This window comes from Semicossyphus pulcher, unplaced genomic scaffold, assembly GCF_022749685.1.
Source record: "Semicossyphus pulcher isolate SPU_LCO1_2020_fin unplaced genomic scaffold, fSemPul1.0.p SCAF_6, whole genome shotgun sequence".
NCBI lineage: Eukaryota > Metazoa > Chordata > Actinopteri > Labriformes > Labridae > Semicossyphus > Semicossyphus pulcher.
Genome location: NW_027211737.1, coordinates 19,009,903 through 19,062,759, shown reverse-complemented (window position 1 = coordinate 19,062,759; position 52,857 = coordinate 19,009,903). Strand labels below are relative to the sequence as shown.

At 43.5% G+C, this 52,857-nt stretch overlaps 4 protein-coding genes across 5 annotated transcripts; 1 reads left to right on the top strand and 3 right to left on the bottom strand.

The window, feature by feature from the left end:
* Positions 1 to 1,186: 1,186 nt before the first annotated feature.
* On the top strand, positions 1,187 to 4,880 carry slc14a2 (solute carrier family 14 member 2). Of its 2 annotated transcripts, XM_069683046.1 has the most exons (10): positions 1,187 to 1,254; positions 1,810 to 1,869; positions 1,969 to 2,143; positions 2,571 to 2,760; positions 2,867 to 2,995; positions 3,114 to 3,306; positions 3,586 to 3,733; positions 3,815 to 3,949; positions 4,113 to 4,162; positions 4,255 to 4,880. In XM_069683046.1, the coding sequence occupies exons 1-10, from the start codon at positions 1,231 to 1,233 to the stop codon at positions 4,663 to 4,665; spliced, it is 1,515 nt and encodes a 504-aa protein (XP_069539147.1). In that variant the 5' UTR covers positions 1,187 to 1,230; the 3' UTR covers positions 4,666 to 4,880. The 2 variants fall into 2 exon arrangements, with proteins under 2 accessions (XP_069539147.1, XP_069539148.1); XM_069683047.1 differs by lacking the exon at positions 1,187 to 1,254 and having other exon boundaries at positions 1,810 to 1,873.
* Positions 4,881 to 17,494: 12,614 nt separating this feature from the next.
* lnpep (leucyl/cystinyl aminopeptidase) lies at positions 17,495 to 31,223 on the bottom strand. The gene is made up of 22 exons (XM_069683075.1): positions 30,836 to 31,223; positions 28,591 to 28,685; positions 27,729 to 27,931; positions 26,419 to 26,530; positions 26,034 to 26,291; positions 25,761 to 25,951; positions 25,451 to 25,589; positions 24,025 to 24,159; positions 23,811 to 23,931; positions 23,554 to 23,705; positions 23,349 to 23,462; positions 23,125 to 23,256; positions 22,869 to 23,003; positions 22,487 to 22,647; positions 22,314 to 22,402; positions 22,039 to 22,222; positions 21,737 to 21,893; positions 21,195 to 21,379; positions 20,860 to 21,021; positions 20,005 to 20,145; positions 19,830 to 19,911; positions 17,495 to 19,699 (listed from the first exon to the last, which is right to left on the bottom strand). Exons 1-22 carry the CDS (start codon positions 30,861 to 30,863, stop codon positions 19,568 to 19,570), a joined length of 3,108 nt encoding a protein of 1,035 aa, XP_069539176.1. The 5' UTR covers positions 30,864 to 31,223; the 3' UTR covers positions 17,495 to 19,567.
* Positions 31,224 to 31,741: 518 nt separating this feature from the next.
* erap2 (endoplasmic reticulum aminopeptidase 2) lies at positions 31,742 to 38,977 on the bottom strand. Its single transcript, XM_069682651.1, has 21 exons — positions 38,928 to 38,977; positions 38,014 to 38,266; positions 37,734 to 37,920; positions 37,453 to 37,622; positions 37,220 to 37,358; positions 37,002 to 37,136; positions 36,774 to 36,894; positions 36,535 to 36,689; positions 36,297 to 36,410; positions 36,070 to 36,201; positions 35,728 to 35,859; positions 34,990 to 35,058; positions 34,684 to 34,859; positions 34,486 to 34,565; positions 34,209 to 34,392; positions 33,945 to 34,101; positions 33,671 to 33,855; positions 33,378 to 33,539; positions 33,030 to 33,170; positions 32,607 to 32,688; positions 31,742 to 32,500 (listed from the first exon to the last, which is right to left on the bottom strand). Exons 2-21 carry the CDS (start codon positions 38,175 to 38,177, stop codon positions 32,354 to 32,356), a joined length of 2,832 nt encoding a protein of 943 aa, XP_069538752.1. The 5' UTR covers positions 38,178 to 38,266; positions 38,928 to 38,977; the 3' UTR covers positions 31,742 to 32,353.
* A 2,385-nt stretch (positions 38,978 to 41,362) lies between these two features.
* Positions 41,363 to 49,621, bottom strand: rgmb (repulsive guidance molecule BMP co-receptor b). The gene is made up of 3 exons (XM_069682652.1): positions 49,066 to 49,621; positions 44,857 to 45,404; positions 41,363 to 43,615 (listed from the first exon to the last, which is right to left on the bottom strand). The coding sequence occupies exons 1-3, from the start codon at positions 49,181 to 49,183 to the stop codon at positions 42,857 to 42,859; spliced, it is 1,425 nt and encodes a 474-aa protein (XP_069538753.1). The 5' UTR covers positions 49,184 to 49,621; the 3' UTR covers positions 41,363 to 42,856.
* Between the last annotated feature and the right edge of the window lie 3,236 nt (positions 49,622 to 52,857).

Here is a 52,857-nt window from a genome sequence, read left to right as displayed (position 1 = left end):
GAATACGCTGATTATGATAAGCACATGGGTGACTGTGCAACATCCGGAAATGAAAAGAAGAATTGTCTCACATACACCGGTGTGTTATTTCATTATCGCAGGATCTTCTTCATTCCTCTTTCAATGAGTCCAGAGAAACTGCTGGAAATCTCTCTCTGGCGCTCAGCCTCTTTTTCCGGCGACTCCTCTCCCTCCCCCAGCAATAACTAGATGTCTGCAGCAGCAACATCATCTCTGTAAATACACTCTTAATTGGGTCTAATGACTAAATAAATACTAAAGGAACAAACACACCCAACGTAATCACTTTTCGTTCTGTTACGGTGCGTGTGTGTATGTGTGTCAAGATAATATCAAGAGACAATCATAATTTAGAGAACACAATAATATTTACAAATACCAATGTAACCCAGAAAGACTGGCATACAGGGGTGAAAGGCCTCGTCCTTTCATTGAATATTTCCATTCTATGTTACATAATATGTCTACAATTAAGAGCTAAACTGTCTGCTTTTAACTCTCATAATAGTGACAGGAAACGCTCCTCACTGTGGACGATACATCGATACATCGGACGATGCCTCTATACATTGAGCGCCTGCTCTACCAGCTGAGGTAAACCAGCGTCCCAGCAGGATGTTGTTTTAACTTCTGTTGTTTTAACTTGGGTGGCAAACAGCTTCAGTAAGGGTGTATCCAGTGAAAGCTTACCTGTGATGCAGTCGTGGGGTCATTGCTTTGTTCCAATGCTCTGATTTTGGTCACATATTCCTGTCAAAGAAGAAAGACGGATGGATATTTCCGATGCAGTTTGAAAGTGTTGATCCTTAGATTTAAAGGGTGTGCCGTCCAAGTGTAAAAGCTACTAAGCTGTAGGTGGGGATTTCAACACAGTCTACTAGTCTACTACACTCTCTAGAACACAGGTGCTTTGGGCTCTGCTGCATTTCAGATTACACAACAAAAATGTGCAGCTGCCAAGAAAAACTCCACCTGACCTCAGCTTCACCTAACATGTATCTGTCAATATGGTCGAGAGACACAGTGAGACATGGTTGCGTCAGAGATTGTCACTGCAGAGGGCCAGTGATTTTCGGAGAGATACGGCAGAGGGAAAGAAGAGGTGGGACTGCTGTGGACTGAAGCTATAAAAATCATAGGCAGGAAGTCTCCATGATACAGCTTAAGAGAAGCTGACAGCCTTTGCAGCCTGAGCCTATTCTGAGACTTATGCCTGGACAACACTGCACAAAGGTAGGAGACCCTGTGACTGTCTTTAACTCTCCCAGGACAGTAAAGCTTTATAATGTTTCTGTTTGATTGAGTAAAGTCATATTTAAAGAAGATTGTCAAAGTATATGGTTAGTTTATGTAAACCTTTATCTGTGAGCACTGACTATAATAGATGATTAGTTACATTTAACCACAGTGGAGCAATAAACTATGTGCAGAAAATGTGTATAAATAATGACTCATATTAAAAGGATACCAATTGGATTTGGTTTAATTTTTCCTAATCTTCAATAGTGCCAAATTAAATAACTTTATTTTTAGTAAATATTAATTTTTATTAGATTTTATTTCATACAGACCGAAAAAATGTTTAAACACTTTTTACAGTTTTAATAAATTTAACTGTCTTTAGAGTGTCTCTTTCTCTCTGCAGAAAAATAATAAAAAAAGGAGATAAATATGCTGTAAATAACAAATAAAAGCAGTTATTCAACTTCATGAAATTTATAACATATATATAATTTATATTTCATTTTAATGTGCTGTTGAGTGATGCCAGTTCTTCCCTCCTTTAAGGATATTCAGAAGAATATCAAGTGTTCCACTTCTGCCGCTGCCCCTCCTGCAACGACCGTCGTAAGTCAGTGTCACATTCAAGCATTACAGAATGTTAGATGCCTAATGTTTCTTTTTTTTTTTTTAACATGCTTTAAATTGCGGTTGTTTTCTCTGCAGGAGCTCCGGCCCCTGATGGCGCAACCTGACCTACCTGCGTCTGAGCATGACAAACCCCAGGAGGACACGAAGAAGGACCCAAGACCCCCGACCTTGCAGAGGGCCAAGAACTGCTTCTTCAAGGGGGTCTCCTACTTCTCTGGAGACATGGAAGTGTTTGGAAAATGGATGGAAAGTAAGTTAACACTTATCATTTACATGGATAAAATTCCATCCCGGCCCAGATATGGGTAGTACAAGAAATAATGAATGAGTAGATGGGGTGACTCACCTGCGCTTGTGTGAGTCTTTGTTGAAAGCAGTTTAAGAGATTTGGCTGACTGTAAAAGTGTAAATCGCTCACATAATGTCACATTATCGTACATCAGTACATGTGACTGGTGCAATTATTAATTAGACAGAGAAACAAGAAGGACCTCATGCCGCAGGTCAGGACTGTTTGTACCGTGTGATAGCTATCTGCAAACAATTTAGTGCCAATGAAACACCGTGTAGCAGATAAACAATGACACATATAGATTTTATCTCGCACGTTGCTGCAGAAATAATCAGACAAAAACAATCACTACTCAGCAAAAAATGTTCCTCTTTCCGTCCTATAGAGCAGTTTTTCTTGCTGCAGCTGCTGGACTGGGTGTTGCGTGGAGCTGCTCAGGTGATGTTCGTAAACAACCCTCTGAGCGGCCTCATCATATTTGGCGGCCTCATCCTGCAGAACTACTGGTGGGCTCTCAACGGCTTTGTGGGCACCCTCTTTGCCACCATATCCGCCCTTATTCTGCAACAGAGCAGGTTGGAACAAACAAGATATGAAGAATTACAGTCTCGATACTTGAACTTACTTGCACCGTATTGGATTATATTACGCTGTGATGACTTTACACTGTGTTTGCTTCAGGGGTGCAATAGCTGCAGGTCTGTACGGATACAACGGCATCCTGGTGGGTCTGCTGATGGCTGTGTTCTCCAAAGCAGGAAACTGGTACTGGTGGCTCCTTCTACCCAACATCGTCATGTCCATGATGTGGTAAGCAACTAGATTGATTAATGGTAAAATGCTACAGTAGCTTCATACCATAAGAAGAAATAACCAAACGGTGATGGAGTCAATCTAATGCTGGTGACGTTGTATTCTTGTGCAACAGCCCGATTGTGTCCAGCGCCTTGGCGTCTATTAACAGTCGCTGGGACCTGCCTGTGTTCACCCTGCCCTTCAACATCCTGGTGTGTCTCCACATGGTCGCCACCGGACACTACAACCACCACTTCCCCCAAGTCCTCATTGAGCCGCGCTCAGAGCTGCCCAACATCACCTGGGCCGAAATCGATGTGGCCAAGGTCAGTGACTCGCCAGGATTGTGCACCTCTCTCAGGGACCCCGTGCTTTAGATGCTGCGCTCTGATAACACTTTGACATAATGCAATGTAGGCCTGAAAACTCTTCAGCTAGGTGTTTTAAATTACTCTTGCTATTTAACCTCTGCTCAGTTTGCTTCTGAAGAAGTGTGTGTTTTTTAGAGCTAGTAGGGGAGTGGCGGATATGTCAATCTATAAGGCACCATAAGTGGCTTATTGTGCATCTACAGTTGTTGAACCTTTATGTTTGCACCCTCCCAGCTGTTCATGTCAGTGCCTGTGGGAGTAGGCCAGGTCTACGGCTGTGACAACCCCTGGACCGGAGGAATCTTCATCATCTCGCTCTTCATCTCCTCCCCTATCACCTGTGCTCATGCCGTCCTGGGATCTGCAGTGGGCATGCTTTCTGGTGAGCCGACCAGACAATTCCTCGACTGGCAACCTTTATAAGTCTGCACTTCCTTGATGGTTTTAATTGTACATTCTGCAGGCCTGGCTCTGGCTGCTCCCTTTGGAGACATCTACTTCGGCCTCTGGGGATACAACTGCGTGTTAGCCTGCATTGCCATTGGAGGAATGTTTTACGCTCTCACATGGCAGGTGCACCTGCTCGCCATCACATGTGGTGAGTAGACAATCTAAAAATACAATCTCTATCAAAACCAGTAAGGATGATCACGTGACATGTTATACTGTGTAGCATAGACAGAGATCAACCAGATATCATCTTTGAGCACAGAGTGCACATGAGGGTCATCTCTGATGATCTCTCTTTCCCTCCTCTGCAGCTTTTTTCTGCGCATACCTCGGCTCAGCCATTGCCAACATCATGTCCACGGTAAGTACATATTTATTTTCAGTCCTACATATGTGTCAGCTTACAATAATCACAAGTCACTAACTGCAGCGTCATGTTTTTTCCCTCCACAGTTTGGTCTGCCAGCCTGCACGTGGCCTTTCTGTCTATCTGCTCTCACATTCCTCCTCTTAACCACGGGGACCAAGCAGATTTTCAAGCTGCCGCTGGCCAAAGTCACCTACCCCGAGAAAAACCTGCGCTTCTTCTGGAAGATGAAGAAGCAGGAGAAAATGGAGAAGGCTGAGAAAGAGAAGAGTGAGAAGGAGGAGCAGCAGAGAGCCATCGAGGAAGGAGTGATACTAAACGAGAAGGAGCAACTGAAGCTAGACCTCGAAAGAATAGAAGAAGGGAGAGAGGCCAGCGAGGCGTCAGAGGGGAAATATGACGAGACATATTATGAAGAGCATGAATCCGGGTTAGATCAACATTTTACTGAAGAAGAAATCACAGACACTGATGGCACGAGAGCTGATTACGTTTAAGACTACACTGCAGAGAGAGAGACAGATAGAAAGAGAGAGCGACAGAGAATGTGAAAAAGTGTGTCTGTAAATAATATTTGTATTTTTTACTATGAGTTGAAGACTCATGCTGGCAATTCTTTCTGAGCCCTATTGTTGTACTCGAGGATTTGATGGCATAAAACTCTGTTTATATATTAAATGTATATTTTTTTAATAAATTATTTTCTAATTAAGATTTTGGTCCATGCTGGTTTATACTGTCTGAAAGTACTAAACTGTAGTTGAAAATAATTACTAATAATTTGCTAAATCTGTCATCTGTTGGTATAATATTCTTCTTCTATAGTAATATATCATTTATTTATAAGGCACAGTCATCTTTCAAACTTGCAACAAAACAGAGGAAACGGTACTTTTTTATCACATGGTGCTATTACTTGCTATTCTGTGTGTGTGGACTTCAGGAGCAGCTTCTTCCATGACTTATGGGGATCCTTGTTAATGAAAATAAATGTGATTTATAAGACAGAGTTTTAACCTGCTCTTTAAGGTCACACCGAAACCCCGTTTAGTAGCAGACTCTGGACTGCCGCAGGACAACCACAACTCAACAATAAATCAGCTCATAACATGACTTTTAATACGTCAGGAGCAATAGCTGCGGGTGACAGAGAGAAATATAGATGCAATGCCTGCTTTCTTCCGGAGAGAGGTCTGGATCTAAGAATCCGTTTAAGTTCAATTTTACTAATTACATAAGCATTCGTATTCGCAATATCAGCATACTTGATGCCTAGTTCAAAGTAAATTTCACTGAGTTGATCCATGCTGGTGCATTGCGTTGGGAGCAGCTGGGCGGAAATAGATATATTGCGATATATTGTGAGATATTGGAAGACGAAGAAGGAAATGATTGCGAGTTAACACAATATGTATAGCGAGGGAATGCAGAAGTATTCCTCAAAAAAATTCTTGCGGTGACCCCTCGGGGGCGCCGTGCAAAGGTGAGCCTAACAGAGAAAATATTTTCACCTTTCCTGTGGACAGCAAAGAATTCAGGGTGGAAAGGAAGAGCTTTGACCGCTCTGGTGATGGCGCTCATATCCCGATGTTAGGCCTACATTAAGCTAGTTTTGGACATTATGATATTCTTCATTAACTATGTGGTAACATACGATTTTGAAACACTTATTCATATCAATACACACTTAATTCCAGTTTATAAGTCTGTAACTTATACTGTCCAATACAACAGCCCTGCAATAAATTAGCTTCATGAGAGTTAAAATGGTTTATTTGTTATTTATATGGTGCCTTCTTCATGTTTATTTACTCTCTATCATGAAAATGGCAGTTTGGCTGAAACAGCAGATGAAAAGAAATCATGCTGGAGCTGGAGCAGAAGAAAACACAATAATCAAGATATAATTTGAACTCAAAACTACCTGTGATTTACCTCTACATATTTTGGCCAGTTGCATTCTCTTTATAAAAAACTGTGAAAGTGATTCTTTTCATAATGAAGGACAATAATTTACGCTTGACTGCACTGGATCAAAATAAACCAACACTAACCAGCACCACTGGAAATGGGACCATTACCGATTTTCTTTCAGATACCGTACGTGGTATATTTTGTATCCGGTTCCAATCTACAATGTTCCTGTATGTTCTGAACATGGTTCATCGTGCTTTTCCACTTCAGGACATGGACATAATGTTTTCCGTGCCTGCTGATATTTAACAGCTCAAGAATGAAGACACTGAGAAGAATGTGTTCTCAAACATTTTGTCGTGTGAGGTCACGTGACCTTGACTTTCGCTTGTGCTTCTGTCCCAGGCAGCTGCTTTTTTCTTTTTTCTCCCTGTTAATATTTTCTAAGCTGTGGATAGGGAGCTTCAGAAGTATACTTTAGTACTTTGCATTTAAAGGAACAAAAAGACATTAAAGCTAATGGTACAATATTCAGAGGGTTAAAACCAAAGTGAAATGTTTCCTGAGGCTAGATTTAGGCCCTGAATGAATTACTTTTTCATGGGCCAATGAGCAGGTGGGTCGGGCCTTCAGGAAATGTTCTATACCTGAACACTTTGGACATCAGGTCCATTGAATTACTAAACCATTATGATTGTCTTTTTTCCAGAGATCTAATAGTTTAATGTCTCATGGTTCTAGCAGAATGAACAGTAACAGTTTCAGTTCAGTGCTTCAGTTCTACTCTTGTATGCTCTGACCATGTGCCATTAAAGACCTTGGGTCATATCGTCCTTTAACTCTAAAATAAAATATATAATAATATAATAAAATATCTACCTTAAAATGTATCCATTTTACCAGAAAAAACTCAAATTGACCGTTTACAAAGTAGCTACTGACAACTTAAATGACTCAAGTTATAAACTAGGTCAAATCGTTGCTGTTGACAGTTTGGAGATTAGGTTTTCTGCAGTGAATATATACCACACCAACCTTTGTAGAAGCTTCCTCAATCCATCATGTGAGATACAGAATGAAGATACTTTAGTTGTAAAGATCAGATAAGCAGGCAGAGCACAACAGCTGATGCTTCCAGAAATGTCTCCTGAACTGAACTGTAGTGTGCATCTCTCTGAGAGAGCTGAATAAAGTGGTAATTATTTTAAAAAGTGAGTTTATCAGGAATGCTAATGAACGAGCTATATTGCATCAGGGTGTTGCTTATTGTATCCTCAGATTAACAGCATGACTCGGGCAGCAACCAATTGAGCATTAGTTTATAGTTTATATATATATGCACATACCAATCAGCCCTCATGGCTTTAGCGCGGAGGTGGCATCTTCTTAGAAATGTATTCAACCAGCTGTCCCGGATTTTCTCTTCCGTGTTTTTTAACACGTGTATGACCTTTAGTGACTGCTGACAAACTCTGACAGAATACAGGTGGCGGCATAATTACAGGGCATGTCTTCAACATCGTAATCCCAACGTCAGCTATTTCCTGACAATAACTCCTTAAACTCCCTTCTGTCAAACATCATTGCAGGACACAGCTAAGCTCATAAGAGCAACACATATTGCAACATATTTGCATACTCGGATAAAATAGGACCAACCAAGCTTCAGAGACAATACAGTTTAGCCTGCGCTGAAAAGCAGATCAGTATGTGGATCAGAGAGAGGACACTTCTGGTGATCTGTAGTGGTGCACCACGGCAACCACGCAGTTTTTTGTAAGTGTACTATAAGGTGGGACGTGCCCCTATCCTAGAATCTCTGTAGCATGCAGGTTGATATAAAATGCGAGACTCAGCCAGTCTTATCAAAACGTGCATCACATCATCACATGCAGGGATCTTACACTTCATAGTCTAATTGTAGTCACAATTCCCAGTACACAGACACTTAAATGCTAGTTATCACAAAATAAGGAAACCGGAGCAGCCACTTTTCCATTCACAAAGCAGGCACATAGCCATAATTAAAAAAAAGCAAAGTCAAAATAAAGACAGAACAGGAAAGAGACACAGATTGTTCTGCAAATAAAACAATGAAAAATGGTGAATGAAAGTAGCATTAGTAGATCACATTTTCATGTAGCGCTGAACAAGGTCAAGTATGTATTTCTGATCATCTGTCGACCACACTTCCTCATTCAAACATTTCCCCCACAGCTCTTTGCTTATCAGTGATCAGACGTTACACGTCATGTCACTGACGGATCATACAGATCAATCTGACGTCCGCAGAACAGAAGCAGCTGAGGCAGGTTCCTGTCACCATGACCAGCTCTGCTGATTATGTCAACCTGACGGCCTCACCTAGCAGGGCTGCATAGTTCAGATGGTTTGGTTTGCAAACAGTCCTGTGACTGAATGGGGCCAACAGAGATGGACTGATTAATGGACTGTGTTTGTGACACATGTCAAATTGGCCTTTTGCATGATTTGTAACAGCTGAAGTTTTTCCAATGTAGTCGTATGACAAGGTCATTGACCTGGATTGGTTTCTGTGTTTGTATGCAGGCCTTCAGTCAAACATTCACTGAAGTCCTGTTATGAAGTGTGATGCAGGGATATCCCTTGCTTTCCCTTACTCCCTGGTGTTATTTACACTATATTGCCAAAAGTATTCACTCACCCATCCAAATAATTGAATTCAGGTGTTCCAATCACTTTCATGGCCACAGGTGTATAAAATCAAGCACCTAGGCATGCAGACTGCTTTTACAAACATTTGTGAAAGAATGGGTCGCTCTGAGGAGCTCAGTGAATTTCAGCGTGGTACTGTGATAGGATGCCACCTGTGCAACAAGTCCAGTCGTGAAATTTCCTTGCTACTAAATATTCCACAGTCAACTCTCAGTGGTATTATAACAAAGTTGAAGCGATTGGGAATGACAGCAACTCAGCCACGAAGTGGTAGGCCACGTAAAATGACAGAGCGGGGTCAGCTGATGCTGAGGCGCATAGTGTGCAGAGGTCGCCAACTTTCTGCAGAGTCAATCGCTACGGACCTCCAAACTTCATGTGGCCTTCAGATTAGCTCAAGAACAGTGCGTAGAGCTTCATGGAATGGGTTTCCATGGCTGACCAGCTGCATCCAAGCCATACATCACAGTGCAATGCAAAGCGTCGGATGCAGTGATGTAAAGCACGCTGCCACTGGACTCTAGAGCAGTGGAGACGCGTTCTCTGGAGTGACGAATCACGCTTCTCCATCTGGCAATCTGATGGACGAGTCTAGGTTTGTGGGTTGCCAAGAGAACGGTACTTGTCTGACTGCATTGTGCCAAGTGTAAAGTTTGGTGGAGGGGGGATTATGGTGTGGGGTTGTTTTTCAGGAGTTGGGCTTGGCCCCTTAGTTCCAGTGAAAGGAACTCTGAATGCTCCAGCATACCAAGAGATTTTGGACAATTTCATGCTCCCAACTTTGTGGGAACAGTTTGGGGATGGCCCCTTCCTGTTCCAACATGACTGCGCACCAGTGTACAAAGCAAGGTCCATAAAGACATGAATGAGTTTGGTGTGGAAGAACTTGACTGGCCTGCACAGAGTCCTGAGCTCAACTTGATAGAACACCTTTGGGATGATTTAGAGCGGAGACTGCGACCCAGGCCTTCTCGTCCAACATCAGTGTCTGACCTCACAAATGCGCTTCTGGAACAATGGTCAAAAATTCCCATAAACGCACTCCTAAACCTTGTGTAAAAGCCTTCCCAGAAGAGTTGAAGCTGTTATAGCTGCAAAGGGTAGGCCGACGTTTGGATGTGTTTTTTTTGTTCTACTGGGAGCAGGCTTGTTTGAAGTTCCTAGACATTATTCTTTGACTAATATTTATTGTGCACAAAATGACTGGAGGAGTTTGCATATAACCGGGTGTTAGATCTGCTGCCACACCTCAGCACTGCAAAGATGTAAATGTCACAGTTCTGCTTCACTGCTCACCCAACAATGTTACAATGTCACAATTTCATTTAGCCGACGCTTTTGTCCAAAGCGACGTACATCTGAGAGTTAATAAAACACAGGCAACGATCAAGACAGGACAGCTTCAAGTGCGATCGGACACTGGTGCCGACAGGCAGCGCACAGGGCGTTAGAATGATCGTCATCAACAAGGTCAATATAGTTCGTCATCGTCATCATCATGAGAATCCTAGTCAACATTCACCACATCCTCGATATCATCATCATCAATAGCATCAATATCATTAAGTGCAGAGGTGTTCATGAATGAGCTGGGTCTTTAGCTTCTTCTTAAAGGTGAAAGGGACTCTAGTTAGTAGAGTCTAGTTAGCGACTCAGGGCCCTGTTGTGATGGGAGTACCAAGCGCCTTACATTCGCAGAGTGTAGTGGGCGGGACAGAGTGTAGACCTGGATGAGGGCGTTCGGGTAGGCAGGAGTTGTTTTTGTTGCTGTTTTGTAAGCGAGTGATATGGAAGTGGTTGTGTGCTGATGGCATGGTCATGTGTAAGTGCACTTAGCTGTGTATCAGTAGCATGGGCTGGGGGAGGGGCTTGGCAAACGTCCCCAGCTATGGGAGGGGTGTCCTGAGACGACACACAATCAGGTGGGGGTTCAGGGGGACTTGGGGGTAACTCGGGGACTTGGACAGGGAGATCAGAGGTACGCACAACCTCAGGCTCAGGCGGCTGGACAGCAGGAACATCAGCTCCAGTGGAGGGGCTGTACACAGCTACATCCGAACAACAGTCAGATAGTCCTTCAGAGTTTGTGTCACTTGTGTTGTCCATATGCAGGAGCCAGTTCAATGTCTTTGTCTCACTGTCCTGTGTGTCAACAGGGATCTGTGGATCACTCTGTACACTACCAACAACTGAGCAGGGAACCGGGCAGTCAGACTCCAAACTGTCATCCCCATCCACAGGAAGAAAACTCACAGGAAGCAAGAGGTTTCTGTGGACAACTTTTTCCCTCGATGTCACAGGATCTTTGATACAGTACGCATTGATTTCAGGTTTTACAGACACCACTTCGTAGACCGTTGATTCCCATTTGTCAGCAACTTTTCTTTTCCCCCGCTCACCACGGTTTGCAAGCAGGACTCTGTCACCAACAGTGAGGTGTGACCCTCTGGTCTTTCAGTTGTAGTTCTTAGTCTGGCGAGCCTGTTCAGTCAGACTGTTCTGACGAGCAATGCGAGAGGCTTCCGACAGGTCACGTCTCAAGTGTGAGACAAACTCCTGATGAAAGTGCATCGGCAACCACATTTTTTGCGCCAGGAACATGCTTTAGGTCAAAACCGTATGCTGCGAGCTTTGAAACCCATCTCTGTTCGCACGCATCCAACCTGGGCTTGGTTAATATGTACGTCAGAGGGTTATTGTCTGTCCAGACAGTGAAACAGCGTCCTTTGAGCCAATGGCTAAAATCGCCCACTTGAGAGCGAGAAACTCCAAGCGGTGCGCTGGATAGTTCAGTTGAGAACGAGACAGGGTTTTGCCACTGGCCTGGCAGTCTTTTCTCCTGGAGGCAACTGTGAGAGAACAGCACTGATTCCATCAAAAGAGCAAGGATGAATGGAGCCTCAAAATCTGGGTGGGCTAAAGTGACACTGTTCTCAAGCTCATGTTTCAAACTGTTGAATGCGTCTTTGCACTTGTCATTCCAGTCATCAGGAGACAGTTTTACATGTCCTGTCTTAGACTTTGGTTTGTTTCCTCTTCCTTTTTTTCGTGGTTTAGCAGGCTCAGCTACAAGGTCGAACAGTGGCTTGGCCTTGGCAGAGCAACCCTCAATGAAGTGATGGTAATACAAAACCATTCCAAGGAAGGATCTGATTTTCTTGGCACTGGGCGTTTTCCCATCAGGCTCCATCAGATCAGCCTCTTGAACATCACTGATAGTCTGCATTTTACTTGGGTCAGTCTTAACACCGCTCTCACATATTATGTGACCTAAGAACTTAACCGAACGTCGAAGAAAATGACACTTCTTTGATGAGAGCTTCAAGTTGTTAGCAGCAAGGCGTGAGAAGACCATCTGCAGGCGCTCAAGTGCGAGCTGTTCAGAGGGAGCGAAGACCATAAGATCATCCAGGTAGCACAACAGGTTTGTGAAGTTCTTGTCGCCAAAGATGGACATCATCATTCACATGAATGTTGCGGGGCTGTTGGTTAGGCCCTGTGGCATTCTGTTGTACTCATCCAGACCGAATGGGGAGGAGAACGCAGTGTACTTTTTGTCATCTTCATGTAGTCTGACATTGTAAAAGCCTGATGTAAGATCCATAGTAGAAAAGAACACATTACCTCCAAGAGCAGCAAGAGCATCTGTCTGATGAGGGAATGGGTGCGCATCTTTCACCTTTCTTGCGTTTAACCATCTGAAATCATTGCAGATGCGGAGGTCACCTGTTGGCTTGACGACTAGGACAAGGGGAGATGAATACTCGCTCTGAGACTTACAGATTATCCCGAGTTCTTCCATCTCACCCACAGCTGTCCGTAGCTTGTCATAATGACATGGTGGGACTCACCTGTAAGGAAGTCTGAATGGCTTGTCGTCCACAAGGCGGATCCTATGGACAAAGTCCTTTGCATCACCACAGTCCATTTTGTGGCCCGAAAAGATGGATTCGTACTGCTCGATGATTCTCAACAGTTTATCTTTCCACTCGGGGGAACCTTCACAAGATGAGATGTCCAAATCCTGCAAGCCCATGGCGGGGAGGACATTTTTCATCTCCTGGTCTGACCTTGGAGCATGAGGTGAGTATCGAGTGGACTGCACATTGGACTGAATGGGAACTGGTTCAGGTAAGTCCTGCACAGAGAGACAGGGGCACACATCAGCTATTTTCGCATTTCTCTTAAGGGTAAGTGGTTTTTCTGTGGGATTCACTATTTTGACAGGGATCCAACCGTCCTCCCTTAATATAGCGATGACTCTCCCCGCCAAGATTTGAGCCGGTCTGGATCTAGAAGTGGTGGGCTCAATGACAACTGTACTCCCAACTACAGAATCATCAGAGACAGGCAGCCTAGCCCACACCAAATGTTCAGACATAGGCTGTAAGGTAACACATCTCTTTAGTTTAGCCGTACCTATTCTGGCTGGTGATGCTTCAGCTGCAGGAGTATCTGAGTTGGACAGTAGAGACATCAAGTGAGACAGGTTGTCGTTTGGGACATCACTTACGTCACTAACGTCCTTTCCTTTGTTAACTTCCTTTTTCATCTGTGAAATAAACCACTTAATGGCGTTGCTTCCCAGGATCATGTCATCAGTCTGGCCTGGCATGACCAAAACAGGGATTATCACTTTAAAGCCAAAGACCGTGACAGTGAGATCACACATAGTAGAGGGCATTACAAGGTTTCCTCCACAACCAATAATAACAAAGTCCTCAGCTGACTTCTCCTCAAGGTTGGGAAGAGACTGTTTGTCTTCAGCTTCTACACTCATAGTACATGCCATAGATCAGGGGTGCCCAATCCTGCTCCTGGAGAGCTACCTTCCTGCATGTTTTAGGTTTCTCCGTGCTCCACACCTGATTCGAATGTTTTGCTCATTATCAATCCCCTGAGAAGCTTCAGTTGATAACGAGCAGATCATTCAAATCAGCTGTGTTCAAGTACAGAGAAACCTAAAACATGCAGGAAGGTAGCTCTCCAGGAGCAGGATTGGGCACCCCTGCCATAGATCCACTGTCTACTAAGGTTTTCAGGAGGTGGCCACCGTCTGTGTCAACATCTGTGTAAAAGAGGCTATCAGTCTTTGATATTTTATGTAAATTTTGTATAATCACAGTCTTTTGAGCTGAAACGGTGCTTAAAGTGTCATACAATGTCTTGTTATCGTCAGTGCAACTCCCCTGCACGTAGATCATTCAGTTTCCCTGCTGACCATGAGGAGTAGAGTCTCTCTTCTCTGAGCAGTTGCGTCTGGAATGGCCAGGTGAGTAACATAAGTAGCATAGCTTATTCTCTCGGCAGTGAGTGAAGGCAGAATGCGAAGCGTCACTGCACACAAGAAATGGCACAGCATTGAAGCCCTCAATTCTTGGTTGTCTGTTGTTAGAATGTTGTCTCTTATTAGTGGAAGTGGGACCAGAGCCTTGAAGCAACACTTTTTCCAGCATACCAATCAGTCTCTCTAAAGCAGAGGCATCTTCGCTCATAGCCTTTCTCTGCTCATTCTTGTTTGTAGCTGAAGTGGCATCAGCGTTAATCTCGACTTTATTCATGCTGACTTTGTTGCTTCTCTCAGCAGCAGACGTAAGCTCCTTCTCTAAGTGGTACTCATCCAACACTGCTTGTACCTCACAAGCCGACCACTTATCGACTGTCTTGGACCTGAAGGTAAGGGCTAGGTCTCTGCTCGGACAATGTCTGATAAACATGCGTGTGACTTCAACACTAGGATTGTCAAATGATTTACCCTGTTCAATGAGGCAGCTCGCAGCAGCATCCGCAGCTCTGTTCAGTCTGAGCCAGTATTCATACGCATCTTCATGTTGTTTTGGCAGCGAGGAGTAAAAGTCTGCAAGCAGAACAGAGGAGCAACGGGTGGAGCTGAAGTGTTTCCGCAAGAATCCAAAGATGGCCTGCGGGTTATGCTGGACATCAATACCACTGTTTCTAATCCCAAATCTCACAACATCTTTCGCTCTGCCCCTCAAGATGGATGAGAATTGCCTCAGCTTGGTTTTCCAGCTGCACATTACTTTTCCTGATGTAAGTGTTCATTGAATCCTCCCATTCATCGACAGTCAGTGTATCTGAGTTCTCCCCTCTGAACACGGGTGGGTCCTTTACCTGTCTCTGTGACCAGCTGAACTTGGGAAAGGTCCACAGTACGACTGGCGGAGTCCTTCAACACACTTGTTTCATCATGGGTTGTGTGCACAGCAGACCATGTGTTTGTGCATTGTGGTGTGTCTAGCTCCCTGACAGGCTGTGCATGAGGTGACACTCTATCTCTACACACAAAAGAACTATGCTCACCATCAGAAGCAACATACTCTGGCTTATGGTCACTTAAAGGGAATGGGGGGTACTATGAAACCCTCTGCCTCTACCGATACCGAGAGGAGTAATATTGGAAGGGCTAAATTTGCTCAGATTCATAGTCAAAAAAATACTCCGACAAAATTTCAAAATCTATACAACAGGTTGCACGGCTACAAACACAACACAAATTACCTCAATACAACAGTTATCAACAGATTATGGATACGAAGGCAGCTCCAACGTGATGCAGTGAAGAGAATGCGACCTCCCCAGTCCAGCGTAGTCATGGACAGATAACGCCCTGCCATCTCTACTCTGAGAACAAGCTGCAGTTACACATATACAACAGCAGGTGTCACAGTTGCGCCATTTAGTTGGATTTAATCCAAACCTATTTAACCATGTTACATTGGCAAGGAATGGCGAGCTCCGTGACGAGGCTGTAGTGTCGTCTGGTGGGAATGACAGGAAGAGCTGAGTATCATCCACATAGCAATGGTATGAGAAACCATCGGAGAGAATGATTGCACCAAGTGCCCGGTCCCCAAAGAGAAGGGGACCAAGCACTGACCCTTGAGGCACCTCTGTGGATAAGCTGTGGGGTTTGGACACTTCTCCTTTCCAAGACATGAACCAGTTGAGGGGAGATCCTGAGATACCAAGCTCAGAGAGAGTGGAGAGGAGGATTTGGTGGTGTCCAGCAGCTTTAGCCAGATGCAGTGATTCTGTTACTTACAGTTGCCCCGCTTAAAGCCAGACTGATTTGGGATAGGAAGTCAGAGACTTGATTAAAAACTGTGCACACAGTATTTTTGACAGGAAGGGTAGAAGTGAAACTGGTCTGTAGTTTTTAACCTGGTTTGGGTTGAAGGTGGGTTTTTTGCAGTGGGGTGACCTGAGCTTGCTTGAATGCAGTGGGGAACACACCCGTTGACAGCGAAGAGTTAACGGGTGTGTCACTCTCCAGGAGCAGGGTTTATTCCTGCCTGTTCCCAGCCTGCTCCTGTGCCTGATAAAGCTGCAAGTAAAGATTATTACCAACGACCACTGTTTCTCTGTTAACTGCATTTGGGTTCCTACACTACCTGGGGGGGGGAATTAGGAGTGGTAGCTGAAGTGCCAGTTCTTTTCCTGGGCACTGTCAAGGTGTCCTTGAGCAAGGCACCGTACCCCCCCCAACTGCTCGGGGCACATGTCCATTTGCAGCCCCCTCACTCTGACATCTCTCCATTAATGCATGTCCATAGAGTCCTGTTTATGTGCATGTGTGTTTTGGGCCTATGTGTGTGCAGCATGTTTGTACTAACAGAGTGAAAAAATGTAATTTTCCCCACAGGGATTAATAAAGGATTTTCTTCTTTTAAAACACTGACGATTAGATGGAGGTGTAAACTTATTTGGGGCATTTACTCAAGAAAAGGAACTTCTTTTAGGTGAGACTAAAAACGTTTTACTTCACATTAAATGTTTTGTGTCTAAAGTTTGGGTTTAATAACGTGATTTTAATTTATTCTCATAAAGTTGAAATTGGTGCTATTATAGTATGTTGATTGTCTTTTTTAAAGTTATATCAAAAAGAGTTACACCTATATCATGAAACCTAACATGATCTGTAAACATGTCATCTTTAAAAACTTTCTTTACACAAGAACAGAGCTCATCCTTTGATTATGATGCTTTCTTTTGCTAAAAGTAGGCCATCAAAGGTCAGCTGTTTGCATCTTTATTCAAACTGTTTACTTTATGTTAAGTGAATCTGTTTGTTTTGGGGCCTTTGCTTCCTGCCAGGTCTCAAACAGCACGCAGTATAATATAGAGTTTGGATTCTTTATTTCTTTACAAAGACCTCAATTGTCTTTGTGGACTTTGGTTAATTGGCCAAAAAGAGTGAGGGTGAAAATGCTGCCGCTATGATGTCTTCCAGCTGTGTGGCATTCTGCCATACAAGTCGACAAAACAGTTTCTAACAGGAGTTAAATGCATAAAAACCTGCAGTTGTTTTACATGTAAACGTCTTAAATAACTAATTATAGGAAAATTATTGTAAATCCTTTTAAATGATCACTTAAACTCATTTACACACATGTTAACAGCATAAATGAGAGCCAGTATGTACGTTTCCAGAGGAGAAAAAAAGACCTCTGCTGGTAGAACTGGGAAACATCATATAAGAAGCCTTTCACTGTAAACTCAGATATCAACTGGCCTCTTTAGTTAATGCCCTCTCTTTAATGATGTGTTGTTTGAGACGTGTTTGGTGTTAATTAAATGACCCAGCTTCTGCTTTCAAGAATAATTAACAAGGCTTATTGACTAAAATCTACATTTACACAACTCATGATACCAAACCAGCAAAAGTGTAGGTATTTTAATTAAGAAAGAAAAGAAATCTTCAAAAACAACTTTTATTTATATCTTATTCACATAAAGAGCAGCACAGTTTCAAAAGCATCTGCAGCATTTCATCCCAGTGCAAAAACAGACATCTGATTGGGTTTACTGCACGCGTTGTATTCTACTACGATCCTAACATCAGACCGACCTCTGACTGAACCATGAACCTGAATGACATCTGCAACGGACTTCAACTGAACCAGTTATTTCACAACCGAAATATGATGAACAATCAAAGTCCCAGAGCTCAAAGCAGAGGAGACATTCATCTGCATGAGAGAAGCTGGACACATTTTCTGAATAAAACTGTAAAACCCACAATCAGACAGGACATAGAAGTATACTATGTGCATTTAAAGCAAACACCAGGTTCACACATTATAACACTGACTGTGAAGCTATGAGGGACTGGTCGCAGATCTAAACTGCACGGACACATCTAGTCACCTTTTGCCTACATCTTGCCCTCTCCTGTATCCCATCCCTCCTTTCAGCCACCAGCGAGAGTCACTAGTGCAGCAACAAACACATGACCCATAAAAGGCTTCCTAACTATACTCAGTTAAACACATGACCGAGCTGGATGTAACACTATCAAAGTTGAACTCTGATGTTGATCCTGCAGAGACAGATTTTCCACCAATAAGAGGCTTCAGAAGAGAACATGAAAACCGAGATGAAGATGTCCAAAACAAATGACCTAAGTACCACTTTAAAAGAAGCTCGAGGTGCGTGCACACACGCATTTAAATAAAATTTTGGAACATACGCTCAGGAACTATATTTAGACGCTTAATAAATAGCTTCTCTTCCTTCCTAGTAAGTAACTTTAAACCTTCAGTACTTAATTTGGTTGATAAGCAACAGCTAACTGGACAGTTTAGCCGTGCCCAATATAGATGTTCTTCTATACAATGTAACTTCATTATGCACATTAGCCCTTAAACACAAACATTCATCAGCAAATCTTTAACAGGAAATACAGTAAAAGTATTTGACTCTTAATCAGGTCTATGTATACATTTCCTCTTTACACCCTATATACAAAACACAAATGTTAAAATCTTATATTTAAAACAACATTCAAAATCGCAGAGGGAAATAATGTAGGTTTGAGCATATTTACACTATAATTACAAGTTTACAAGCACACGGAGTGAAAGAATGACTTTGTACAGCGGCTGCACTGCAGGCAGCAACACAAAACGTGCCGATCGGAGCTTCATGGCGCGTAGAGACGGAGAGAGAAAAGAAGAATGAACATTTGGCTCCAGTGTGCACTGCCTCCTCTCTCCTAAGACACATTGGTTGATTTAAACCCGCACTGTTGTGCAGTACGCCATCTACTGTACACAGTGGGAAGGTTTTTCAGTACATTCAGCTGATGCCTACACAAGTTTGGTATTTTAAGCTATCAAACAAACAACCAACACTTGAGCCGAACCACGACCAATTTACTAATGCTTCAGGTTGCACGAGTAGCTGGAGTTGAGAGTGGCCGGCGGCTATTAATTGTACACAGATTTTCATAAAACAGTGACACAAGGTGAGCTTATTTCTAACAATATTTCTGTCTCTCAAGTACCGAAAATTTCCCATCACTGAGGAGTCTCTGACAGCTGCATCTACACACGTCTGACGGCTGAGAGAGAGAGTCTGGGAGTGACTGATCTTAATGTTTATATTCCTCATGTTCGTTTCATACAGACTAAACGCCTGGCAGCAGGCTGAGGACCAGGAGTGTGGATGAAGCATGATTGTCTGCTTGGATTTGAGGTTCAGATGAGAGTTGCAGAGGAGAGGTTTGGTCGATAGCATTAAGCGTAAGGAGTGTGCGTTTGCATCCGACGACTCGCTGTCAGACACACAATCAGAGCCACCCTGAGCGAGCAAGTACAACTCACAGGACCAATCTGAGAAACACCTTGTCCCCCCCCAGGTAGAGCACAAACCCCTGGCTTTGTTTACTACTCTGGCCTGTATAAAGAAAGTTCAGAGTCCTACAATAGTGCAAACACTGCTGCTGTCTTGACGACACGCCCGGCTGCCTGGTGGGATGGAGCGCCTGTATTAGAGCGACTTTTGGAGTGTAGACAGGTTCTCGTCCATCCAGCGCTGGTTCAGCTTGATGGTCTCCAAAGCTTCCTGCACGCTCCTCATCTGAGAGCCGCGCTCCTTCAGACTGGAGAAGAAACTCTTAACCTGCACAACACACACAATCGGTGTTAGCCAAATCATACATGACATAACAACCCTGAGAGCATGCTGCAAACAATCAATACCTCCATACAAACAAATACACTGCAATTCATGTATTACATTGATTAGATACCTGATCGAGGTGTGACTGTGTGGAGAACTGGGATGTAGCAGATTTGATGATTGACTGGATGGCAAAGGAGCCAACGTGGAACCTAAAGTTAAAGACACAAAACACATGTTTTCATTTTGATCAAATAATCTTAATGTATTCTCAGTGATAACAACTGAAGCTAACAGGTTCTTACTTCTCTATGAGGCAATCCCAGTTCTGTTGTATGAAGTCCCAGGCAAACAAGTAGCCAGTGAAGCCGCCACACACAGTGCTGATGACCAGAGGCAGCTCCTGCGTCTGGATGATGTCCCCCTTCAAGCCTTCGTTAAGAATCCTAAAGAGATAGAAGAGAAATGTTTTCTGTTTAAACATCAGTGACCCTGCATTCCTTCACCGTCCTCTCTCACAGACAGCACAAGGACAGAGCGTTTCAAGCCCTTTGATCACTCCCATATTACAAACTTGTCTCCGACTGAACACACTAAGAAGGTAATTAAAAGGAAGATCTAAAAGAACGACTTTGAAATTATTAATTTATTATTAATTCATGTGTCAAACATGAACGATTTAGTAACTGAAGCTCTCAAGTGTAATCACGGTAACAAAGACGATCAAAACGATTTCAGCAGAATAATAAATATTGTCATTTGTACACTTTATAAGTGCAATACAGCAAACAAGATGAGGATGGCACTACATATTTTTTATCCAAACTTAGAGTATTTATAGTAGGAAAAAAACTTTTTTAAGTTTACTTTAAAGAAAAAAAAACTTATTTATTTACTATTTTATTTCTTATTATTTATAACATATTTTTACATGGCACATTGTGGAGCTATTGAAGCAGTCACTGAACAACAGGTGATCTTGTGTACTGTGGTGTCAGAGTATGTATGAATCAAGTTTGTTTCACGCTGAACACTTTGTGATTTTTTCTCTCTTTCAGATTTTCAAATAAAACTCAATTCAATGTATGTTGAAGAAATCCTCAGTGTGGAGGGAAAGATGGTGTTGCTTGATTCTGACTAGAACTAAAACGAACACTTACCATACTATACGCCGTGCGTCCTGAGTCGATGCTAGGCCCCGGAGCATTTTTCGCTTCTCTGCATCATATGTGACACTACTATATAAGTTGAGCAACGTCAGCCAGTCTTCAGTTGATTGAGCAGCCACAGTGAAAACAACCTGCTGCAGATCACCCGGGATCCTACACAAACACATAAAGACACAAATAAAAAAAGAGTAAAATAAAACATTAAACTTTGTACAACTCAAACAGATAGATACCAGTTGAATCAGAATGCGTTCCCCCACCCCTGCTCAAAATGATTTCCATCTCTAAATAGATGTTTTCACCTCTCATCAGACGGCTATACGTACCGTAAGGTCCCGTTTGACTCCGCATACTTTCTGAACAAGGCTTTGGCTTCCTGAGTGCAGTTTCCTTCATTCAGATTACAGGCTGTCTCCAGCAGCACTGAGCGCAGCTCCTGTTTAGACACACTTTCCTCTTCTACCCACGTTTGTTTGTCCATCAGGGAATCGAAATGATGCAGAATATAATTCTGTCAAATCAAAAGAAAACCCAAACTATCTCAGTTAAACAGCTCATACAAACTCACAATCTCACAAAGTGGCTGACAGATTGAGTTCTTTACAAACTCAGGATGAGAGCTTGTATCTTTGATGCTTTGGTGCAACAAAAACTGCAACTGTATAACTCATCATCACTTTTTATTCTTCTTAAATAAATCAAAAGCAGATATTAAATAAATCAGAACAGCATCAGAAGACTTTAGATATATGGAAGTTTTTGACAGAAATGAGGCTTAGTTCAGGTTTATTCACATTTACTGTGATTTACATTTCTTAATTTAAGTGAGTATGTGTGTGTTTTTGTGTGCATTTGTGTGCGTGTCTACCTTCATGCGGGCCACAAGACCATGCTCCAGTCTTTTGTCGAGCAGCCGGTAGATAGTGTTGAGCTGCAACAAGGCTTCTGTCACGGGAGACGTCTCTGTCTCCTTGGAAATGTAGTTTAACAGGTTGAGGACCTGAAGGAAGGACACACGTCCCAGTCTGTCCACAACACAGGGCAGTGAGAGAGAGGAGGAACGGGGAGGAAATGAGATCTTTAAAACTCAAACACAGGAGATTTTAAAGACTTGTTTAATTCAGTTTCTCCTATTATTTAAAAAATAACTTCTCATGTTGTGTGCCTCACCTGGAGAGAGCAAAGATGTTGTGTATGAGTGAAGCACGGTCCTCTGGTGTAAGAACACTGACGTTGTTTGTCAAAGCATCCGTAAGAGCAGACCAACCCTTGTCTCCGTAGTGGACGATGTAGAAGCCTGTTTGTCTGTAGTTCAGCTTCAGCCACTTCACGCTTTCTGGCACCTTAAAAGTGTCTTTAAACACAAAAACACACACACAAGTTTACCATTGGACACAGTACCAGAGACTGTAACTACATGTTCCAGGTTATACTTTGTGTTTTACCTGACTTGGTCCTCAGAGTGAACACCTGTCTGCACTCGGGGGCCAAACTACAGTTGTCATTCACGTATGTCACCGGAATATTCCACAAGCTGAAGAGAGAGCAAAATACAATTAAAGATGAGGTGTGTTTCCATGATTTCTGTGTGTGTGTCTGTGTGTTTAATGAAACCCACCTGGAAGTATGCGTAGCATTGTCAGACGTGAGCAGGAAGTGCTCCTGTGTGAGGGTCACCTGACCTCCCTTGCGGCTTACAGTGACCAATGGGAAGCCTTTCTGCGACGTCCATGAGCTCATCATCTCCGACACGTTCTGATGCTGCGGCGACACTTCAACCTGAAGACACAAAGAGAAATCCAGAGTCTGTGCTGAAAATGTAACATTATCAACAAACATCACAAGTCATTTACTGCCTCTTGAGCTCCTCAGACAGTTCCAGTGATCCCTCATCACGTATATTTAAGATTTCAGATGACTGGTCGACAGATTGCAAAGGTGAAGTGAGATGTTATCAGAGAGAACTTTTGTTGTCTACAGTACCAAAAGCAAACACACACCTCTGTCAGGCTGTTCCAGAGGTCGCTCGTGTCTGCGTTTAACCCGCTGAACTGTTTCAGGTATTGAATGATACCCTTTCTGAACTGTCCCTCCCCTGGCAGGGAGGCGTTCAGCATCAGGAGGAGGGACGCACCCTGGAAGACAGAGGCACAAAGCAAATGGTCAGCAATAAATTCAGTTTTAAAGGGAAGGTATAGAATTTCGGTAAAATCATAAATCCATTTATCTACCTATGTGTCATATATAAGGGTGTACCTTTTCATAGGAGACAGAGTCAAACATCTCTTCCACCTGTTCTGGTGAATTCACTTCCGTCGACACAGCGTGGGAGGAGTTTAGTGCATCTTTGTCCAAAGCTCTGAACCGCACCGCCAGGAACAAATTACCCTGCAAACAAACAGGGAATCACTGCAGAGGCACATATTAAAGTAAATAGCTGAATCTGCTTCAAACATGAGAAGGATGATGAGTAAACTTACAATTTCCAGCTTTGGCAGGACTGTCTGCAGTGACATGTACTGCATGTAAGTGGCAAAGCCTTCATTGAGCCACAGGTCGTTCCACCAGCTCATCGTTACCAGGTTTCCAAACCACTGTGACACAACATGAGGAAAGATCAGGACCTGACTGGAGCACATTCACTGTCTCTGCTGCTTCCACAAACATGCAGGCCAATACAACTACCTGATGAGCGAGCTCATGAGCTATGACAGAGGCGACTACTTGTTTCTCCAGAGGAGAGGACTGTTTGACAACCAGCAGGCTGGTCTCTCTGAAGGTGATGAGTCCCCAGTTCTCCATGGCTCCTGCCAGGAAGTCCGGGATGGCTACCAGGTCTGATAAAAAAGAGAGAAGAAGCATATCGGGTTTGTAAAGAGGGAAGAAAAGAAAGAACAACTGGAGGACATCACATTAATTTGCAACTTCCTGTGTGTAATCACCAAGCTTTTTGAGGGGGTAGTTGATTTCACAGAAGTTATTGTAGAAGTCCAGCAGCTTTGCGCCTGTGTCCAGAGCATAGTCAGTGTGCTCCTTCTTCTCCAGCACAGAGTATACGGACACCTAAAAGCCACAGACACAGATGTATCAAAACCTAAAATATTCACATTTACAGCCACAGAGAGTGCAAATTTAAGTTAGATTTGTCAGTCCTACCAGAGTTTCGGAGACATTTTGGCTGATAGAGGAGAAGTCAGCGACGATGAAGGCCACCAGATAGGTGCTCATGTTGACGTTGCTCCTTTCAAACTCATCTTGCATCAGGCCATTGGGAAGTTTTGTGGTTTTAGCCTGAAACACACAGAATAACGAGGAGATAACTACCAACAAATGCTGAATCAAATGCTTTGCATATATTCGCTTTGCAGGCAGAGAGCAGTACATGGTCTGTTAGCTTAACACTTACAAGTCACAGTGTCAACAGCAAGGACTCAAGAGTTCCTCATAATAAAAATAGAGTAACAAGAAACTCGGCTGTAGTTTAATTTGTGTGACATTTGTCAGATACAGATTACAATGAGCAGAGGCCAGGGGAGTGCTGTCTTTATATACTATGCTAAAAATGCTTGTGGTGTTACAAGATGCTGAGCGTCTGTTCTGCGATGCACAGCACCTGTTTGCAGTTTATTCTGGTCACTGAGAGCTGAAAAATATTCACCTACGCTTGACACTGTCGCCTTCTAAAAAGCCTTCAAAGCACAGTGGAGGAGGGGCAGGACAAATACCTCAACTGCCACAAGTGCAGTACAACAACAACAACAGTGGACGAGAAATTTGTATTACTGGTCCCTGAGTATCTCTCATACCTGCAGGTCTATCCTCCTCTCACCCTACATGCTTTGCCTCTCCTTCATCCAGAGCAAAGGCCAGAGCAAGGTCACGACCTTGTCCTCTTTTTGCTGATATTCTGTATCGCGGGGTGTTTCAATAATTTTAACAAAATTAACAATTACACGGCTGTGTTAAATACATGATTCTGATTGGTTAATCACAGCATTCCGAGGTCTGCTGGTTTTCAATAACAGGCCGTTGCTATGAAGAACAACGGAGGACTAAATGTAATCATATCAATCCGCCTAAAGAAGTCCGGTAAAATCTGACATTGGTCTGATTACAGAGGGGGGGAAAGAAAAGAGACAGTGGAGACAAAATAATTCATATTAAAAGATGCAAAACTTGAGGCTCCAACAGAGAGATCTACAAAACTGAAGATGGCACATAAAGTAAACATTAAACAGAATACAGTACAGGATGCAGCCGTGCTAAAAGACGGTGAATGGAAAAGAAAATGTCAACAGACGAGACTTCTCAATCAGGTGCTGCACTGATTCCTGCGGCCCCATTCACCTTGTCTTACTTCACCAACAGTGAAAAAACAGCTAGCTCATTTTAATGTGAGTAGCATTAGTTTGATTAGCTCATTTTAAGAAGGCTACAGAGTTAACGTTGCTATGGACACAGCTCTTACTGTGAGTGGAACGGACTATTTCTCAATGGAAAAAAGGGAAACAAACTATTACATTACTATACATTATCCCTTACCTATCATACTGTAAGCAGGACTTGACTGATGTAACATTACCTTAGGCATGTTGGACAGAGTCATGTAGTCTTGTTTTCTGCTGATTTTAATCAGGAAAGTGGCTTTGAAAGCAGGTTCATCAAAGCATGGAAAGGCTTTCCTTGCTGACAGTGGCTCAAACTGGGTTGCAGCGAGGACCCTGGGGAAAGAGGAAGATGAGCACGCACAAATGGCAAATTAGATAAATGCTGTAAAATGAATAAGAACAGCCAGTACTGCTTTGTTAGTGCCTGGTCATGAGTAAAATGAAAGGTCACAAGATGAGTTGTGAAGACACACAATATTCCACATACAACATAGTAGAGTGTACCTTTTGTTTCCGTTTTTATCACTGTACGAGCTGTTGTAGAAACCGTCATAGGTGTGTGACAGGTTGGCAGAGTACTCCAGGGTCAGAACACAAAACTGGCCTGTCTTCAGCTCCTCAGAGAACTGAACAGCTATCTGATGTCTGGGATTGTACTCCAGGACAGTCACATCCTTTGCCTCCCCGTCACCCAGCTGGAGGAGAGAAACATTAGTTATCAAGTCGCAGACAACATAAAAAATGTTTGAATCATTTGCTCAGGTAGCTAAATCTCACCTTGAATGTAGCTTTGGTAATGTTGAGATTAGCACTGTGCAGGATGATGCGTTTGGTGTTGTGCAGCACAGACATGCTGATAACTGTGATGCCGGTGAAGGTCATAGTGTCGAGGTCAGGGTTCAGGGTGAGGTCATAGCTCAGAGGACATATGCTGTGAGGCAGACGGTACTCTGCCCACGGAAACGGCTCACCGTTTGTGGAGAGAGGGTAGACGGGCTCCACAGGAGATGTCTTGTTCGCCTTACGACAGCCCGTCTGCAAAAGGATGAAGGGGGAGGGGTCATACGGGGAAATGGGTATGACAGAAAAATTCAAAAGTGAAACAATCTGACAGAGATATATATATATATGATCTTAACAGAAGAGTAAATATGTTTCTTACCCGTGTAAAGGTGCATCCAGGTAAGAAGTAGAGTACCATGGTCATAGAGGCCACTATTACCAGGAATAACACACAAACAACCATGGTACGGGCTGAGGGTCGTGAACATGACCTGAGACCACAAAGAGCTCACATTAAATTAATTAACGATTAAAATGTCTTCAGTTGCATCACATTTGTTCTAATATTGTGACATTTACTGGTCACTTTTTTATTGAAATTCTACATGTTTTGTTCACTATTCTGGATTTTAGGATGGTTTAAAGCAGTGGTTCTCAACTGGTCGAGCCCCAGGGCCCACCACCACCTCCTTAAAGACAAATCGCAACACGCGATATCTGTCAACCACTTACATTTATTTAATGAAAAACTGCAGTTTTTTTACCTGAGACGGAACGAGCATCACAGTATGTCAACATCACAAAACACAACAGTAATAGTCAACCAAAATGACCAGCAGGTGGCAGTGCTTAAGTGGAAAATAGTCCCTCCACAGTTAATTCAATTAGCAGGTTTACCACAGAAATGAAGCAAAAAAGTGCAACATAAATGTAACTACAGAAGGGCTCATCAAGTTTCAAGACTGTAAAAGTAACTGTAGCTGGGATTACCCACTAAGTGGACAAATAGAGTGTGAATCAACTTGTACACTACTGCCACTTGTTCGTCACTAAACCTGTGTGAATAAAAGCGCAGCATAGACTTTTTACCACGTTTTTTTTTTTGAAGCACACATCCGCGACCCACTTTTGGGTCCGGACCCACCAATTGGAAACCAAGGGTTTAAAGAATGTGTCTTTTTAAGATGATGGGAAGTAACTCTCAGGAAAACTTCATGCTTGATTCCATTCATCTTTTCCCGACTGGAGAGGACGTGCCTCTCTTGACTAACAATTTTGAGCATCTTACCTGACGTGGTTTGATTTCTTTTTCCCTTCAACTAAAATGTTTCTGACAGGTCTTTCTCTTAAAATTGAAGTGCATGTTGCTCAATAACACCACCATGGTTTGTTTGATGATTATATGTAGATATTTGTCGAAGAAATATATGTCTATGACTTCCCTTTATAGTTACGGGCTCAATAAAGCTCCACTATCTCCAAACGTGTTTCCAAACCTAATTCCAGTTCAGTATTTATTTCATATGTTAGTTAAAGAAACTGAAAGAGTTGCGATACATTCATCTGAATTCAAAGTTTCTATTTCACCACACTCCATAAATACTAATCACAGAGGCCATTGCATGTGATAAATACCAGACACACCACAAGGTGAAAATGTCCCCAATGATTATCTTGTCAGTGCATTACCTCGGAGGAGCCTGTCTGGTGTAAGGGGAAGAGTTGGATCTGTGAGCAGAGCTCCGGTTCATGAAGGACATGCCCAGCAGACGGGCCGAAGACTCGCAGTCCTCCTCATCCTCGTCCATGTCGTTCTCCCCCAGCCCTCGCACAAGCAGCCGTGAGCTGCGGGGCTCATACACCGCCTCATCTGGGTCGAGAGCAGGAAACGTCTGGGGAGAGCAGTGAACAGTGCACGCCGTTATTTTCCACTTAAGTGGTGCAGCTTTTTCCATATAATTTTAATAACTGGATTGTCTTCACAGGTAAATTAATTAGCACAGGGTGAGATGTGGAGGCGGCGAGGAGAGTGAGGGCAGAGACAGAAATAATGGAAAATGATTAGCACAGAGGACAGATGTCAACAAAGAACAGGGCATGGATGAAGGGAGAGGGTGACTGGGGACGAACTAAACATGACTTTGTTCATGAGGTTTATGATGCACTATGTTTGAAGAAGCTGGATGAGGAAAATGGGTCAGGGGAGCTCAGAAGAGCAGGATCGTAACACTATCACTGCTAGAAATACATCTCTCATTCATACATAGCTGCAGCTGAGCGATCTGAAATAATGTACAGACCAGTGAAAGATGTAATGAACTGAAAGCCTGCAGAGTCTAATCACAAGTGTCAACCCTCCTCGAATGAACTGATGCTTATCTATAACGCTCTGATCTGTTAGAATTATCAGCTTTGAAGATGAAAGCGCTCGTAAGATATGTGCAGGGCCGTGTTGATCTGCATTCTGATTCATGCAAATGATTGAGCCAGACTGGTCCTTGAAATGCAGACGTGCAGAGCATGCATGGAATAAGATAAGACGTGAGGATACCGGAAAAGCAGAGGACTCTTTTGCCAAATCCACAACATCAGGCTCCTCTTCAAACATGCTGTTCTCAATCATGTTCCTCGGCAGGTTGGCTCGATCTGCAACACACACAGAGGAAGTGAAATCAGACGACCGATTCTCAAAAGGGGAAGTGAGCGAGAGAATCAGAATGATTGTATACATTGATACACACAGAACTGTTTATTAGCAAATGTGCTTTTTTGGAGTTTTCAGAAGCAAAGTGCTGGCAACAAGCTATCTTTTAATCACAAAGCCTTGTTATTGCCAAATGTGCAATCAACCTGGAGCCTTGTTTAACACAGCAGCGACTGAGTATCTTCATTTTCCTGTTAGTAAACCTCAGTATTTCCTGGTGCTTTGACCTACTTAGAGTCTGTTCATCAGGCTGGTGAAGGAGCTACTTTTAAGCACTGGTATTACGAAATCTGACAAGAGAGAAGTTGCGGCCTTTACTTCACAATTCATTCATTTAGTGAAGTGCCCTCAAAAAGAAAAAAAATACTCATCATCCGGCCATGTCATATGATGCTTCTGCAGTGTATTAAAGCGTTTCACCACAAACCTGAGTCTTCAGCATTATGACAAGAGTCAGTCTTTGTCTTTTAAAAAATCCATGTGATTTCTGGGTAGCTAGATTCTCCCCTCAGCATTTCCTGTGACAATCAGAGGCGTGTTCAACTTCCTTAATTTAATAATATCGAAAGTAGTGAAACTAGTGCAATGCAGGTTTCCTGTTTGGCCTCACGTTCCACTCATGCTTAGACACTCTAAAGACAATAGTTCTGCAGTCTCAGCTGTTGATACAGAGACAATGAAACCAAACAGAGGTGACCTTTAGCTCCCCAAAAGGAAGAAATGCACCAGGTGAATTTTATTCCTTGTCTTTCCTGATTAGACTGTATGGGCTGTCACCATCGTGTCTCTGCCATTGCTCTGGTATGACTTTCTATTAATAGGCTAAGAGCTAACTAGTAGGTAATGTGAAATGTGCAGAGGAGGATATGATAAAAATAAGACAGATAAAAACCACATCAAACTCGATTAATAAATAAATAGTCATAAAATACATACTTCCAACAGCTGTGGGATATTGTTGTGGTATTGTGGCGAAATGTCTTTTATAACAAGCAAGATAACAGATGAGGAAGTCAGTTGGTGAGATGGTTATCATCCAAAGTGAAATTAAAAACTCGCCAGGCAAATGTGAATAACAAACGCCTCCTATACATTCCTCAGGCTTGTGTGTAAATACAGCAGGAAGGTATGTTACCTGCAGCATGCACTCTTCCTGTTTACGGTCTAAACATATGTTAATCCTAACTTAGAGTTGAAGAAATACAGTTATACAGATACATCTAAGTTGTGTCGTGATAATCAAATGGTAATGAAACATCTGCCAATGTTTTCTCATCAATGTGATTGTGAAATTAGGCTTAGTCACAACAACCAATTGCCCACACAGGCATACATATACAAGCAGGTAGACTAACTGTTGTGGTTTGCTGATTCCTTCTCTTAAAAAAAAACGACACCTGAGGGAACACTCAGCTCTCCTGCTGTTTTGTAGTGTCTGCAGTGGCCTTTTTGTTAGTTTAATAAAGCCGTGGACAGCCTGGGAGCAGAGCAGAGGTTACAATGCAGCTGGCTGCTGCTTGAGCTGAGCTGAGCATGACTTATCAGCTCTCCACACACAGACAAAACAAAGCTATTCCCAAACCAAGAGGCTTAGCCTGAGCAGACTGTTACTGTTTATAACAACGACTTGACTCTTCACAGTGGTATACTGTGTTTCTATCAATAGTCTCAAGACACACAGTGTTTTGCTGTTAGAAAAGTGCTGCTGGCATCAGTCTTTTAAAACTAAAGGTTAAATCAATTACCACAAGATTCACAAACATTCATATCTGCTTACTGTTTACGGAGTAGGTTCAGTTTTGAGCAGGGAATGTTATCATCCCACTGCAGGTCTTTCAACAGACTGATACTGCGATTGAGTTATATTGTGACAATCCCCCTGCTGTAAAACAGAAACCAGTCACTCACAACACAAAGGCAACGTTAGCTTTCATTTAGCTTGTCAAATGACAGATCTACCCCTCACTACACATGTCCTCGGGTGAATGTCACTCTCAGGGAGCTTGCAGCTAATGTCCCGTTAGTTATTAGCTGGCCTGCTGCAGTTAGCTTGCTGTTACTGTACCTAACGTTTAAAATCTCCCCTTCTTACCTGAGCTGTGGTTGTCAAACGGGTCCATGGTTTGGTAACTCAAACACTTCCTCGCCTCCAAAACACGGAAACGTTCACAGCGACTCGACAGTCGTGATGTTTTTCTCAGTGGTCACAACACACCGCAGGCGCTCTCAATAAATAACAGCCTCTCCTCACTGTACTCACGTTAGCTACGTAGCTGCTAGCTCGGAACTAGCCAACTTCTGACAATGTTAACAGACTGAAAGACATTCATTTAGCAAATGTTAGCTGATTTCAATCACTTTGTCGCCCATGTTGTTTTGTTGAATAGGAGCTTAATACGCTTTGATCTTATTAAAAAATCAAATGCTACGCCAAATAAATTGTAAATAAATCTTACTCTAACATGCTCGGTAAACTAACGCACGACCAAATGACACTTTCCTTCCTCCCGAACCAGTTGTTGACAACTTCCCATCAAATTACAATACTGACATCCTATTGGATGTCACCACCCGGGGGGCGGGGGCTAGGCACTGTTACGCGAACACACATATTCAACCTCACTTGTGAGGACATTGTTGCTCTACATTTACATTATTTCACAGAGATCAGCTATAACTGTTACCTTACCTCAACCTTCAGCCTAACCTTCACCTCCTTACAGCTCTTAATTTAAGCCTTGAAACAAGTGTCAACCCTAAAATAGATGGCAAAATAAAATAATTACTGTAAAACACGTTTTGTATCCCGTTTTACACATATTTATTTGCATTGTTAGATGTGTAACTGCAACCCTAACCAACAATAATTACAACTTCATCACCAAGTCTTGATTATAAAACAAATATCTGATTATGTGAATACCAAGCACAAACAAACACAGAAATGCTGACACAAGGATATCTGCCAGTGAACACAACACACAAAGGTGCCAGGAAGTACAGTGAACCCTTTAATAGTCTATTTAAGCATCCATTTACACAGCATCTGTGCATCACTTTGGAATGAATCTCTTTCTCAATTAAACTCAAAGAATTTATTGGCAGGAAAGTTTCATAGAAACAATTTTGCCAACGCATCAAAGCACATTTTGATCCAGATTTAAAAATACACAATATCAAAGGAGGCATTTTAACAAATATTTGCACAATACATACAAATATATATCTGTCTCACACAGACACACAAAGACAACACAATACACATGGTAAACACAAAGCTTCTCAAACATACCTAGTGCTCTGCAGCCAACTATACGCTTGTTTTGTGTCAACAAATAAGTCCCCTAAAAGAATTACAAAATCTTTGTTTTTGTATACAAAACTGTCAACTCTTCAGTGTTGTAAGGTTTATAACAATTTACAAATAAAAGCACAAATAGATTTTTTTTTAATAAAGTTCAAAAATATCCCTTCAGCAACCCTGTCACCTAGAGTTTAGTGAATGAAACACTACACATGTACCATGCTGTAGATACAGGGAGGTGGTCTGGGGCGACAGGGCTGCTCTAGTGCATCTGTGAACCACCACCTCATTGTCTGATACTGTCCTTCACTTCATTTGCTCGTTCACCCACAATCTCAGAGTCTCCAGGTTCCTCTGAACCCAGCGGACATTTTTCTGCACATTGTCCAGGGCGACCTGAGTAGCTCTCAGCTGAGACAACTGTTCTTTAATCGACTCAAAGAACAACTGCACCTGAGGGTCAAACAAAAATACATTTACAACAGCATGTTAAAATATCTGTACATGTCTAAATGTCCCTGTACAACATAGATTAGTTAAATATATCAGAGCACATTACTTCAGTAAGCTCCTCTGGAGATGAAAAATGGCCTGTGGTGCCAATGATGATGTTTCGAATACAAAATGAGCCCAACTGGAACCTGCAGAGCAGACGGACAGGAGAGAGCACATTAGTACACATTGTTATTCAGGTCTTTCATAGCTGTTATATTATCTACACAATGTGTTGCTTGTGTTACATTCATCATTCATCAAATTAAAAACCTGTTCCACTGGTTATTCAATCTTACAAGGAAGAACTTCCTGGTTTGCACAAAGCTTTTGCATCAGACTCAGAAGACCTGCTTGATGTGAGTATATATACTCACTCAGATATCATCTGTTAATGTTTTAAAAAGGTAAGGAACATTTCATTTTCAGATCAAATAATCTGACTTGTCGTATTACGTTATCCGCAATATCTGTATTATTTTGCACTAACTTTTGAACCAGTGTGTCCCAGTTCTTCTTGACAAAGTTCCAGGCAATGTGATGTCCCCGCGGGTTCCTGGACACCAGCAGAATGAGAGTGGACAGGTCCTGGGATCGAATCACTTTCCCCTCCAGACCCAACTCCAGCAGTCTGCAACACAAAACACACATTAACCCCTTCATTATAATGCTACTGTTTCTGCCATCTCTAGAAGGGCCTCAACTCAAAGCTGTTTGACTTGTCTTTTATCTAAAACCAAAATATATAATGAATAACTTTTAGCAGCAATGTAATACCACATGTTTGCCACATGGTGGCAGCATTAACATATGAAAATATAAAAAGGAGAAGATGTACCTGTGTAGTTTGTTTATGTCATTGCTGCAGGTCAAAGCAAACAGAATTTTGCTTTTTTGAGCAGCAGAGAGGGAGACTTTGTACGTGTGTAGGAGAGAGGCCCAGCCGTGGTCATCCTGAGCTCCAACTGAATACACTGTCTTTGCCACATCAGTTGGCAGGCTGAGGTAAACACAAGCAGAGACGTGATGACATATCTAATTATATGCTCCAGCCTGGCACAGGGAATAGCTGCTGTTTACGGTGGTTGCCTGATAATGATGTGTGTTAAAAAAGAATTGGGACAGACATACTTGAGTGTACCGTTGGACTGAAGCCAGTCATGGAAGCTCTGGCGTGCCCGCTCCACACAGGGGGGGTCATCCAGGTGGCAGGCCAGCGACAGGACCTCTGTCCTCAGTCGTCGCTCTGACACAGAGCCGTCATCACTCCACGTCTGCTCGTCAATGACTGCACGGAAAAACCGCAGGATGTACACCTGCACCAAGAGAAACAGCACCTCACATGAATTAAAGCTGCATTTACTCACACAGGCATATCAATAGTTGTGTACTTTTGTCTTCTTACCCCAAGGTTTCTTGTGAGAGCAAACTCATCTCTCTTCTCAACCATACGATAAAAGAACTCCAGGTAGCCCAGTCCTTCAAGGAGAGGCACGGTGTGTGTTTCCGATCGCAGGTAACCAATCAGGTCTAAGGCTTTATTCAGCGACAGATAACCTGCCCTTATAGGCATACAGGAATATTCAAAATATTAGATGCTATTGTAGGAGTGAGAATCACATTTTGTTCTGTCACACAGACCCACAAACACGCACACAGATATGCTTACGTCACCAGCTGAAAGGCGTTGTGTATCAGGTGAGTCCTGTCTTTGTAGCTCAGCGCAGTGTGGTTTTCCCTCAGGAGGTTGATCATCTCGTCCCAGCCGCCGTCCTCGTAATGAACCACATAATAACCGGTCATGTCACTGTTGACTTTCACCCAGCTGACCTCCCCCTCTATACTTACACTGTCTAAATGAGAGATAAATACCACAAGAGAGGTTAGAAAACAATATCGCAGAGCACAAATGAAAGTAAGTGAGCTTGGTCTCCTTTTCTTGTTACCTGTGTGTTTTGTCATCAAGTGTCTGTGGACGGTGCTGGAAGCACTTGTCTTGTATGTCAGAGGGATATGCCAAAGGAAACTATATAAGAGAAGAGAGTCACATTTTAAACATTTTAACATTACTTCAAATAAAATTCTAGCAGCATAGCAGTGAATTTAAGAGTAAACATTTAGTTTGTAGTGTGTAGTCTGCTCACCCCTCTTGAAATGTGGACCATTGAGGGTCAGAGGGCAGCACTGTCCTCAGGAAGCGGTTCTGTCGGAGCAGCAGGCGAGACCCCTTCCTCGTCACAGTCACCAGAGGAATCCCTTTCTGCAGAGTCCACGTGTTCATCATGGCTGTCAGGTCCAGGTGTTCCCCTGCAAACAGGTACTGTGCCAGACATTTAGAGATCAATACAGGCGTCAACAAAACGTCACAGGGTCAAAATATAATGTTTTAAATGGTGTGAAATGTGTAAAATCAAATCAGATGAGGGGTTCATTTTCAAATGTGTACTCACTGCATTCTTGGAGGCCTGGCCGCTGCTGTAACAGTGTTTCCCTGAGATGAAGTCCTCCTCCGAGCATGTCTGAAGAACAAAAGAAAACTAATTTGAAATGTTCTCAATATTTTTTATGCAAATAACATGTCACTTACATTGTGCCTGACCACAGTACAGGAGAGCCTTTAATTGTGATTTTCTACCATCATGGCAGCTGTTGGTTCCTATTTAATTCTGTAGAGTTACAAATTTCAGTTAAGATTAATTCATCACCATGGACACCACGTCTTTTTTCATCTGTAATACTGGCTTGGTACTGTTATTGCGAGGTCAATAACAAATGCATTTCTTGCCACAGATAAAATAACTTTGATGGCTATAAATAACATAACGTTCAATTTGATTCATTACATACTTTAAGCAGCTTTCACGTTTCATTGATTCATGCATCAGTATAAATAAGTTGTCCTGAAGGATGAAAAACTAAAACACGGCAGCATTCCAATATAACAAATTTAAAATCAATGAGCCATAACTCAAAAAACACCCGTTAGAGAAGATTGTTTGTTGATTTCTGTGAATGTATCCCTCTCAACAGAATAAAACCTAAAAACAGATGGAAAATATCTCGACGAAGTACAAGCCTCTTTCTACTCTTGTTCAAAACAGACAGCTCCCTCCTGTGATCGATCAATTATTATATCTACCACTTTATGTAGGAGAAGAAAACAAAGGATAACAAGGTTTTGTTTTTACATTGGCCAGACTGTCCCACAGGTCCTGGTTTTGTGCGTTTCTGTAGCTGTATTTGCGGAGGTATCGTACTATCCCGCTCTGGAACACCTCATCTGTCAGAAAGTGTCGCAGCATGTGCAGAACACATGCTCCCTGCGGGGGGAGAGGGAAATAGTTTATTTACTCCATGACCATGACAGATGACATGACACTGTACTGTATGAACTCTGTTAGACATTAATCTTAACATTAAGATAAAAATATAGACTTCAGTAATTAGGCAGTTGCAACTGTGTGTGTTAAGAGGATGATTGCTAACTTTTTCTAACCAACACAGCTCATATATGGGACTTAAAGGCTTACTTTGTCGTAGGAGACTGTGTCAAACATCTCTTTGATCTGCGTGGGGTTCTCTGCTTGGCTCGATATTGGCCGAGAGGAGTTCAATGAATCGAGGCCAACTGCTGCAAAACAGGTGTGCAGCAGATACTCTTCCTGCAAGATGGGGCACAGAAGAGGATCATCAAAACGCTCTGCAAGGCTTCATATCAATCTTTTTAGTCGATTCTCAGTTTAAACAAAACACGTACTACTTTCAGGTCGGGGTAGGTGGCCTCGACCGAAATGTACTCCATGTATCTGGCAAATCCTTCGTTCAGCCAGATGTCGTTCCACCACTCCATCGTCACCAAGTTACCAAACCACTGCAGGAGAGACAGAGCTTAACTTTCAGCATTTTCCTATTCATGTTATAATTCGATTTATGAACCTATGAACTACTGACACATCACATGTTATTGGAGGGCAGCCACAGTGTCACACTCTCACCTGGTGGGCGAGCTCATGGCCAATTACCATAGTAACCCAGAGTTTGTCAGAGACGGAGGATGTGAGGGGATCAAACAGAAGGCTGGTCTCTCTGTAGGTGGTCAAACCCCAGTTCTCCATCGCACCGGACTGGAAATCAGGTATGGCTATCAGACCTGAGAGACGCAAAACAAGGGGTTAAAAGAGGGGAATGACAATATACAAAAAGTGTATAAAAATGAAATGTGAATAAAGCGGACCTTGTTTGGGTAGAGGGTAGGGAATGTTGAAATACTCCTCATAGAAGTCTAGCATTTTGACAGCAACCTCCAGGGCGTAGTGGGTTTGCTGCCACTTCTCAGGGGAGGCATAGATTGACACCTACCGATACACAGCAGTGCAAGAAAAACAGAAAAAAAATGTGATGCTGTCAAAGTGATAGTGTTGTCAAGAAAAAAGAAATTCCAAAATAGTCAGGGAGGCCTCACCTGCACCCCAGAGGATGTTGTTGCAGTGACAGATTGGAAGTCACAGATGACAAAAGCTACGAGGTACGTGCTCATCTTAACGCTGACGTCAAACCGGTCCTCAAACACGCCGTCGCTCACTCTAACTGTCTTAACCTGAAATATACAAAGAATTCATTTGGGACGTTTTCCACACACATTAGAACATGTTTTGTAATAAGCATATATGCAACACTTACCACAGGCATGTTGGAGAGAGAGATGTGCTCTGAACTCCTCCTTAACCGGACAGAGAAGTTGGCTTTGAAGCTCGGCTCATCGAAACAAGGGAAGGCCATCCGAGCACTCGTGGGCTCAAAGTGAGTTGAAGCTAAAGTTCTGGAAAGATCAGAAAATACTTTTTGTATTCAACATCTCTGTAAATGTGGAATATTAAACCAAAGTTGCTGTGAAACACTCTGTTGGCTCTCACCTGGTCTCTCCTGTGCTCGTTCTGTACGTGCTCTTATAGAAGCCATAGAAACCGTCTGCAAGTTCTGCCCCGAACTCGATATACAGAAAGTACTTTTGCCCACTGCTGAGCACCCGAGGGGAGAAAATACCAATCTGCTCATGGGAAGGGTTGTGAAGAACTGGAAGAACCTAGGAAGAGAAAAGCAGAAAATATTCAAACATTTCCAATTTCATTCTCCAGTACATCAGTCCAGCTGTGTCCGATGGAAATACCAGGAGTACTACAGTGTTTACAGCTACCTGATCAGACAGATGAGCGAGGTTCTGGTCCAGTATGGTGGCTTTGGTGATGTTCAGACCCTTGCTGTGCAATACAACCCAGTTTGTGTTGTTCTGGACATCAATCTGAATCTGCACTGAGCCAGTGAAACTGTGACTGGTGAGGTTTGGATGCAGGAGAATGCGGTAGTGGAGAGGAATGATGTACCTATAAGACAAAGAAATACGTGCAGGAATTATTAACTGCGACTCGAAAACAGTCAACTTCCAGTATTTCGGGAGAAAGTAGCGTGATGGGTACCTCGGCAGGCGAAGACGGCTCCAAGGGAAGGAGAGAGTATCAGAGCCCAGAGGAGACTGTTCTCCCACAGGGTGAGGAGGGCTCGATGTTTGTTGTGAAGTGGGCTGGGACCCAACCAGAGACAGGTGGAGGAGAGGCAGTGCTAACAGCCTCAACAAGAACATTGTAGAGGAAATGTCCTTCAACCAGTGATTTGAAATGAAAGGCAAAGTGTGGCTGCATCAAAAATGTCCCAGGACCTTTTTTATTAAACCTGAAAGACACACAAGCAGGATTAAACGCATAGCTACAGTATACCGCTTAGTGAAACAACATGTATACAACTTCCTATGTGCACAGTCCAATCAGAAATGTTAGAATTTGAACGTGTCTCATTATAAGATGTAGTCCCGCCTCTTTCAGGTTTATGGCTGTGGTTTGGGTTTCAAAGGTTACTATGCGAACAAACCACTCATATAAGCAAACTCTTATTTCACCAACAGGTTAAGGGTGATGCTGTAAACACGGACCTTGAAAGCATCACACACAAATTCTGTTGACTGAGCAGTTCATTCTGGCAAACATAGCTGCGCGTAAGTTATGGACCAAAACCACAACACATCTCAGCCCCAGGGAGACTCAAACATGTGACAAACAGACCACATGATTTTCCATGCGGACAAAACAAGATGAGGACAGAGCTATAACTGTGAGGTGACAACAGCTGCAGACAGAACTGCGGTTCAAACCGGGCTGCACAGGCTGTACATGCTAGCATGCTGATAAGATGAAGGTGGTGTTAGCTTAAACAATAGAAGTTCATTTCAAATGTTATACATTGTTTTAAAGATCGCAGATAGTAAAGTAATTATTATGTTGTGGCTGCTGCTCTGTTTAAAGTTAATTAAGTTGATAGAAGAAGGAAGGAGCTTTACCTCGATCATTTCGGCTTCATCATCCTTCCTGCTGTTGAGTTTCACTTTCTCTTCTCTGCTCCCGCCCACGGCTAGAGCAGTAAACCTACAGTGTGTGAATGTGAGGGTGTGCGTGTGAGAGACACAAGGTAGCACATGTTAACTATATCTTAAATAATAAATTATAATTAAATAATGTCTCATGTATTTTACAGCTAATAGTCTGGTGTTAGTATACTGTAGCCACAACACAGCTTTTCTCTTTAATGTGTCTGTATGTGTGCAGGTGTACCCTACAAGAGTGTTGTCTAATGTTCTGTGTGTGTTGATATGATCGGCCTCTCACCTCAGATGTAACAGCCGTACGCAGGTGTGTCTCCAGTTGTTCAAATGACTCTTCACTGGCTCTTTACAGTCCAGGTTACCTTCCTGTTCTCTCTCTCTCTCCCTCTGTGTGTGCAACTGGTGTGTGTTTGGGGAGGGTGGGGGGGTATCCATTGTCAGTATAAGGTCACAACAATGAGACATTTAATCCCCCATAATGCAATGCTCCTGGCAAAGCCAAACGGCATGCCCCCGTTTCACACACATACAGACACCAGGCAGTGATCACTGAAGCAGCACTAACTACAGCAGACATGACCGAGCCACGCAGGGGACTATTTTATCTTCCTATCATCTATTTATGGACGGGTAAGAACTTTTAATTAGTTTATTTTATTTAATTGGCAAAAATGATAACCCAAATAATCGACTTTTCAGTTTTTGTTTAAAGAGCGGCCTCCATATTTGAGTTTAATCAGTGGTGGTGAATCATCAAGTAAAAGCAAACACATTTTTTTATAAAGACCAAAATCTCAAAAAGGCCTCAAAGAGTTTTAAATTCATTCCTTAAGTCTTTTAATTATAAAAAAAAAAGAAGGGTAATGACTATTTCTACTGAGTAACTACATAAAAATCCCCAAAACTAATGAGCAGTCACATCACAAAAACAAATAAGTCACACGTCTGGAGTTATATCTGACAGTAATGTCAAATACTTTTAAATTAAGTAAGAAAATGTGAAACTATATATATTTATTTTGATGTCTTATTGATGATGTGACCCTCTTCACCTGACCCTCCATCTTCCTCCAGGAGGGGTGGAGGGTAACGTGCTGGCGTCTCTGGCCCCTCCGGTCCACCTCTCAGGTGAAAGGTTCGGCTGGACCCTGCTGGTCTGTATGGTGGCTGACTTCAGGAGAGGGCACCTAGAGGTCAGCTGGAGGTCACCATCAGTAGGTGACATTTCCAGCTCGCCGTACAGCCTCGCTGTAAACAGCAAGCACCGCGGCCACAGCGCTGTGGCAATCATCACTGTGGCGACCAGCGAGTGGCCGTCGTACAGCTGCTCTGTGACTCCAAGGAGACGGCCCAAAGTCAGCAGGAGACGACACATCGCTTCATCAGGTGACTGAAGATGATCAAGTTCAAGGATAACTAGAGTAATTTTCTCTCATTTATACTCACAAAAATAAGAGTTGCTTACATTTTATTTAACATATTTTAAAAAATCAGGTCATCAACACACGATCTGTGGTGCAGAGGAAGAGCCAGACGGTAACTTTTGATTAATTGCAAACAATTAAAAGAACTCCAGTGTTTCATACAGATGTTTTTTCACATGTCGGTCTGTGTGGTTTGTTCTCCAGATGTTGTTGTGTGGACAAACACAGTGGTTGTCCTGATTCTGAGGCTGCTTTCCGTGAAGATCACTGTCTTTAACACTTTGATGACCACATACGCTGTTATCAAATGGTAAGACGATTAATCTATTTCAACATAACTTCAGTTTTGTCAAACAGTGTTATATTTTTGAAGAACATATTATGTCAGTGTTTCAAAGATCTTAACCATGAAACTTTCAGACGGTTGTTTATGGAGGGCGTCTGATGCACCATGTGACCTTGAAAAGAAACAAACCCAGAGAGGGAAACTCTTCCTCATCTGAAGTCTGCAGGCTGAGGATTTCTGCACGAGTCGAGCATATTCAGCCTTTTGTGGTGAATGGAGTTTTGGACTGGACTCTCATGGATTAAATGGGAAATTATCCACTGTGAGGATCACAGGAGTAGCAGTTCTCTATGCTGCAAGTCTTTGGCGCTTCTTTTCTCACTGACATCCCAGGTGTCTGCTGACTGTGACAGTTAAAAAAAACCAGATTGTGTTTGTGAGGGCAAACCTGGTATCTGATCGAAACGCAACCTCAGACAGGTGGGTTAACACACACACTGCTGTGTGTGTTTGTGAGAAGATCTATGTGTACTCTTTCTTAACTGTTATTCTGAATTTCTTGGATTACTAAAAAGATTTGGAGGGAAAACTTGGATCAAGGTTGTCTGAAGTTTACAAAAACATTTTCTTATTGTGTTTTATCTTTGTTACATGCTGCGAATGTGACATTAATAAACAGGAAGTAAGCTTGTACCATTTTGACTTTATTGTTTTTTAAATAAAACACTTGCACACAGTTTTTTTTTCTTTTTTTTGAGCGCCTTGAGTAACACAGACATAGCAACAGAGCACCACTAGGTGGCAGTACAATCACATCTGACATTTTTTAAATTATTATCCAACAGCAAGAATATGGAGCTTAACTTCCTCTACAGGACACTACGATCATAAATAAGTTAAGTATTTCAACATTGACCAGCCACTCTTCACCAAACTGACACTCACACGATGCCAAAATTAAGATTCAGCTCAAAGAGCCGAACAAACGGGGCAGAATTATACAGAATTACATGTTAAAAAGGCTCATAGTCTTAAAGGTTGGGTATCAAATGGCATACATTTCCCACAACGCACTGCTGAAGCTCATGTCTCAGCAGACAGCGTGGTTGAGTTTTCTCAGTGTTTTGTATCTTTCACGTATCATTGTGAGAAGCAGCTCTTCACTTCTGGCAGTAGGAGGAAAACAGTAGCAACATTAACACAGAGTGAGGAGGAGAAGGGTGCTGGTTTGACAGTGAGTTCTGATTACATTTGTACATGAAAAACATATATTACCTGTCTTTGGCTCAAATAAACAAAGAATACGGTGAACCAGTATTGTCACAGCCTTTTGGCAAAAAAGGGAACACCTCGCACATGATTCTCAGAGGGATTAAAAACACTGACGCAGCCACGCACGCACTTTCACCCACACATACACACATTTGAAATCAGGACTGAGGAAAAACAACAATTTCATACAGCAACAAAATAGTACTGATGGCATTCGTTAATAATACATTCAAAAGAGAACAACTCACATTGACTGACTGAAATTAGACGCTGAGTGAAATCAGCTACAGGAGGAATGATGCATTTTAACGAAAATGGCAGCTCCTTGTATTCAACAGACTTTTACTTTGAAAGGATCAAAAGTCAAAATAAAGAAGATCTCCAACATGTGATCAATCAGAGATTTTGGTGGAGAGGAAGAAACACTGATGTGGATTTGTAAAAAGAAAAAACTAAATAAAGTGCTTCTGTTAAAACAAACATCCTCTGTCTGAGGTATCAAAGAAAAATCACATCAAATGACACAAAGAAAAACTCTACGCCATTACACTGTGCACTGAAGACAAGCTATTTACAGTTCGGAGTGGATATCCACACACTCACTTCACACACACACACGTACATGTGTGTCTTTGTTGAATGTCTGATCCAAAGATGAAGACAGACTGAGGAAGCCTTCGTCACATCTCCCGTGTTATTCCTCAGATGACTGATCCTGCAGGTAAGATGCAGTTTGTGTCTCCTGTGTCTGCTGGGAGCTCTGACACATCTTCTACAAAAGCCCCAGGAAGTGTCCCGCCTGCTGCTTCCTCTCTGTGTGAGGGAGAACTCAGTGCTCAGTAACAGTGCTCAACACAAACTCTCTCTCTAGTGCACACACACGTACAAGTCTCCCAACCCCGCTCTTACATCAGCGCCAGGCTCAAAGCGCACAGCAGGAGCACAGCGAGCCGTCTGACAGCTGGAGAGTAAGAGTTCAGGGTGGACATGGCAGAGCTGCGGGGGTAGATCCTCCATCTATCCTGGTGCGGGTGGAGACTCTCCATGTCCTTCTGGGCGCTGTATGCAGCCACAGTGAAGTTAGCATCCCCGGTGGTCAGGAGGTCAAACACACAGGAGTGGAAGTAAATGTCCTGCACCTCCAGCTGCTCCCTGCAGCGCTCCTTCGCTCCATCCACACCAAAAACCTGCATGGCACCGTAGGGTGAAGCTTGTGTCTGTGAGGCGTAGCCGGGCCGATGCAGCTGCTGAAGCTGCAGGCCGAGCGCAGGAGGGGAGAGAGGCAGGGGGAGGTGCCCTGCCTGGTCAATGCGCTCTCCGCTGGGGCAGCCGTTCAGACAGAGCTGCAGGTCCTGGGTGGCATCGTAGGCCTGGGCCAGCTCCTCTGGGATCCGCACCGCCAGGGTCAGGTAGCGGCCCAGCTGGCGGACGATCACAGTCACACCGATGTAGCCGGCGTGCAGCTCCACGTGGCGTCCAGGGCTGCGCTCAGAGATCCACAGAGCCCGGACCTTCCCTGTCGCGCCGTCTGCACCAGCAGAGGTGTGGATAGGGTCTCCGCTGCTTATTGTCCCGTCGTCAAAGGCAGCAGGGAGGCTGTCTGTGACGGCCTGGTACACCCTCTGGTCTGTACAACCCTCATACGGCTTGAAGATGATGGTGATCTACAGATAGAGAGAGAGGTCGATTATAAATACGTGTTAAATTTAAAGTGTGTTCAATTAATTCATAAAAAAACAAGAAGTGATGTTTCCAACCATGGACATAAGGGTCTCTCTCTGTCACGTACACGCACCAATTACACAGGTTATTGACTCTCATCACACTGCATTTAAAAAAAGGACTAAATGACTTTTTAACAAGTTGTAATTTGACACAGCTATGCAAACAAGCTGACACACGCACACACACACACACACACCTCTACACACACACACATAAAACACAGGGCTGCAGTGGTGAGCTGAGGCCTTGCTGGATGCAGGGTGTGGTGTGAGCATTACGGTTAGCACTAGCATCATAGTTCCGGTGAATGGCTGCTTTGTTCACATGACAGCCGTGAGGAATGAGGCCTGGCAAGCCATTAAGCCTGGAGGGCTGTTAATGTGTGTGTGTGTGTGTGTGTGTGTGTGTGTTCCTAATAATCGTGACTAATAACATGCCCCACCTCTGACATAAGGTCACAGCTCCACAGTGTAGCAAACCTGCTATTTGCCTAAAGTGAGTGTGTTTGTGCCAGTGTGTGCATGACTAAGTGTCTGCATGGGTGTGTGTGTGTGTGTTTTAATAATTAAAGCTATCGACTGAGCGAGAGAGGCCAGATCATTGAGGGAAACATCAACAAAGCTTCTTTAACACCACAAAGATCACCTTGTGCTGCTCGTCATCCATTTGGTGATATGTGTGTGTACGTGTGGTTATAGGTGTGTGTCTTTTTCTCATACAGGGATATGGACCTTCAACACACATGGTGCTTTAAGATAAGTGCAACTAATGAGACGCACGCACACACAAACATACTTGCAAGCACACATAAGTAAACAGTGGGTCCTTTCACACATATCACTGCATGTTATTAGAGGTCAGGCTGCATGCAGCCATTAACCCAGTTAGGTTTCCAACACTGCTTCAGTCACAAGAGAGAGACACAACATCTCCCACCAGTGAGGGTGAGGGGGAAAGACACTGAGAAGGAGACAGAAAGAGAGAGAAAAGTAGAGCTGGGAGAAAAAGTTTCAAGCCTCACATTGGTAAGATTTGTTACTCTAAGAAAACTCTCTCACACAACACACACACTCACACAAAAATACACAACATCGCACCAGCTGCTCTCACTTTGGAAACTCTTTCAGCCTGAACAACAGAAAATTAGACCCATTTTCTTATGTAACACTCCTCCTCTCACCTTATTGGTCGCTGTGGCGCTGGAGCCCGGCACCACGGGGACATTCGTGACCTGCACCGACAGATAGTCATTATCAATGAGAGGCCACGCCCCCTCCACCTTACAAGTCTGGAAGCTGTCCTTAAATGTCCTCAGGTGCGGGTCTCCAAACAGCCCGCAGAACAAGTACACGGGCCGAGAGTGGCTGTGGGCGTGGCCGTGAGCGTGGGAGTGCGCGTGCACGTGGGAGTGCGCGTGCGCGTGCTGGGTTCGACTGTGGTAGTTGCAGGGCTCGTGCACCACCTCGGGGTGCGTGGAGGACGTGGGCCCGTCTCTGGAGCAGTTCCTCTGGCTCATGAGGTCGGAGATGCCCAGCACGGCCGAGTGGAAGACCAGGTTTCCCCGGCAGGACTTGGCGGTCCTCTGGGTGCAGGCCGAGTACGCACGTAGAGCTTTGCAGAACTCTGTGTGGAAGCCATCCACAGCCGGAGTCAGGTGGGAGGTGAGGGAGACAAAGTCGGTGGTGCACTTCTGGATACGGCACTGAGGGGTGGCAACCTGGCACTGACCTGGAGAGAGATACAGAACACTGTTAGTTATTACAAGAATAGAGTGTGATTATGTAAGTGTGTGCTACACTGAGAGCTTTATTCAACTAGAAATGGAAAGTTCCTGTGCGGAGGAGATAATGTAAGATAGCTGCGCACAGCCAGCTTTGAACTTAAACACACAAAGCTACCGGCCTGTTACAATTCGAGCTAATAAAATTGGGAAAAGAACTGGCTGCTGGATGAAAGTCTTGATCAATCAGCCGGCTGCTCTGTGAGTGTAATAAACCTGAAGCGTAATAAACCAAAGAGCAGCCAGAGGGAGGAGATAAAGAAGGTTTTTTCCACAAGCAGGGAGATAATACTGCTTGTATAGCCAGCGAGCACAGAACACAAACAGCACTATAGACAGAGAGCAAGACGACACAAGGTGTGCTGTGCATGCTAACATACAACCTGAGCTTATAATGAGACTCTGGGGTCATGTTTGAGTCTATTGTCCAGCTTTAGCTCGGAAAATGTACATTCAATAAAAAGCACTTTAATTCTATTTTTGTTTGTTTGCACATAAAACTCAGGGCACCAGAAGAAATGCATCCAAAAGACTGATTATTCCGTCCTTTCTACCCATTAGGAACACATTTCTGCTCTGATGTTTTATCTGTTGCTACATTCTGAATGCAACGAGGGTCAAACCAGCCTTTTATATCATAGATCATCAGAGAGAGAGAGAGAGGGAGAGAGAGAGATTAGAGACCAGACCTAATGCATCAGTCACAGCATGCTCCTATTAGATTAGGCCGGAGAGAGGCTCTGCAGTGTATGGGCAGCTGCACACACTCACATATACACACAGACACACACACACACACACGCACGCACGCACACAAATAGCTATCTTAGAAAGAATGCGGGTCGTGCCTCCGTTAAACGCACAAACAGTCCGTGATCTTCAGATGGTGGGATGATCAAACGCAGAAGCAGAGCGAGCGTGTTCGTCACTGAAATCAACAGATTCTTTTAATGTCACACCATCTCTTAACAACCGTGAGTTTCCTCTGACACACACACACACACACACACACACTGCAGCTCTTCTTCATTTGATTCGGGGGCATGAAGGATTTGGGTGCCACCATTTGGGGGCAGTAGTGCTCTGAGTTTGAGAAATGAGGGGTGCAGGTACAGACCCCCACTCACACCACGCTACAGAATCTCTCTCCTGCCTGTTAAATACTGACACCAGCCCACAGACACACACACACACACACACACACACACACACACACACACACACACACACACACACACACACACACACACACACACTCACACACACAGGCTGCCTTCCATGCCAGCCACCACTGTACAGACAGTCTGAGCACTGAGGACACATTGTGTCTTTGACTGGCGCTCCAACAGCCTCCTTCTCTCCCTCCTATCTGCCCCGCAGTACCGAAATACCGCTCCCAATCTAATCAGAGCGGGTTTATTCTCTTTCGGAGGGTATCAGAATCATGAGCTGCTCGAAAAAACGCACAAAAGCACTCATTCAGCGACGTGTTCCCTGCAAGGGTGACGTAGCAGAAGAACAGAGTCGACCCTGAAATCGAAGGACTCGGGTTCAAACCGTTGACGTATATGAAAGGTTAAAACATCTCTGAGAAGTTTTACTGCTCCAAAGCTGAACATTAAGTCCTGCACGGCATCAAGCTGAAGAGAAGATATTCATGTGATCCAAACTAAAACACAATTTCCAGGCTTCCCATGATCCCCCCTTTGTGAGGCCGGGCTTCTAAGCACGCACAGCTGTACTTTCAAAAGAAAATCCAATCCATGCATATAAATAAGCAATTTGTGGTGAGTCGAGTCGAGGTGATGAATACTGAGCTGAGCTGAAAATACTGTTAAGAAGAGAATAAAGAACTCCTCGTGTGAGGAACTCATGCAGGAGGGCCGTTCAACACACGCCGAGTGTGGTTTCTTTCATCCCCGTGAGTAAGTGTCTAATATAGACACAATAAAACTCATCTCTCCTTCACAATATGAGCCTCTCTTTTCTCTCCATCCCCCTCGTCCAGCTGCTTTTACCACCTCACAGGTCTCATCTCCTCTGCCCCATCAGCACTGTTCTGTTCTCTCCTCCCAGCATCCCGAGGCTCTCTCGCTCCCATCAGACAGAGGTCAAAAGATCCTCCAGCTGAGTCTCTCGGGCCGCTTCGATTCTTTGTCTCCCCACCCGACCGCCTCCAAACTTCCTCTGATCTCCGGAGATCAAGACAGGATCTACTGGGATCACCTCTCAAACTGAGGGGATGTGCTTGTGAAGTGCTTATTGATCACCTTGTTGTGTTGCACTCTCGCACACTGAGCTCGAATCACACAAACAAGCCCTGCGAGCTTAGAGCTACAAAGCTTTACAGGGGGCTCACTACAGCGTGCTCTCTCGGCCAGACGCTCCGAACAATAGTCGACAAATCAGACATTCCTGCCTCCCCGTCAAAACACACACACGGAGCGACGATGAAATGTGCACGTTGCAGCAAATAAAAACGTTCTCTTGAGTCAAACAGACACAAATAATGCACATTCTTTCCACATGACGCACGTGGACCAGAAGGTGCCAGGAGGGTCTTTAATGTGGAGCGGGTCTCTCTGTTCCCACCAGGCTGTGTGCATGCAGGGGCCGTTTTGTCCCGCTGCCTGAGCCGTGTTAAACTAATCACTGGAGGTGTGACTGCTCAACAGACAGCCGCCACAACAGCCGACCCCCTGCACACACACACACACACACAGCAACGCACACAGACCCGGCTGCTGGTGAGAGGACGGTATACAGCTTTCTGAATGGAAACAGCATCTGTGCAAAGGATCTCAAACTGACAAGTAATGTGGTCAAGAAGAGGTAAGTAGATTAATTTCTTTGTAGGAACAGGAAAGAAGTTATATTTTAGTGTCAATCATCTTCAATAAGCTTAAGTTCTCAGGAAACACAATCTTATTTAGTTCAATTCTTTGTTTTCTGTCCAGTTTTTTCCTGATTTTGATGCTTATTAGAAACAAACATACTTTAAGCTTTTTCTTTCTAAAGACTACATCTGATCACTTTTGACATCATTTCCAATCATGCTTTTTAGTGATGCACATAATGCAACCTGTATTCAACACCACATTTGCAACACAGAGCAGCCCTGTTAAACTTTTTAAAGCCACATTTTCACTCAGCATAGATTCACTTCTCTCTGGTAGTTTCCTGAGTGAAGCTGTATTATGTTATATTTGAACATGAGCAGAGGTAGTCACCCTCTCTTCCCTTCTCTACCCCTCCTCCATGAGCCATTAAGGGGCAGACAGGAGAATGACGGCCCAGGAGAGAGGAGGAGAAACTCGATCCGTGCTCAGACTGCTGCACTGCCGCTGGAGAGAGAGCCATTGTCAGGCAGTAGGCTACTGGGCCCAACACAGGGATCGGCCACACAATGATTACAAACGTTTAATAACTAATAAAGTATCTCTGGTCGCTGCTTAATGTCACAGAGTGACAGGAAATGTTGTTACTGTGGTTGTAGTTGTTGCAGCGTACAGAAATCAGTGCGTAACTGGATAGAAAAGTACGTTAAAAAACAGATTAGTTCACGTAGAGACACACTAGTTGTTTTGGTGTTAAGGTGCAGTTAGTTACCTAAGTGAGCACCGCAGCAGAGAGCGATGATCAGCAGCAGCAGTGGCCGGAAGCGGCGCACCAGAGACGGGGAGGCGAGGCGCTCAGCCCCGCGGCAACAGCATCCGGCTCTCCCCATCCCCGTCCATGCAGGGCCAGGAGGGGAGAGTGCACGGACCTCCGAAGGGCGAGGAGGGGTGGTGTCCAGGCCTTCTCACTCCTTCCTCTCCTTCTTCTGCCTCTTCTTCCTCACTCTTCTCTCCTTCCTCTCCTCCTCGGGTGCGCAGGGGCATTAAAGCACAGCTGCTCCGCGGAATGCAGGGCGGAGGGGGAGGACAGGCAAAGAGAGAGGAGGAAAAACAAAGTAGGAGCAGAAGTCACTCCGACGACACTTTTACTTTCCTGCCCGTGCAAATCCACGCCGACACGTGATATACGTGCGCTGCCTCCGCGGGTGGACTTTTGCCTCGGTTGTGATCACTCTGTGCTCTGCTTTCTCGTCCCAAACACGCACAATCACATCTCCCTCTTCCTCTCCAGGCCGGGGTTTCTCCTCCACTCCTCCCCTTTCACTTTCTCCTCCTCCTCCTCTGCCCCTCCGACAAATCAATAGAGAATCAACCAAACCCTGCTGGCGGAAAACCCGCCTCCCACCACACACACAGAGGGAGAGAGAGAGAGAGAGAGAGAGAGAGAGAGAGAGAGAGAGAGCAGTCTACGAAGTAATGAAGAGGCAGCAGATAAAAGTTGTAAAACGTTGGTTAGATGCCATTAAATCTCTGTGTACCGAGGAGCATAATGGGTTTCCGGTGTAGAGCAGCCAATAGATTTTATTTGGCTGATGAGACGAACCAGAACTTCTAAGAGTTCAACTTAATTCTTTTTAATTGTTTTCTTTATTTCACCTCTAGTTCCACAACAACTACTAGTACTACTTCTAAAACAAATAAAAATAATGATAATTGTAATAATTACAATGATAATAAATAGAATTCCTCCACCTGAACAAAACAGAGAAACGCAGCATACTTAGCTGCCTGAACTATTGCAGAAAAAGGGCACAATGTAAAAGAGTTAAAGCTCCTGTGAGGAACTTTGGGTTTGTGTTGATTTTGGCGCCCCCTGTGGTCAAAGCCGTACCTCTTTTCTCTTTGCTGATTTTGTCCTGTACATGCTTCTTATCCGGCTTTTTAAAAAAAGTTATAATCTTGAAGATCTCAGTTTCGCGATCTTTGGCGCCACCTCTGGTGACAAACGGTAATTGCAGGAGCACACTTCCCAGATATTGTCTTGGCGAATCCTTTAGAAGACATGAGTTGAAAAAATAGATTCGGATGAGTTTAATGCAAGAAACCAGCAAGTGTCAGCTTTTATTCTCTCCTAGTTACAAAGAATCGTGTTTCGTTGCCTAGTTACCCGACCCACACTCAGAAACCCACCATACACACACACACACACACGCAGTTTGCCATAGCAGAGCTACCCAGAATAGATCAGGTGCTTCCTGTTATCCAGTTCTCAGACCTCTGATCTCATACCTGGATGAACCCCAATATATCAGTTGAAAACAAGGTTTTAATCTGTTATCAAACCTACCATGCTTCCTTTCCCACACAAACTTTAAGAGCACGGTGGACCCTGCACGTAGCACTCTGTCTCAAAATATACTGTATTTTCACACAATAATATCCAGACAGTGTTGCATGTTTGATGTCCACGGTTGGCTCGCTTTGTCACGGTTATAACTCCTGATTTTCCTCGCTGACTGTCGCGAGACTGTTTGCCTTCATCTGAGCGTCGAATTTGTTTCTTTTTCTTTGGATTTTTACTTATTGTTGAAGTTGTATCTGTAATCGTCGATCTTTTCTTTGTTTGTTCAGCCATAGTAGATTACTGTTTACTCGCAACACTTGCAGAGACCGGAAAAAAAAGCAGCCGCTTAGCTCCGCCTACCCTCTCTGGCAGACCAACCACTGCTGGGTGATGGAAAACGCGTCACTAACTGGGCGCTGCTTGAGAAATCGCTACAGACACCCAGTCTGTAATAATACTACGTACTGCAAATGCAAAGGCTTTCATCAGTGGGCCATAGGCTCAATCACCGACCCCCCACCAGCAGGTTCAGGCATTAAAAATATCTATAGAGAAATAATCAATCTTGTCGCTGACGGTCTGGTTTGCTTTTGGAGGTCATATAGAGACATCACAACCAGCGAAAAACTCCTCACAGGAGCTTTGGTAAATCACATGAAACAGAACTCAGTCAGTTTCTTGTTAATTCTTGTTAATTCGTTTATTACAGAGAAATAAAATAAAGATTATCTGCATCATGGAGGAGTTAAAACCAGTAGAATCTAATGATTTACGTTCAGAGAGCACAAATATTCATGATGTTGTTTTTGCATTTTCTTCAGATGTCATGAATGCACATTTTGATAAAGAACATCTGCATACATACAAATAAACAAGCAAACAAACCTCCCATGTAAACCACAATAACACAACAATCTGGAGAGTTCACGCTGAGTTGAAACGGAGTTGAATCTTTTCACATCTTTTAACGTGTGTTTCAGAATCTCTGCTGTCATTTGAATCATCTGCGTGAAGCCTTTGATTTCTTTGATCCACTGATCAAATGAGCTCCATGTTTATGGGAGAAACATTACTAATTGGTCAGATATCACTGTCCAGAGGCCAAACTCCATGTCTGATGTCTTGTTGTATATATCCTGATGACACCCTCCAGGAGTTACACATCAAACTTTTCACTTCATTACAACTAATCATGTTGCGATCGACCCTGCTCTGAGAAAACTTTAACTCTTAAACTTTGAAAGAACAAACAGAAACAGGGAGCGCCTGTGTGACACAAAGCAGTCCAGACACAAACAGACACCAAACTGTTCACACCCTCGCAGCCGTAAATCTGAACAGTCAGAGCTGCAGGAGGTACGAGGTGAGCAGACGGTGTGAAAACCCTCCAGCGTTAATGACAAGAAGCTGAACACTGCACACTCTGTCATATCTTCAAAACAAGACGTACCTTTGCTATTGTTCTCTGAACCTACAGCTATAATTCATCAATGAATAACTTCACGCCCACTTTACGGGGTTTGCTCAATTGATTTGTTATTAACTTTTTATTGCAGAGAAGTTGAACCTGATCCAAAGTCAACTTCAGATTATGGAGTTGGATGAGTTTCAAAGAAAATGCAGAAGCATCGACAATGCTAGATAATTTTTTACTAAGTGTGCGTTTATACATCGTGTTCTTTCTTTGTATTCTTGTATTTGTGTGTGTGTGGGTGTGTGTGTGTGTGTGCATATGTGCTTAAATTGTAATCCTCTGCGGCCCGCCTGCTGTGCCACCCCGGCCTGACTTGTTTGTGTGCATATGTGTGAATATATGTGAGTGTATAGTGTGTGTGTGTGTGCTTTTCAGCAAACAGAGCTCCTCTGTGGCCGATATTTTATGTGCTGTGTGTCATAGCCGGGTAGTTTCACTCTAACATGACTCAACCACAGTATGTACACTCACATCACTGCCGGCCTGCTGATTGTGTCAGTAACATAAACACACACACACACACACACACACACACGGCGGTTTGACAGTAAGTGTGTCCATAAGAGATGATGTGAGCAACTCAAACAGGCTCTGATATTAGATTATATTAGTTTCCTGTTTGTGCCAGAAGGCTGTGATCTCACCAACGAGGAAGCCTCTGTGTGTGTATGTGTGTGCGCGCGCACGTGTGTGGCCATGAGTCAGGGTATTTGGTCAGATGTTGTATTGATTTTTATGTTTACAGT

Excerpts from the sequence above, each read along its gene's own strand:
- slc14a2 (XM_069683046.1), top strand. The coding sequence starts at position 1,231 with ATGCCTGGACAACACTGCACAAAG. Across the intron at positions 1,870-1,968 it reads CCCCTCCTGCAACGACCGTC|GAGCTCCGGCCCCTGATGGC; the intron begins GTAAGTCAGTGT and ends TTTTCTCTGCAG. Across the intron at positions 2,144-2,570 it reads GTTTGGAAAATGGATGGAAA|AGCAGTTTTTCTTGCTGCAG; the intron begins GTAAGTTAACAC and ends TCCGTCCTATAG.
- lnpep (XM_069683075.1), bottom strand. The coding sequence starts at position 30,863 with ATGGACCCGTTTGACAACCACAGCTCAG. Across the intron at positions 25,590-25,760 it reads GATAAAAACGGAAACAAAAG|GGTCCTCGCTGCAACCCAGT; the intron begins GTACACTCTACT and ends CTCTTTCCCCAG. Across the intron at positions 21,380-21,736 it reads GTCTTGTGGCCCGCATGAAG|AATTATATTCTGCATCATTT; the intron begins GTAGACACGCAC and ends TTGATTTGACAG.
- erap2 (XM_069682651.1), bottom strand. The coding sequence starts at position 38,177 with ATGTTCTTGTTGAGGCTGTTAGCACTGCCTCTCCTCCACCTGTCTCTG. Across the intron at positions 35,059-35,727 it reads TGTGGGACAGTCTGGCCAAT|ACATGCTCGGAGGAGGACTT; the intron begins GTAAAAACAAAA and ends TTTGTTCTTCAG. Across the intron at positions 34,860-34,989 it reads GCCAGGCCTCCAAGAATGCA|TACCTGTTTGCAGGGGAACA; the intron begins GTGAGTACACAT and ends TGTCTGGCACAG.
- rgmb (XM_069682652.1), bottom strand. The coding sequence starts at position 49,183 with ATGGGGAGAGCCGGATGCTGTTGCCGCGGGGCTGAGCGCCTCGCCTCC. Across the intron at positions 45,405-49,065 it reads CTGCTGCGGTGCTCACTTAG|GTCAGTGCCAGGTTGCCACC; the intron begins GTAACTAACTGC and ends ATCTCTCTCCAG. Across the intron at positions 43,616-44,856 it reads GCGCCACAGCGACCAATAAG|ATCACCATCATCTTCAAGCC; the intron begins GTGAGAGGAGGA and ends CTCTATCTGTAG.